This window comes from Salvelinus fontinalis, chromosome 10 (assembly GCF_029448725.1).
Source record: "Salvelinus fontinalis isolate EN_2023a chromosome 10, ASM2944872v1, whole genome shotgun sequence".
Lineage (NCBI taxonomy): Eukaryota > Metazoa > Chordata > Actinopteri > Salmoniformes > Salmonidae > Salvelinus > Salvelinus fontinalis.
The window spans coordinates 29,696,551-29,765,531 of NC_074674.1; the positions used below are offsets into that span (position 1 = coordinate 29,696,551).

Below are 68,981 nucleotides of genomic sequence, written 5' to 3' on the forward strand. Positions count from 1 at the left end.
TGGACAAGCAATGTCAGAGCGGCATAGACTAAGATTCAGTAGAATAGAATACAGTATAAACATATGAGATGAGTAATGCAAAATATGTAAACATTATTACAGTGGCCAGTAATTTCAAGTCTATGTATATAGGGCAGCAGCCTCTAATGTGCTAGTGATGGCTATTTAACAGTCTGATGGCCTTGAGATAGAAGCTGCTTTTCAGTCTCTCGGTCCCAGCTTTGATGCACCTGTACTGACCTCACCTTCTGGATGATAGCAGGGGGAACAGGCCATGGCTCGGGTGTTGGATTTCCTTGATGATCTTTTTGGCCTTCCTGTGACATCGGGGGCTGTAGGTGTCCTGGAGGGCAGGCAGTGTGCCCCCAGTGATGATTTGGGCAGACCACACCACCCTCTGGAGAGCTCTGCGGTTGCGTGCGGTGGAGTAGCCGTTGCCGTACCAGGCGGAAACCACATGCTTGTGAAAATAGTACCAAAGCGATACTAAAAAACCCTGTAAATTCAGATAATGAGTGAAATACAGTATATTGTTATATAACCCAGGTATTTCAGCAGTACACTATAATTCCAAATGGTAGAACATAGGGTGACTTTCCACTTTGTCCTATTAAAGCACACTGGCTGATGAAGAATGATGATGTAGTATTCACGGCAACATCCATGTATGATTTGGTTTTACCTTCCAACATAAATTGAGGTCAAATGGATACATTTATGTAGTAAAAATATAGAAATGTACACTGTTCAGCAGTTATCAAACTATATATGTTAACTAGGAACTACATAATTTGTGTCCAGTAGTTATCAGTTTTTAGTAGTTAATTAAGTGATGGTTAATTGTATTTTCACAGCCCACAGGTGTGACTAATTGTCCCAGTTAATTCAGCAAGCATTCCCATTGGACAATTCACCTGATCATGTGACTTTGATTCCCTCATGTTTTTGTGTTCTCGGCCACTGCCAACAGGAGGTGGATGCAGTCCCATGATTTTTATTTTATACTATAAAAAAGAAACTGGAAACACTATCCTGGACACACAACATCTTGAGTGTTTCGTGGATCTCAACTGATATTATTTTCCTAAAAATTATAAACATAGACAAACAGTTCTGTCAAATATGAAGAACAAACTAGTGAGAAGCACCGAGGTAAAGACAGTTTCAAGTTGGATATTCGACGGATATTCGCGTTTTCAAACCATTTGAGCAACAGACTCCAAATAAGTGTCATTATGTTGGAAAAATTGCGCACAACATTGCACAGGTCTTATTTTCATGATTTGGACATTAATTCGCTTTCCAAAGCTAATAAACATGTGGAAATGTGAGCAGCATTTTGTATTCCTAGCTCAATTAGTTAGGGAGCGTAAACAAAGTAAAAACTTTTTTTACATTCGAATTTCAATAGCTCATTGGTCATGTGACCTACTTAACTCAAGCAAGGTCCAGAACGTCCACTGACTACCCTTCTATATTGCACACCCTTTAGTTTGTCCATTTTCATCTCACAAGATTTTACATAAATTTTTCAACACTTAGAATTTCAATAACTCCTTGGCCATGTGACCTAGTGACTTCAAACAAGGTTCAGAATGTCCACTCAGTGGGCCTACACATTGCACACCCTTTAGTTTGTCCATTTTCATCTCACATGATTTGACATGAATTTTTCAAAATGTAAAATTTCAATGGAAATGGCTGAGGATACACAAAAAATGTCTGGTATGTAATGACATTTAATTCAAAGTAAATGTAAATTCTTTATTTTTATGTAGTTGTGTCGGACAGACATATGTTCAGTTCATGCCTATGATTTCAGAGTTCAACAAAGCCAAGAACTGCTTCATGTGTGCCACTGATAAAGAACCTGGATGTGGCCCAAAGACTGACTGGGTTAGTAACTTTATTTAACATGTTTATAATCTTTTGACAACAGTGACGGCATGCAAGACAATTTATGATATAACACAATGGATGGCTAATTTGTCATTCGTCATACAACATTGATATTATTTTTTAACGTGTTACGCTTTGTTTTGTTTTAGATTGAATGTTTTGCATGCCAACGGTGGTTCCATGTGTTGTAACTAGGAATGAAGACAAAATAGTACAACAGAGTAAAGAACACAAACTGGAAGTGCAGTCTTTGTTGTTGAAAATGTATGCTATACCCCATCCACACTGAAGAGGCTCTGAAATGTACATCAACCAGGGATAAAGAGAAAGTTAACACTGTGAAATGGTTCATACTTATTTCAAGTTAAGTGTCTGTTGACATGTTGGAAAATATTAAAGGTCTACAATTTCTGTTTAATTTGTCAATATTCAATTTTTATTCATTGATATACTGGCCACCATTACTGTGGTTACATGTTCAGTGTTTGTATTGACCAGTAAACCCACTGCAGCCTACCTCAATAGCTCACTCTCCATCCCTGTTTTGGACAATTAATAGCATGACTCTCGTACTTTGCCCTTTTCCTTTATGGTTGATATTAACGACGAAAGGAGATATTATCTGTCTCTCTCCTATTGTGTACCGCTGTTAAATACTGTGGAAAAATAAAAAACTGGGAAAATAAGAACTTAGAACTACCAATTATTATAGATAAATATTAAAGAAAAGGGTAAACACAACACTGGACTGAACCCCCTAATTGTCAAACTAATATTAATGTACAACAATATAGAAGACACATGACTAGAGGTTATGCAATATGGGTGTATATCCACTGCACGCTTCTTAGGTGTGTAATTGACAACACCAAAGAGCTATTGACATTTAAAACTATGAAAAATGTACGTTAAACCGCGAGATTTTACAGCACACAAACAAGAGTGTACAATATAGAAGTGTACATTCTGCACCATGTTTGAAGTCAGTAGGTCACATGACCAAGGAGCTATTGAAATTCTAAATGTTGAAAAATTAATGTAAAATCTTGTGAGATGAAAATGGACAAACTAACGGGTGTGCAATATAGAAGGGTCGTCAGTGGACATACTGAACCTTGTTGGATGTCATTAGATCACATGACCAAGGAGCTATTGAAATGTTACATTTGGAAAAGTTCATGTCAAATGATGTGAGATGAAAATAGACAAACTAAAGGGTGTTCAATGTGTAGGCCCTTTGAGTGGACATTCTGAACCTTGTTTGAAGTCACTAGGTCACATGACCAATGAGCTATTGAAATTCTAAATGTTGAAAAATGTATGTAAAATCTTGTGTGATGAAAATTGACAAACTAAAGGGTGTGCAATATAGAAGGGTAGTCAGTGGACGTTCTGAACCTTGTTTGAGTCCAGTAGTTCATATGACCAATGAACTATTGAAATTCAAAAATGTAAATAAATAATTTCAAATAGTGCGAGATGTAAATCAACAAAAAATAAATTTGTGCAATGTGTGTCTATGCCATCGGGTTAGCTAGAACCAGTTTTGAAAGTTTTAGGTTAAATAGCTGTTGGAATTTGAACATTTTGATTTGTCACTATGTTGAATGTCCCTAACTGCTGTTGGTGGACGTAAGGAAAACTACAGGCGAATAAATATCCGTCGAATATCCAACCTGAAACTGCCTTTACCTCGGTGTGAGACGCACGATCTGTCATCTTTAATTTAACATATTTTCTAGACTCATAACCTGCCGGGAAAATACCACCTGATTGGGAAAGCCACTTGATTTTAAGTCCCTAGAGAAAATGAAATAATGTAGCCTACTGTCATGAGTTTAACAATATTTCAAGGACAATTGGACTATAATCAATTTGGGATGGATTTGAAACAGAATTGACCTCAACTCTAATTTGACACTGCTTTGGCTTACCCCTCCTGCTCCAGTCCACCTCTGTCTATTTCAAGGGGTATAACATAACCTTTGGGCTTATTTAGAAAATGATTAACATCAGATCCACAAGCACTTCTCATTCGTGGCCAGCAAAATGTGCATGGTGTTTTGTGGTTATTTTAGTGTATCCGACCAGTAGGTGGCAGTAATGTTCTTACAAAAATCTGCAACAGAAGCTGTCGCACTCAATGCGGAAGAATATATCAAATACTTCCGGAGGTCAAACGGGTGAGAGTGGTTATGATTTTTGTGTGACATTTCTTATTTTCCATATTACAAGTTGTTATATACTTTGAAAACACACGTGGGTGGTTTGTCCTTGGACAGGAACTGAAAAGCAGCAGGTACGATTTGAAAATACTATAGAACACGGTTTTAGACTAGACTAGAGTTAATGGTAGGGTTAGTTGCAAGGTTACCAGTGTGACACAGACAGGTTCCCCCTAAATCCTGTCTTTGACTCTTTTGCAGGGATGGCTTTATTGGGGAGTCTGAGACCAGCGTTGACATCATTTCTGCATGGTAATGTCATCGTGCCTTCGTATTACATACACACCATCTCTACTTCAGAATACCCTCAGCATCTTATTTAGGCCCATTTATCAGACCGTGGGGATCCCTCATCTCTGGGACAATTTTTTTAATCAACAAAAGTTGATTATAGAAAATCTGTAGCCAACACCAGTTATGTTTACAGTTTTTACTCTCGACATTAGAAATTGGAGTAGATATCTTATGCACTCTTTGTACCCTAATACAGTGTCTCAGTCTGTCTCCCAATGGTCCGGACCTGCCCTCTCCAGAACTATGGCTACGCTGAATCAGATGCATCGCCGTGGAAAGCCATCGCCCCCTCCCCCGAGTGTCAGTGCCATGTTCGGCCGCCCCCAGCTGAAGGCAGTAATCCTGAAGACAATGATCCGGAAACCCAAGAAGCCAAACTCGGCCAACCGTAAATGTGCCAGAGTCCGCCTCAGTAACGGCAAGGAGGCAGTGGTGTTCATTCCTGGGGAGGGACACAACCTCCAGGAGCACAACGTAGTGCTGGTGCAGGGGGGCAGGACACAGGACCTGCCAGGAGTCAAGCTGACTGTGGTCAGGGGAAAATATGACTGTGCCCATGTTGTGAAGAAGAAAAATAACTAATGGGGACATGGGAGAGGGCGGTGGGGTGGGAATGTGTTTTTTGTTGTGTTTGCGTAATACATGTGTAAGTTTAAACATGAGTTGGATTCAGTGATTGATCTCTCTTGTGATTTATCCCATGTTTCAGTAATTCCCATTTTGTTTTGTGGACTTCAGCAACCGGCCCTTTGTTTCCAACGATGAGCAGTCAGCTCGAAGAGGATTTGCGCGATTCAAATTAGTTAAGAAATACGATTATCATATTTTCAGATTTTGATATTGCGGCATTTTATATTGTTTAATTAAAATTGAATTAATATTTGCAATGTTAGTGTATTATATGTACAGTATTTGTCAATTTTATTTTGACATTTGAGAAACCACCCGATTAGACTACAATCTGGAGAAACAGGCGAATGACAGCAACTCTGCGACGCAAAACGCGTGGTGGAGGCGGGGCAGAATATTTGAAAGTGGCGGGCAAGACGAGATCCATGGCAGGCACCGACCGAAGTTCTCTTTTGAGATAACAAAAATCAAACGTTCAGTCTAGATTTCTTACGACAACTGGTGTGTGGTTATATGCGATTTATGAACTGACAATTCTTATTCTATCGTCTGAAAAAACATTTTTTTAGAAACGTTTAGCAAGCTAGAGGCACACACATTTTAGCTAACGTTAGCTAGCCACTGTACAGCTCATTGCAGGGGTGAAGACCAACGTCTTGTCAGACCCTAAGGTAAGTGACCGTCCTCCTTAGCTATCTACTAAACTTATTTGGATGGGTAGAGCATGAGTCATAATGGTGGTTAGCTAGCCCGATGATATATACAAGTTAACGTTAACTAGACAGGTACTGTAGCTAGGTAAGTGTGCTGGCTAACAGCCGCGGTCCGTACTATTACCAGAGGGGTTTGGTCGGTTGTCAATAAAATCACAATGAGGCTAAAATAGCTTTCAGAAAATACATTTCCGATTTGCAAATCTTCCAATGACAACATTGCTTTAAAGAATTGGCCACCTTTACACAATCCTGTTTTGAATCTGTCAATCACCTGATTTCGAAGCATGACAAAGGAGGATGATAAGTCGATCCCTGTGCGGGTTGCCCTGCGGTGTCGACCTTTGGTTGCTAAAGAAATCAACGAGGGTTGCCAGACCTGTCTCACTTTCGTGCCAGGGGAGCCACAGGTCAGCAATCTATGCCACAAGACAAAGCACTTGTCCTGATGTTTTATGTATCCGATTTCTTACCTAGCTACATAACTACAATGTATTTTCTAATAGAATTAATTTATCTTGCAGGTGGTTGTTGGCACTGAAAAGGCGTTCACATACGATTATGTATTTGATCCTACAACTGAACAAGAGGAAGTCTTCAACAGTGCTGTTTCACCATTATTGTGTGGTCTTTTTAAAGGTATGGAAGACAAACCTTTTACTTTCACACAGTATTATCCATAAAACCAGTAAGCTGACAAAATGGGATGGGATCAATAAGCTGTATGTTTCTACTTATCTTTTAAGGCTATCATGCTACTGTGCTTGCATATGGACAGACTGGTTCAGGGAAGACCTTTTCTATGGGAGGAACATACACCTCGGCCCAGGAGAATGAGCCCACCGTTGGAGTCATCCCCAGGGTGGTCAGAATGATCTTCCAGGAAAGGGAGAAGTATACCGATTGTGAAATCTCTCTTACAGTGTCTTATCTGGAGGTGTGTGGGAACCTCTTATTTTTATTATTTGATTGTCATAACACAAAGCCATAGTTTGATTGTAATAGCAGACAACAAAACAATTCCGTTCCTCTTCTCAGAAAATCAAAACAGGAACTTGTAAATGCCAAAAAAGCGAGTTTTCTGATTAATGAATAAATACATCTCATTGTTTCTGGAAGTATCCTGCGCATGTTTTTCTGGAACATTATGTCTACATTTTATTTGCCATAGATATACAACGAAGAGATCCTGGACTTGCTCTGTCCATCGGCATCCAAAGATAAACCATCAACCATCAACATTCGGGAGGACCCCAAAGAGGGCATAAAGGTGAGTGAACTGTCTGTAACCGTTGAACATGTTGCCTTAATTTGTTTAAATGGACCGTTTTGTTTTTAATCCATTCTCCATCTGCCTCCCTATCTTAGATTGTGGGCCTGACTGAGAGACAGGTGATGTCTGCCCATGAGATGGTAGGCTGCTTGGAGCTGGGGAACTCAGCCCGCACTGTGGGCTCTACTGCGATGAATGCTGCATCGTCTCGCTCCCACGCAATATTCACCATCACCCTGGAGCAGCGCAGGGGGGCAGACAAGTCAGTCTTTTCTTTCTTCCTCCCATAAATCTCACCTTCTAATGTTCTTCCCAAGGAAACGTTGCAGTTCTTAAATTTATCGGATACGCAGAGCATAAATATTGTTTATATACAAATATCTCTTGATATAGATAATTCAATACATTTTATTTAAGTTTGTCTGCAAGTTGATTTGTCCTCAGTTCTTCCTTTTTGTTTCCAAATTTGTGTTTAGATCTGACACCGTGGTGTCAAAACTACACCTGGTGGATCTGGCTGGCTCTGAGAGACAGAAAAAGACCAAAGCTGAGGGAGATCGTCTAAAGGAAGGTGAGTTGATTACCCGAAGCTAATCCTTTATATAACAAGCTTTCATTGACTGTATTAATCTGTGTACTTTAGTATTGTTATGGTCAATTATTAGCACAATCTACATGTTTTAAATGACAGTCACAGTTCAAATTCAATGCTTGATTTAGTTTAGTATCAAAACCTTACTGATTTTCTGCTTTCATCCTGTCTGCCCCAGGCATCAGCATCAACCGAGGCCTGCTCTCCCTGGGCAATGTGATCAGCGCCCTCGGTGACGAGAGCAAGAAAGGCACCGGCTTTGTGCCCTACAGGGACTCTAAACTAACCAGACTGCTGCAGGGTGAGTGCTCAAATGGATGGTCAGCTTATGCAGGTGTTATTGACACTAACTGTGTTTGGGCAGTCCATATCCTACTGCCCATAGGATCTTTCTGGGTCCAGTATCAATTTAGGATTTGCTTATAAGTACAATGCAGCCTAACATAACAAAGATGGTGTCATGTGGTACGAGACCTTGTGGTAGTCAGATGACTGAAAGAACAGTCAAGAGAGCAGTCAAGAGATGACAGAGAGCAGTCAAGAGATGACTGAGAGAGCGGTCAAGAGATGACTGAGAGAGCAGTCAAGAGATGACTGAGAGAGCAGTCAAGAGATGACTGAGAGAGCAGTCAAGTTATATACCCTAAGGCAGGGAAGGGCAACTGGCCTACATCACGGTTGACAACTCCCAGAGTGCAAAGAACCTTGGCGTGACCATCGACAACACCCTGTCGTTCTCTGCAAACGTCAAAGCAGCGCCGGCTTTGACTGCATATGTGGATGTGGTTACGCAGACCTGCGAGCCCCTGCAGCTGCTCATGATGATTTCAGATTTTGTGGCCCCCACCCCCATCTGTTGTCCATCCCTGCTCTAAGGATTCAACACAACAAGCATTCATTAAAATCTAGCATGTTTTTCTTAGATTTAGAGACTGAATCGGTTGTATATATATTATACTAAGTCTTCATGTTTTGTGGGGGTTAAATAATAAATACTGCTCTCCTTCAGATTCATTGGGAGGTAACAGCCACACCTTGATGATCGCCTGCATCAGCCCTGCAGACTCCAACATTGAGGAGACGATAAACACGCTGCGTTACGCTGACAGAGCCCGCAAGATAAAAAACAAACCTGTCGTCAATGTGGACCCTCGAGCTGCTGAAATGAAACGCCTGAAGCAGCAGGTAGTGACAACCCTACTGAGTGACCGTATAATTTGTGTGTTGGCGAAGTTGAAATGATTTTAAGTGTTCATTGTTTTGATGGGAATGTTTCCTCCTCTTTTGAACACAGGTTCAGGAGTTACAGGTGATGCTTCTGCATGCACGTGGAGGTGTGGCACCAGTGCTTTCTGGGTAATTACTATGCAATTTATTTTGGAATAATTTCCCCAACTAAGATACAGTCAGGTCTAAAGTTATTTGAACCCTTGATAAAGATCAGCAAATTAAATAAATAATACAATACTGAGCTATATTGCATGCACAGAGAATTTTTATTTATTTAACAAGTAATACAAACAAAAAAAGATGGCGGTCAAAATTATTGGCACCCCTGTTTTCAGTACACCCTTTGGAAGGATAATGACACTGAGCCTTTTTCTAAAATGTTTAATGAGATTAGAGACCACATTGTTCCACAAATAAATGGTTAATTGACAACAAAATAAACATTTTGCAATGGCCATCTCGGTCTCCGGACTTGAACCCCATTAAAAACTGGTTTGAATTGAAGAGGGCAGTCCATAAGCACAGACAAAGGATAACAAGGAAAACGGGTGTTTTCTTCCCCTTTTTATATATATATATATATATTTATTTATTTTACAAAATGTTTCAGAGTAATTGTGTTACTATCAAATAATAGAATTTCCCTCTTGTTTTTTTGTTTTTTTTGCCGTATAATATAGCTCAGTATTTTGATTATTTTATAGTCTTTTTGCACATCCTTATCAATGGTGCCAATAATCTTGGACCAGACTATATGTCGTCCTCTCCATCTATTGAGCCAAAGAGTCTGTCAACCTATGATGACTGAACATCCATACTGGTAACATTTCTTCTCTGAAAAGGTCTGAGCCAGCGGAGAACGTGTCTAAGATCCTGGAGCGGACCCGTACCCTACAGGATGAGAACAACAAGCTGAGCCGTGCGCTGAGCGAGGCAGCTGGCCAGACTGCCTTGATGCTTGAGAGGATCATCATAGTGAGGATGAGGGCCTGTCGTAATGCCATACAGCAGGCCATGCCAACATCACACAGCAACGCTGACTGACCATCCATAAACATATAATTGTCCTTTTTAGTTATTCATTTTTGGAAAGATATTTGGCGGTATTACCATGATCGTCACGTGTGCCATCCTTATTTGTCACCCCACCCACAGACGGATCAAGCAAATGAGAAGCTGCAAAGCAAATTGGAAGAGTTGAGGCAACATGCAGCGTAAGTCTGAACGTCTTTTTGTGAACTAACACTCGCACTTGACTTTTTTCCCCCCTTACGACCTGACTTTTCTGATAGCTACTTTATTGAGGAAAAGTTAACTTACTATGACTGTGATATGTGGTTGTACCACCTAGCTATCTTAAGATGAATGTACAAACTGTAAGTCGCTGTGGATAAGAGACTAAGGACTACGCTGTAAACAGTTAAATGTCATGTGCTGTGCCCATGGTCTGATTAGGTAATTGGCGCCATAATTATTTGTGTTAAACACAAGGCTTATCGTTTAGGTGTAAGGTGAACCTGCAGAGGGTGATGGAGACTCTGGAGGACCAGGAGTTGAAGGAGAATGTAGAAGTGATCCAGAATCTGCAGCATGTCATCCTGCAGCTCCAGGTACGGCTAGACGAGGGAGCGCTCACAAGGCTGGATCTACTGATGCATTACAGACTCCATTCAGTCCTATGTGTTTAGCAAGCAAAGCATTTTCCCCCTGAATTTCATAGTAGCTAAGCTGTTTCTGTGCAATGTCATAACCTTATTGATCATGCTAGTCATAAGGGTAAAGGACACTTGATTTATTCTGTTTCATTGTACACATTGCACGTGTCAACGTTTGAATGGCTCGATATTTTAGTTCCCTTCCACATATTCAGTCTAATAAGAAGCTGCTCTGCATCCTGTCTGGGTAATAATGTCTGCTCTTTTTCCTCCAGGATGAGAGTGCTGGCCTTGCTGCCACCATTGAGGCGTTGGCTGCAGACTGTGGGGCTGAAGGAGAGGACAGCCCTGATGGGCCAGGGAGTGGCAGCAGGACTCCAACTGATGGCTCTCCTTCAGTAAGTCTGGTCATCTACATCCACTCCTCTAATGCAGAAGGCTGTCTGCTGCAGATTTACTCTTCCTGACATGTATCTGATTCTGTGCAGGTGTTTTGGGATTATTGCATTTTCACTGATTCTATAGAATTGTTGTGTGTTTTGTACAACAGGTCTGTTTTTGTTACCATACAAACAAACATACATCTCTTCACAGGCTGCTGCTGACAAGGACTCTCCAGAGGCCTTCACTACCCAGCATGCCCTGCGTCAGGCTCAGATGTCCAAGGAGTTGATTGAGCTCAACAACGTTCTGGCTCTGAAGGAGGAGTTTGTCAGGAAGATGTGCCAGAACGACAGCCACCTGGAGCCTATGCAGACTGAACACCAGGTAGGGTTGGAGATTACAGACTGGAGAGGGAAGAGAAAATATGGGTTGGCTGTAATGGAGGTTCAGAGGGCTGAAACAGGGAGGGCAGCACAGCACTTTGATTCTTATCCACTGGGAAGGTTTCAAACTGAACTGTTGAAGCAGCTTTTTAATCGGAACTCCTCATTAACGGTTCCCCTCTAGAATAACATCAAGAGCCTGCAGACATCAGTGGGCTCTCTGCAGAAGGAAAAGGAGGACCTCATCCAGGCTCTCCAGTCTGCCAAGAAGGATGTCAATCAGGCTAAGTAAGACTAAGTATTTTAATAGCGTCTTTATGTTTAGGCTGTGTAGTCAATTGATATGATAGTTATGTCACAAGAGTTTCCCTCTCTGATAGCCAAGAGCTTGGTGTGTAACAGAACTTTACGTTTAGTATAAGCATTTCTCTGCAGTAGAATGGAATCATCAATCTCATTTCCTTCTGTCTTTCTCCCTCCCTCTCTTTCTCTCTCTCCATCTTTGTCCAGGCTGAGTGAGCAACGGAGAAAGCGTCTGCAAGAGCTGGAGGCTCAGATCACAGACATGAAGAAGAAGCTCCAGGAGCAGTCCAAACTCCTCAAGGTCAAAGAGTCCTCTGTTCGCAGCGTGGCCAAGCTCAACCATGAGATCCAGGTATGACAGTGTGCTTTCCTCTGGTGTGTCACTGTCATGACACTGCGGGTATACTGTGAGCTGTGGATATACCAGTTACTCTGAACTAATGGGCACTGTTTTTCAGGACAAGGAGAGGTTTTCAGTGTGGATCTGATCAGTCAATGGGCTTTTGAAATGAAATGGTTGAATGTGACCTAGTGATGGTACTCTAAGACGAGGTTGTTGATGGCTTCTCTGATTGTCTGCTCTCTTTCCCTGTAGGCTATGAAGAGTCAGCGTGTACAGCTGATGAGGCAGATGAAGGAGGACTCTGAGAAGTTCAGAGTGTGGAAGAACAAGAAGGACAAGGAGGTGCTTCAGCTCAAGGAGAAGGTGTGTGCGACGTGTGGTAGCGACTCTGTGGTGGACTCACCAGTCCATAGATAAGGCACACTGTTCACCACTTTTATATCCATGTGGTTTAGATGATTGATTTAGTTTTTTTCAATAACAATACATTTCTCACCTCTCTCAGGACCGTAAACGTCAGTTTCAGATGGTGAAGCTTGAGAGTGACTTCCAGAAGCAAGCTAATGTCCTGCGTCGTAAAACTGAGGAGGTGAGGCCTAGGTCTATTCAGTGGTGTAAAAATTCGTGAAAGTACTACTTATTAAGTCGTTTTTTGGGGTATCTGTACTTTACTATTTCTATTTTTGACAAATTTTTAATGTTTACTTCACTACATTCCTAAAGAAAATTTTACTTTTTACTCCATGCATTTTCCCTGACACCCAAAAGTACTCACTACATTTTGAATGCTTAGCAGGACAGGAAAATGGTCTAATTCACACACTTATCAAGAGAACATGCCTGATCATCTACTGCCTCTGATCTGGCAGACTCAATAAACACATGCTTTGTTTGTAAATGATGTCTGAGTGTTGGAGCATGCCCCTGGTTATCTAAAAATAAATGGTGCTGTCTGGTTTGCTTAATATAAGGAATTTGAAATTATTTAAATTACTTTTGATACTTAAGTATGTTTTAGCAATTACATTTACTTTTGACACTTAAGTATATTTAAAACCAAATACTTTTACTCAAGTATGATTTTCCTGGGTGACTTTCTATTAAGGTATCTTTTACTCAAGTATGACAATTGGATACTGTTTCCACCACTGGGCCTAATCGACCAGAAAAACATTTTTTGTCAATTCTTTAATTGTTGTTAGCTGGAACTATGGTGAGCGGTAGTTCTAACTCTACAGGTGTTCTCCTTCAGGCCGCAGCAGCCAATAAGCGTCTGAAGGATGCCCTGCAGAAGAGGAGTGAGGTGGCAGAGAAACGAAAGGATATCCATTACAGAGGGATGGAGGGAGCAGCCGGGAGAGTGAAGGTCTGGTCAACTATATTTGTTTGGTTCTGTTTGTGTACTGTGAATGATTTGATCAGCGATTTGTGAGGGGTCCTGGTTTGCAAGAAAGGAACTGATTGCCATAAGGTGTTATGCGAATGTGTATGCTGTGGTGTAAGTGATTGTGTGTGTGATTTAAATGTGCTGCCTAGGGTTGTGAAATTTCAATAAATTCCATATTTAAAAAAAATCCTGGTTGTATGATTTGCGGAATAAGTAGGGAAACCAGGGAATTTATTGAAAGGTCCTGTAATTTTACAACCCTAGTACTGTCACTGTGTATGAATGACTGAGTAATGTATGCTGTTACCTGAATCTGTGGGCAGACCTGGCTCCTGAACGAGGTGGAGGTGCTGGTGAGCACAGGGGAGGCGCGGCGCCACCTGCAGGACCTGCTGGAGGACAGGAAGATCCTGGCAGAGGAGATCTCCCAGCTTAAACAACAGATGGAGGCAGGGGAGCGGCCTGCTGCCAAAGTCAGGGTAAGTGGAGTCCTTGTTTTAAAAAGATCAATGACAATATGAGCTTTTACTAAATGAGGTGTCAGTGGAAATTTCCACTACATGAGGAAATTATGCTTCTCTGTTTTTCTACAGGAGTTAGTTCAAGGGGAATGGAAACACTAGGCTTTAGAACACCAGCTAACTAAATCGCCAGATTGGCATTGTTGCATCACTGGCAGGATTTCCAAAAACGGTCTCAAAGACCATGAACTCTGCGTCACCTCAAAGACAACATTTAATGTAAAAAAGACAAGAGAAGTGCTAAATCAAGTAGATGGCTAGCTCGCTACCGTGCCTCATTTTGGCTGACTGATTAAAAGACAATCTGAAAAAATACTATAATTACCAACATAAAAACAAATTGAATACAGTTTCTTACCTTAATGATGTTGTCCTTAACTTTGACAGCTTTGTCATTGAGATATGAGAACCCTTTCAGGTCAAGTGGAGCCGAGGTGCCTCCTCGTTGCAGCGTTCACTTTCAGTCCCCTGCCAAAACTCACAATTTGCTCAACCCTGCCAATGACGCATTGGCGTCAGTTGTTTCTATGGCAATTCAAGATGCCGCTGCCCATACCTCCTAATAATTGTTCAATATCAAAAACCTAACAATAGAGATGTTAAATGCATATTGTTTAGTATCAGTGGACAGAATACATCTCTTTGCTTAGCTTTACTTCCTAAAGTGTTTCCATTCCCCTTTGAACAGTTTTTACTGTGTTCTCGCTCTCTACTCCCACAGCGTCGGACCCTCGTCATCTCAGAGCTGGAGAGTCAGGGAGAGCTGGAGGCGTCTCTCAGCAAACAGGTGGACAATCTGGGGACAGAGATAAACCTCAGGTGAGTCTGACTAGTACAAAACTAACTTATTACATCCCGCAGCTGAGGGATTCCTTCTAACCTAAACATTGACCTATATTACATCCCGCAGCTGAGGGATTCCTTCTAACCTAAACATTGACCTATATTACATCCTGCAGCTGAGGGATTCCTTCTAACCTAAACATTGACCTATATTACATCCCGCAGCTGAGGGATTCTTTCTAACCTAAACATTGACCTATATTACATCCCGCAGCTGAGGGATTCCTTCTAACCTAAACATTGACCTATATTACATCCCGCAGCTGAGGGATTCCTTCTATCCAAACACTAAACATTGACCTCACCTTACTTCAAATGCATTTGATTTTATTACATGACTCTACTGACGTGAAAGGCATCCACATAATTTGTGTTTCAGTTGCATTGCATTGCTATGCATTTTTGCACTGTCATTGTGAATTCCTGGCCTAGCTTGCCTGGAGAAATGTTGATGTCATAGTGAGGGTTTGCTCCAAAGCTTTTCACACCTTCCAAAGCATACGCCTTCCCCATCTGCTCTTTTGTTAATTCCTGTTGATAGGATATTGTGACGGCTGCCAGACGCAAGTCCTTAGAACAGAGTAATGATATGTGAGAAAGTATTTACATTTGGGCAGGTAAATCAAACTTGATTTGTGTAGACCCTACCGTGAAGTTACTTATAAGCCCTTATCCAACAGTGCAGTTCAAGAAGAGTTAAGAAAATATTTACCAAATAAACTAAAGTAAAAAATAAGTTGCACAATAAAATAACAATTACGAGGCTATATACAGGGGGTACCGGTACTGAGTCAATGTGCGGGGGTACAGGTTAGTTGAGGTAATTTGTACATGTAGGCAATGGTGAAGTGACTATGCATAGATAATAAACAGCGAGTAGCAGCAGTGTAACAACAAGGGGGGGGGGGGGGTCTATGTAAATTGTCTGTGGCCATTTTAATAGTTGTTTAAGCAGTCTTATGGCTTACGGGTAGAAGCTGTTTAGAAGCCTCTTGGACCTAGACTAGTCAATGACCATTTTTTGGGCATCCCTCTGACGCTGCCTAGTATATAGGTCCTGGATGGCAGGAAGCTTGTCCCCAGTGATATACTGGTGATTAAAGGCGAAACACCCACTGATTCGAAGACACACTACTGAGCATGTGTCCCAAAATTGACATCTTAACCCAGTCTAAGAAATAAACCTCCCATGCCACTCTGTCAACATCACGGCAAATCTCATGTGAGTGCATACCATCTATTGGCACAATGGACAGTTTTAACATCTCGTCCCGTGTTTTATGATTCTGGGCCGTACGCACTACCCTCTGTAGTGACTTGTGGTCGGAGGCCGAGCAGTTGCCATACCAGGCAGTGATGCAACCAGTCAGGATGCTCTCGACGATGCATCTGTAGAATATTTAGAAGATCTGGGAACCCATGCCAAATCTTTTCAATCTCCTGAGGGGGAAAAGGTGTTGTGCCCTCTTCGCGACTGTCTTGGTGTGTTTGGACCATGATAGTTCGCTGGTGATGTGGACACCAAGGAACTTGAAGATCTCCACCTGCTCCACTTCAGCCCTGTTGATGTTCATGGGGGGCCTGTTCGGCCCGCCTTTTCCTGTAGTCCCCAATCAGCTCCTCTGTCTTGCTCACATTGAGGGAGAGGTTGTTGTCCTGGAACCACACTGCCAGGTCTCTGACCACCTCTCTATAGGTTGTCTCATCGTTGTCGGTGATCAGGCCTACCACTGTTGTGTCGTCAGCAAATTTAACGATGGTGTTGAAGTCGTGTCTGGCCACGCAGTCGTGTGTGAACAGGGAGTACAGGAAGGGGCTGAATACACACCCCTGAGGGGCCCCAGTGTTGAGGATCAGTGTGGCAGACGTGTTGTTGCCTACCCTTACCACCTGGGGGTGGCCCGTCAGGAAGTCCAGGATCCAGTTGCAGAGGGAGGTATTTAGTCCCAGGGTTCTTAGCTTAGTGATGAGCTTTGTGGGGCACTATGGTGTTGAACGCTGAGCTGTAGTCAATGAACAGCATTCTCACATAGGTGTTCTTTTTGTCCAGGTGGGAAAGGGCAGTGTGAAGTGTGATTGAGATTACGTCATCTGTGGATCTTTTGGGACGGTATTTCGAATTGGAGTGGTTGTAGGGTATCCAGGAGGATGCTGATGATGTGAGCCATGACCAGCCTTTCAAATCTATGTTATTCAATTATCGCACCCACACTGCTCGCACGTGCCAACGAGCGTCTGCGTTGCCACGGCCTAAAATAGAAATCAGTTCTATTTGTGACGCAGATTGCGCTGCAAGTCCTGCCTCTCCCATCTCCTCATTGGTTTATAGAAGCAGGTACCTACGTGCCATCTCCTCGTTGGTTATACCCACGTGGGTGAGTGAAAGACGAACGGGGTCAGTGGCGGTAATGCACCTAATTTATGAAAGTTGTCAATCGCAATATAAAGTCAAGAGAAGAAAAGGACTGAAGGAAGAGAGATGACTAGAAACGATTCGGTTGACTGTTTTATGTATGGATTAATTGGCGGAGTAGAGGACCTTGTGCATTTCAGGTAAAATAACTCAGTTTATATCCCAGGACAAATTAGCTTGCAACAGCAAGCTAGCTAAATATGACAAATTAGCTAGCAAGGTAAATAGCTGAATTGCCATAAATGTTTACTGCTTTTCGACCTGTCCCCAAATTAATATAATTGGTTCAGAGTTTGTTTTGATATTTTAACCTGCGTGTCGTGATCGCGTTTGGTGTGGGGGGACAAAATAAATGTATGCACGATGGCGCACGTGCGCAGCCGGTTTGAGTTCCGTGTGACTCACATCTGCTGCCAATAGTGTTATCACACAGTCATCCAAAACAGCTGGTGCTCTCATGCATGCTTCAGTGTTGCTTGCCTCGCAGTGAGCATAAAAGGCATTTAGCTCGTCTGGTAGGCTTGCGTCACTGGTCAGCTCGCGTTTGGGTTTCCCTTTTGTAATCTAATAGTTTTCAAGCCCTGCCACATCCGACGAGCGTCAGAGCCGGTGTAGTTGGATTCAATCTTAATCCTGTATTAACGCTTTGCCTGTTTTTATGGTTTGTCTGAGGGCATTGCAGGATTTCTTGTAAGCTTCCGGAATAGTGTCCCACTCATTACATTTACATTTAAGTCATTTAGCAGACGCTCTTATCCAGAGCGACTTACAAATTGGTGCATTCACCTTATGACATCCAGTGGAACAGCCACTTTACAATAGTGCATCTAGATCTTTTAAGGGGGGGGGGGGGCAGAAGGATTGCTTTATCCTAGGTATTCCTTGAAGAGGTGGGGTTTCAGGTGTCTCCGGAAGGTGGTGATTGACTCCGCTGTCCTGCACTCCGCACTCCTTGAAATCGGCAGTTCTAGCCTTTAGCTCGATGCAGATGTTGCCTGTAATCCATGGCTTCTGGTTGGGATATGTACGTACGGTCACTGTGGGGACGATGTTGTCGATGCAGTTATTGATGAAGCCGATGACTGAGGTGGTATACTCCTCAATGCCATTGGATGAATCCTGGAACATATTCCAGTCTGTGCTAGCATAACAGTCCTGTAGCATCCGCGTCATCTGATCACGTCCGTATTGAGCCAGTCACTGGTACTTCCTGCTTTAGTTTTTGCTTGTAAGCAGGAATCGGGATGATAGAATTATGGTAAGATTTGCAAAATGGAGGGCAGGGGAGAGCTTTGTATGCATCTCTGTGTGGAGTAAAGGGGGTCTAGAGGAGTTTTTATTTTGTTTATTTTTTATGTATTTTGTGGTTGCACATGCTGGTAGAAATGAGGTAAAATGGATTTAAGTTTGCCTGCATTAAAGTCCCTTGCCACTAGGAGCGCCACTTCTGGATGAGCATTTTCCTCTTTGTTTATGGCCTTATAAAGTTGGTTGAGTGCGGTCTTAGTGCCTACATCGGTCTGTGGTGGTAAATAGACGGCCACGAATAATATAGATAGTGTGGTCTACAGCTTATCATAAGATACTCTACCTCAGGCGAGCAATACCTTGAGACTTCTTTAATATTAGACATCGCGCACCAGCTGTTATTGACAAATACACACACCCCCACCCCTCGTCTTACCAGACGCAGCTTCTCTGTTCTGTCGGTGCATGGAAAATCCTGCCAGCTCATTCATGTGTATTTGTCTATTTTTATAGACAAACATTCACATGTAATGTCCCATGGTTTTCATCCTAGGAGTGCCCAGATAGCTGACCTACAACAGAAGGTTCTGGATGCAGACAATGAGGGGCGCTTGAAGCAACGCTGGGACAACATCACTACTATGGTGGAGGCCAAGTGTGCCCTCAAGGTCCTCATGTCAGAGGTAAGACATGCGCTTATTTGCGTATTGTTGAACTGCAAGCTTATTAGTCTCAAAAGTTTTCAATGTCTTGAAAAGAATGTCATTCTTTGCCTATTAGCCTACTTTGTAAACTAATGTTTATTGACAAAATACATGGCAACCCAAAATTTCATTTGACTCTTTAGTCTTTGAGCAGATGCTCTTATCCAGAGCAACTTACAATTAATATCACCACCTCCACAGTTGGTGTCTGCCAAAACGACCAGTTCTAAGCTGGAGAGCGAGCTAAAACAAGAGAAAAGCAACGTGCTGGACCTGCAGAAGACGCTGTGTGACGAGAGGAAACTGATGTCTACCATGGACATGGAGCACCAGCACCACCTGGTGGAGCTGGAGCAGATGCACCAGGAGAAGGTCCTGTACCTCCTGGGTCAGCTGCAGAGCAAGGAGAGCAAGTCAGTGGAGAAAAAACAGGAGGAGGAGACTTCAAAGAGAGAGAGGGAGCTTCTGCAGCGCCTCAAGTTCCAGGTCTGTCACACTGTCCTCTCAGCTACTGTGCACACTAACATTCTGGAGGAATGTTCATCAGGGTCATACAGTCAGGTCTATTTATGTGCTTATGGACTTGTTTCTGCTTTTAATCCTCATTATCCAAGCAGGTTGATTTGACTTCAAGTTCAACTCAAAGTGTTGTGTTTTAGACAAAACTCTGTCAAAGACTGATCAGGGTGAATATAGGTATTCTAACCCCCCTCCTAATTCATTGCCTGTCTCTACAGGAGGATGAGATTGAAAAGATGCGGGAATTGAATGAGCAAAACCAGAGGCTGATGGATGAAAATGAACAATACAAACAGGTAAATGCCCAGATGAGCCTGTACAAGGACAATATAACACTTTAAAGTATGTACAAGAACAAAGGTCTGCAGTAGAGTTGGGTGGAATCCAGATTTTCATACAGTCATAATTTTTCTGTACCATACTAGGGTATACGGTATTACCGGAAGTGCACATAAAACAATTTAGGCAATAGGGATCTTGATCCAGTTAGCAAACCAAATGCATTGCTGTAGCCCTGAGCTGGATATCATTTATTTCACATCTTAGTTAAGTATAACTTAGTTATAGTTATATTTAACTTAAACACTCACAGGCCAGATATTAGGTTTTTCTATTGTGTGTATCTTTATTTGCTTTTCATGTTTCCCCCACAGCTCCCTCTGCTGGGATCTCTTAATTGGGCCTATACTGACTGAATTTATAATTATGCCCACCTGTGAAGTCTTGTTGTGACATTGATTGCCATTGCACGCTGAGGAAGGGCTCATACCTGACACGTTCGTGCGGCAATAAAAATGTAAATTTACTTTTGTTTACCAGCGTGCTGTCCTATTACTGTTCTTTTCATTATATACAAGGATCCACACCCGATAATTTTTTTTTTTTTTTTTAAGTTAATATAAGGTGGAGTCGAACACGTTTGTTTATTAGGTACACAACCCTGTTCATGAAAATGGATGAGTCACGTGGCCGTGGTTTGCTATATAACGCAGTCATCGAGGCATTCAGTTACTGTTCGATCGAACGTTAGAATGTGCAAAACGGGTGACCTAAGCGACTTTGAGCGCGGTATGATCGTCGGTGCCATGCGCCAGATCCAGTATCTCAGAAACGAGCGGCTTCCTGGGCTTTTCAAGCACGACAGTGTCTAGGGTTTCCCCAGAATGGAGCGATGAACAAAAACCATCCAGTCAGCGGCAGTCCTGGGGGAACAGCTCTTTGACGAGAGCGGTCGAAGGAGAATGGCAAAAAATCTTGCACGCTAACAGGCGGGCCATAAACAGACAAATAACATTGGTGTGCAGAACGGAATCTCAGAACGCACAACTCATCAGTCCTTGTCACAGAAGGGCTATTGCAGCAGACGACCACACCGGGTTCCACTCCTATCAGCTAAAAACAAGAAGAAGTGGCTCCAGTGGGCACAAGATTACCAACACTGGACAATTTAGGAGTGGAAAATCTTTGCCTGGTCAGAAAACCCCCAGTTTGTGTTGCGTCATGCGAATGGCGTAGTCAGGATTTGGCGTAAGCAGCATGAGTCCATGTACCTATCCTGCCTGGTGTAAACAGTACAAGCTGGTGTCAGTGGCGTACCGGCGTCCAATCTTTTTATTTTATTATTTGACTAGGTAATTCAGTTAAGAACAAATTCTTATTTACAATGATGGCCTACCCCAGCCAAACCCTAACCCGGACGACCCTGGGCCAATTGTGCGCCACCCTATGGGACTCCCAATCACGGCCGGTTGTGATACAGCCTGGAATCGAACCAGGGTCTGTAGTGACGCCTCTAGCACGGAGATGCAGTGCCTTAGACTGCTGCGCCACTAGGGAGCCCAATCTGCAGTAACTGCGTGATGCCGTTGCGTCAGCATGGACCAACATCCATGTGGAACGTTTCCAACCTGTAGAACCCATGGCCTGAAGAATTCAGGTAGCACGCTGCCCCCGCAATGCATGGGTGCCCCCAACCCCAAATGTTTATTTTCTTTAAATAATGTAAGGTATTTAAAATGATACCGTCGGTATTTCAAAATACCTCGGTATAAACGGAATATCGCCAAAACCTAATCTTACATGTAACCTAATATTAATTCATGTAATTTGTAAAGTGCTTTTCTCACACCCTAGGTGCTAAAAGCACAGGTTATTACCATTCTAAACATGTCTACTATTTGTTGAAACTGTCCATATCAAGCAACTTTTGCTCTGTGTTTTCAGAAACTAACACTGCTTCAGTTGGCCAGTGGGAAAAAGATCAACAACCTGCTGCCAACATCCACTCAGTCCCCAGATGACTCCTTTGAGTACATCCCGCGTAAGGTAAGCCACTGGCACGCTTCCTCACCAGTCTGTTTGATATCCAACTGTTAGAGTGGAAATTTCCCCCGTTCGAGTCTAGGGGAAGATGACCCAGACTTAGACCAGTGCTAAGAGATTGCACCATCTCACGGCTGGTGTTCTTTACCTCCTGCAGCCTAAAGGCCGGCGTTTCACTACAGCCAGGGCTCCCCTGAAGATGGCCATTGACATGGAGGAGCTAGAGTCTCCCTCAGAGTCAGAGGAGGTTGAGTGGTGCCCTGAGAAGAATGAGACCGGCCGTAACAGAAAGAGCTCCAATGTCAAAAAACCCAAGGCTACAGGGGTGAGAACATAGACGTGATGTATGGGAAATCATTTAGTGAGACCGGGGCAACGCTGTTAGTTGTTTAGAGATGATCAGATCAATATTCTTATGTATTTGTAGTGTTAAATGAGTTTTCACATCTGTATTCCTCTTCCTTCAGTGTGCCTGTAAGGGTCGCTGTGGCAACAAGCTGTGCCGGTGCCGTAAGGGAAAGATGAGCTGTGGGGAGAACTGCCAGTGTGACCATGAGAAGTGTCGCAACATGGACCACCAGATGTCTAGTATAGTAAGTTAAAATTGTCCATCTGTTGTCAGATATCTGTATACCATCACTAGTGGGAGAAGATTTCATTGTTTGTGCATTTTATTTTTCTTAATCATTTTCCTCTCTTCCTAAAATCAGGACTCTAGCGAGGTCACCGATGATGGGTCCAAAGATTTAGTTTCTATTCCTCAAGACCCCACGGCCATTAGCCCTGGTGACGCCACGTTCTTTAAACCACCCTGTGTCACTCCCACCAAGGTAGGCTCCTCTATACCAATAACGCAACAGGGCGGTGACATACCCCTAACAGACTCATCACACATCACTTTCTTTTGCACAAAGCTGCATCTTAGGTGGGTATTGGGGTTTTCAGATCATGTCCTTATTGTGCTGAAAAGACGATATTCCTTGCTGTGTTCTTATAGCTTGTGAGGAAGAGTGTCTCTGTCGAGGAGGAGGAAGATGAAGATGAGGAGGATGAAGAGAGGAACACGGCCAGCTTCTTGAAGAAGAAAAAACGAGTCCTTACTAGCTTCCAGAACAGCTTTTTCTCTGGATGTACGCCCATCAGGGAAGAGTCTTAAGGTGGGAAAGGCATGCTAGTATAGACAAGACATGCAAGATCTTAGCCTCTGCTATAGTATAGTCCTTTTATCTGTTTGTTTTTTCAGTGTTTTGTTGGTCATTTTTCAATGTCTTTTAAATGTCCTCTTACGTTCCTTGTAATAAAGTGTAGCAATTGATTCTAAATGAGACATCACTCTTTTATCGTTCTAAATGTTAGAGTGCACAGAAATTCACTTACTGTGAAATGCTGTAAATGGCCTAATTATATTTAGCTAAAATATAATACATTTAACGAGACTATTTTTAATTAGACAATCATACTAGGGAATTATTTGTCACTTGAAATATAAACGTTTAATAGTTGTATGTAACTGATTTTCTATCAATAGAAATTGATCATTTTTTAATATACATTTTTTTGTTATCATAAATTAATAATTCATGATTTTTATTTTCTGTGGAAGATTGTTTGTTTGTTCCATAGTTAATAAATCAAACATTCTTAACTTGGAGTTCTCTAACAAAAAACCCAGCTTTGCAATGTTGTTGTTAGCATTCCCATTGAAGACTACTGCAGTGTTTACACTCTGCTCCCAACCTTTTTAATGCTTCAGTCCAGAGTTAACATGACATCCACTCTGAGTCTGAACTGATGCCATTTTAAGTCTCAATCAAAGCAATGTGACTATATAGAGGGGAAAAACTTTGATACCGACGTGACCTTTTTTGTAGCAGGTTAGTAGAACTTACGCAGCAGGTTAGGAGACTGCAGTTAAGGGAAATGCCCTCCTAACCTCTACGAGAATCACTTTTGTATTGAAGTAGTGTGAAAAGATTGTCCCATATAAAGGCAGCATAGGCCCAAATTAAAAATGGTAGTGAGTCTGAGAGAGCACTTTGAAACCAAATACCTTTTGCTGAAATTGACAATGGCCCAGGGTGGTCTGGATGGTATGAAGTCTGGAAGATGTTAAGTTGAGACAAAAAATGACTAATATCCTAGCTTAAGGCCCTGCTTATGTCCTGCCCAAATACTCCTACATTTGACCAGGCTGTTTTTAATTGAGTTTCCTTATTGTTCATCCAATATTGGATTGCGTTATCTGATGATTTATGTCCACTTGAAGGGATATCATGTTCTATATGATATGTGACTGATAAGGCCATTTTATAGAGTGAGGTTTGTGTTGGATCTGTACATGGCTCTTTTTGAGCTAATTGAGCAGAGGTGATTTTGTAATGCAGTCAGTGTCTGCAGAAAATTCAAACGAGTCCTATGTCCAGTAGAAATTACACTGAACAAAACGCAATATGTGAAGTGTTTGTCCCATGTTTCATGAGCTAAAATAAAAGATCCCAGAAATGTTTCATACGCACAAAAAGCTTATTTTGCTCCTTGTTTGCACAAATTTGTTTACATCCCTGTTAGTGAGCATTTCTTCTTTGCCAAGATAATCCATCCACCTGATGTGGCATATCAAGAAGTTGAATTAAACATGATCATTACACAGGTGCACCTTGTGCTGGGGGCAATAATAGGCAAATAAAAAATTTGCAGTTCTGTCAAAACACAATAACACAAGTTTTGAGGGAGCGTGCAATTCGCAAGCTGACTGCGGAATGTCCACCAGAGCAGTTGCCAAAGAATTGAATGTTAATTTCTCTACCATAAGCCATCTCCAATGTCATTTTAGAGAATTTGGCAGTACATCCAACCCACCTCGCAACCGAAGACCACATGTAACCACGCCAGCCCAGGACCTCCACATTCGGCTTCTTCACCTGCGGGATCATCTGCGACCAGCCACCCGGACAGCTGATGACACTGGGGTTTTCCCCAACTGAAGAATTTCTGCACAAACTGTCAGAAGCGCATCTGTTTGCTCGTCCACTTCACCATGGTTTTGACCTGACTGCAGTTTGGCATCGTAACAGACTTCAGTGGGCAAATGCTCACCTTCGATGGCCAAGGAATGCCGGTTTCAACTGTACCGGGCAGACCGTGTGTATGGCGCCGTGCGGGCAAGCTCTTTGCTGATGTCAATGTTGTTAAGAGTGCCCCATGGTGGCGGTGGGTTTATGGTATGGGCAGGCATAAGCTATGGACAATGAACACAATTACATTGTATTGATGGCAAGTTGAATGCACAAAGATACCGTGATGAGATCCTGAGGCCCATTGTCGTGCCGTTCATCTGCCGCCATCAACTCATGTTTCGGCATGATAATGCACGGCTCCATGTCGCAAGGATCTGTACAGCATTCCTGGAAGCTGAAAATGTAATTGAGCTTGTTTGGGATGCTCTGGATTGATGTGTATGACAGCGTGTTCCAGTTCCCGCCAATATCCAGCAAGATCGCACAGCCATTGAAGAGGAGTGGGACAACATTCCACAGGCTACAATCAACAGCCTGATCAACTCTATGCGAAGGACATGTCGCACTGCATGAGGCAAATTGTCACACCAGATACTGACTTTTTTTCTGATCCAGGTATCTGGCCAACAGATGCATATTTGTATTCACAGTCATGTGAAATCCGTAGATTAGGGCTATTGGTTTGTTATGTCGGTGTCTGATTGGGCCAAGCATGCTTGAATTGTAATCCAAATATTTTCTTATCATAGCTTATTCAAACTTGCAATTTGTATAATGTTTTCAAACCTGCTGTTTTTTTTTTATACACATCCATAAAATGGAGCTCACTTGAGATATGGAGGTAGATGTCACCATAAGTATGAATTGTTTGATCCGGCAACCATTTTGTAGCCTACATGTTTCTGAGTACAAACAGTTTGATTTAAACAAGGGGGGAAAATTCTGCAAGAGAGATCTCTACTGACCTGAATGTCTGGTGTATTTGTCAGTGAGGACCATGCTCCTCTGCCTTGGAAGGAATAAGATGTATGACTCATATCCGTCTCTATCTGGAAGAAATGGGTTTCTTATTAAGAGCACCTGGAGGCCTGTCGCTCACATCTAGCCAAAACATAGACAAATCAAATGTATTTATATAGCCCTTCGTACATCAGCTGATATCTCAAAGTGCTGTACAGAAACCCAGCCTAAAACCCCAAACAGCAAGCAATGCAGGTGTAGAAGCACGGTGGCTAGGAAAAACTCCCTAGGAAGAAACCTAGAGAGGAACCAGACTATGAGGGGTGGCCAGTCCTCTTCTGGCTGTGCCGGGTGGAGATTATAACAGAACATGGCCAAGATGTTCAAATGTTCATAAATGACCAGCATGGTCAAATTAATAATAATCACAGTAGTTATCGAGGGTGCAGCAGGTCAGCACCTCAGGAGTAAATTTCAGTTGGTTTTTCATAGCCAATCATTAAGAGTATCTCTACCGCTCCTGCGGTCTCTAGAGAGTTGAAAACAGCAGGTCTGGGACAGGTAGCACGTCCGGTAAACAGGTCAACAGGTCTCCCCAGCTAATCTCCCCAGCTAATGTTTCTTACTGCCTCTTCTTGCCCTTTAATGATGTTGGAATTGTTCACCATTACAACCATTATTGAGCTCATTACATAGATCACAAGTGCACTTTTATAAGGTTCTTGGATGCACTTTCTTTATTCAACAGCTGGCATTAAACTTGTAGAAGTGTGGATAAAGTAATGCAGCACATTATTTCTTGAATGTCATGTATGAAAAATATTTCCAATTTGAGTACAACACATGAAATCTGAATTATATCTTGTGTTTATCACTCTGCAGCTGTCCAACTGTTAAAAGATGCCTCTGGCAGACAACAGAGGATCAACTACCTTCCTGAAAATAGGGAGGCAGTTACTCAGTGATGTGTTGGATTTGTCCCAAACATAAGGCTTTGCATTTAGGCCAAAAAGTGTATTCCTTTGCCATGTTTTGCAGTATTACGCCAAACAAAAATATAAATGCAACATGTAAAGTGTTGGTCCCATGTTTCATGAGCTGAAATAAAATATCAGTTGATGAAACTGGGTTTGCATAACTGAAGAACTTCTGCACAAACTGTCAGAAATTGTTTCAGGAAAGCTCATCTGCATGCTCGTTGTCCTCACCAGGGTCTTGATCTGACTGCAGTTTGCAGTCATAACTGACTTCAGTGGGCAAATGCTCAACTTCGATGGCCACTGGCAAACTAGAGAAGTCTGCTCTTCACAGATAAATCCTGGTTTCAACTACCGGGCAGATTGCCACTGAACTCTGGAGCTATTTTAAAATCACCAATGGCCTCATGGTGACATCCCTAAGTAGTCCCCTTCCTGTCCTGCAGCTCAGTTGAGAAGGACAACTGCATCTTTGATGTGTCTGGGTGGTTTTATACATGTCAGTGCTAAACCCTAATCCCTTACCAATTCCAACTTCAATGGGGTAGGGACGTTCCAAGGATTCTGGATAGCACGGGCCATTTAATACATCAACAGCCTAATTATTAACTTGACCATGCTTAAAGATATATTCAATGTTTGATTTGAAAAAAGTTCAAGAGGGTTCTTTCTATATGCACTGTACGTAATTTTAAAAAAGTATACTTGTCTTTGAAAAATGATACAATTAATAGCATAGTCCTACTTGCTGTTCACATTAGGCTGAGCATCACACCATGAACATGCACACCCGCACAATACGACAAGAGCAGTTTGAAAATGTGTGCCATCAGCATTCCTTCCACTTGACAGCTACATTCTTCTGTGCACAGGCTGCTGCCGCATTTCTCAATATTTCGAGCAGGCCTGTGCCAACTAGTCTCAGCCGCGGGCCGATTTGTATCAGAGCGGACGGTTTGGGGCCAGAACATAATTATAATAATTTGTACCCAGCAAATTGACCACAACTAAGCCCAACGAGAAAGAGCATTTGAAAATAACAATCATTTCATACCTTGATTACATGGAGACACCATCACGTCTCTTTTATTCCTGGGAATACTTGAACAGATTTCCTAAATTGAAACAAATTTGTAGCCAAATTCCTGGCGATTGTTTATTTATTTATTTAGTTTTATTTTACCGTTATTTTACCAGGTAAATTGACTGAGAACACGTTCTCATTTGCAGCAACGACCTGGGTAATAGTTAAAGGGGAGAGGAGGGGGATGAATGAGCCAATTGTAAACTGGGGATTATTGGGTGACCATGATGGTTTGAGGGCCAGATTGGGAATTTAGCCAGGACACCGGGGTTAACACCCCTACTCTTTGTTTTCCTGGAACGCTTTTTTTTTTGGCTAAAAACTTGATTTTAAGTGGCCAAAACTGGCCATCTCCCAGAAACGTATTTACGTCGTATGTCATCACTGTAACTCAGTCACAGGAGACATAGGTTCAGCATTTTTAGGTATTGAAACATTTAAAAAGATTCTCCTGTCAGCATTGTCATTCTCATGTGCAGTTGGAAGTCAGCATTCTCCACTTTTCAAGCATGGTGGTGGCTGCATCGTGGTATGGGTATGATTGAGATCAGCAAAGACTGGGGAGTTTTTCAGGATTAAAAGATTTGGGATGGAGCTAAGCGCAGGCAAAATCCTAGAGGAAAACCTGCTTCAGTCTGCTTTACACCAGACACGGGAGAGGAGTTTCTGTTTCAGCAGGACAATAACCTACAACACAAAGCCAAATCTTACCTGTGGCCTGCTGGAGGTCATTTTGCAGGGCGCTGGCAGTGCACTTCCTTACACAAAGGCGGAGGTAGCGGTCCTGCTGCTGGGTTGTTGCCCTCCTACGGCCTCCTCCACGTCTCCTGATGTACTGGCCTGTCTCCTGGTAGCGCCTGCATGCTCTGGACACTACGCTGACAGACACAGCAAACCTTTTTGCCACAGTTCGCATTGATGTGCCATCCTGGATGAACTGCACTACCTGAGCCACTTGTGTGGGTTGTAGACTCCGTCTCATGCTACCACTAGAGTGAGAGCACCGCCAGCATTCAAAAGTGACCAAAACATCAGCCAGGAAGCATAGGACCTGAGAAGTGGTCTGTGGTCACCACCTGCAGAATCACTCCTGTTTTGGGGGGTGTCTTGCTAATTGCCTATAATTTCCACCTTTTGTCTATTCCATTTGCACAACAGCATGTGAAATTTATTGTCAATCAGTGTTGCTTCCTAAGTGGACAGTTTGATTTCACAGAAGTGTGATTGACTTGGAGTTACATTGTGTTGTTTAAGTGTTCCCTTTATTTTTTTGAGCAGTGTAGCAATAACCTCAAGGTATGGTTCAATATTGCGAGAAAAATAAACTTCAGATCACCTTTACCCTACACACAGAGATGCATACAAAGCTCTCCTTCACCTTCCATTTGGCAAATCTGACCATAACTCAATCCTGATTCGTGCTTACAAGCAAAAACTCAAGCAGGAAGTACAAGTGATGCGCTCAATGAAGCAGATGCTAAACTAGAGGACTGTTTCGCTAACACAGCCTGGAATATGTTCCTGGATTCATCCGTTGGTATTGAGGAATTTACCACCACAGTCACCGGCTTTATTAATAAGTGCATCGACGATGTCGTCCCCACAGTGACCGTACGTACATATCCCAACCAGAAGCCATGGATTACAGGCAACATCTGCACTGAGCTAAAGACTAAAGCTGCTGCTTTCAAGGAGCAAGACTCTAATCCAGACGCCAGTGGTGTAAAGTACTGAAGTAGTACTTTAAAGTATTTTTACTTAAGTTGTTTTTTGGGGTATCTGTACTTTACTATTTATATTTTTGACAACTTTTACTTTTACTCCACTGCATTGCTAAAGAAAATATTGTAATTTTTACTCCATACATTTTCCCTGACAACCAAAAGTACTCGTTACATTTTGAGTACACCGTGTATATACTGTAGCCTCGTTATTGTTATTTTATTGTGTTACTTTAGTTTATTTAGTAAATATTTTCTTAACCAAAAACACAGTTAAGAAAAATAGAGAATAAAGTGTTTGTAAGTAAACATTTCACGGTAAGGTCTTCACCTGTTTTTTTTGGTGCATGTGACAAATACATTTTGATTGGATTAATATAAGGAATTTTAAATGATTTATACTTTTACTTTTGATACTTAAGTATATTTTAAACCAAATACTTTTAGGCTTTTACTCAAGTAGTATTTTACTGACTTGACTTTCACTTTTACTTTAGTAACTTTCTATTAACGTATCTATACTTTTCCTCAAGTATAACAATTGGGTCCTTTTTCCACCACTGCCAGACGCTTATAATAAATCCTGCTGTGCACTCCGATACCCTGGACTCTGCCCACAGACTCACACATCCTACTACACTGACACTCCAACTCACACACTACATACGCACACACACACGCATGTTGATGCCAGACACACTTTCACATACACTGCTGCTACTTTGTTTATGTATCTTGATTGCCTAGTCACTTTTACCCATACCTACATATACATATTACCTCATACCCCTGCACATTGACTAGGTACTGGTACTCCTTGTAAATAGCCTTGTGATTGTTATTTTATTGTTTTACTCTTTCCTTATTTGCTCATTTGTTTGTCTTACTTTTTAACTCTGCATTGTTGGGAAAGGGCTCGTAAGTAAGCATTTCATGGTAAAGTCTACACAAAATCACATTTTATTGGTCACATACACGTGTTTAGCAGATGTTATTGTGGGTGTAGCGAAATGCTTGTGTTTCTAGCTTCGACAGTGCAGTAATATCTAACAATTTCACAACATAAACCCAATACACATAAATCTAAGTAAAGGAATGGAATTAAGAATATATAAATATATGGACAAGCAATGTCAAAGCGGCATAGACTAAGATACAGTAGAATAGAATACAGAAAATACATTTGAGATGAATAATGCAAAATATGTAAACATGATTAAAGTGACTAGTGTTCCATTTATTAAAGTGGCCAGTGATTTCAAGTCTATGTATATAGGCAGCAGCCTCTAATGTGCTAGTGATGGCTATTTAACAGTCTGATGGCGTTGAGATAGAAGCTGCTTTTCAGTCTCTCGGTCCCAGCTTTGATGCACCTGTACAGATCTCGCCTTCTGGATGATAGCGGGGTGAACAGGCAGTGGCTCGGGTGGTTGTTGTCCTTGAGGATCTTTTTGGCCTTCCTGTGACATCGGGTGCTGTCACAGGAAGGCCAAAAAGATCACCTGTTGTATTCAACGCATATGACAAATAAAATTTGATTTGATGTCTCAATCAATTCTTTGTTCTGGGACCAGGGATTAGAGTGAACGGTTGTCATATTGCTGAGTCTACCTTTATTAAAGGTCATGTAGCAAGTAGTTTGCTGCTCTTGCAAAGAACCATCTGCAATATACAGTAGTTCAAATGAAGATGGGCTGCAAAAGGTTTGAGCGCTTCAAGCTGATGCTCATTCATTCAGCCTAGCAGCTTAGAGGGCTCTGTATGTGTTTTCTCTCCAAACCTGCCTGATCTGATCTGCCCAGCTCAGCGCTGAGAAACCTCACTGTCATCCATTTTAAGCCCTCACTTAGGGAGCAGCCAGTCATCTGCAGAGGTGTGAACATTGCCTGGCTACCCATCCACATCGCTACGGCCAACTAATGTTTCTTCTCCACGATGAGTCTGGATTTCCCCCCTCCCGATTATTTCTGGAACGTCAACACATTCTGACCTTTCAGATTGGTCCCAGAAACCGATGGGTTGGGCCAGAGCAGGCATACATGATGACGTTATCAACTTTGATACTCAGATTGGTTAGAGGCGATCCAATCGCTGATTAATTTTTGTACAACATCCCTCATTTTGAAGTCACACAAATGACTTCTAGGATGGCAGTTTCAGACTGAATGTACTGTATGTTCCGATCCATATAACAGCGTAATTAAATTCAGAGTGAGTCCTCAGGCAAGTGTAAACCTACACTTTTAGTGCAAGCATCTTCATTTTCTGACCTTGGTATCACTCCCTCACTTACAGTACAACTATGAAAGATCATAAGAGAAGGGTCTTTGGTGGTGTTGCCATCTTTTGGTTAAATGATTAGGATAGGAAACTTTCCCAATATAAAGCCGAGTCGTCTTTGTACGGCCGATCTCACTTGGGATGTGAACCCTCGTTCATAACAACGACAACACTACTTACGGTTTCAGGGCTGGTGATGTCATTGCATGATCATGGCTAGAGCTCATTAGATAACTAGTTTCCATCTACACCCCAACAACTGGTAGAGCCCACCGTGTGATCTGAGTTATGACACCACGAACGATGGTTCTCAGTTGGTCCGTTATAGACTAAAACCAGGCAGGTACTGTATGTTGATGTACCACCTAGGTTACACAAATTATTACACTGTACCTGCCTGTGTAACAGCAATATAATAAAGATTTTACATTTCGGTTGGTAACTTGAACAGCATGGACAAATCAATATTTTCAGTAGCCCACATTGGTATTTTGATAGCCTAATATCGTGAGGAATCGAATCCAATTTTCAGGTCTGCTATTCCTAAATCCCTCGCGCGGCCAGTCGATTCTGGAGAGCAGCTGATCACCTGCAGCAAGAGGGCGGACGGCACATTTTACGACTGCAACGAAAAGGATTTCAAGGGATGCATGTTTGCTTTCTCTAAGTGAAGTCGGATACAAATTGTCTAAAGGAGCACAATTAGTAAATGAGAAATTGCAATCGAACATCGGCATCCTCACGCGGTTGAGGCCAAATTGATTAGGAATTGAGGATAGCACAAGCAGCATTTTTTCTGCGTAATTCGCAGCAAGAATTCAGATTTCACACGGACACCATACGGTGTGACTACGCATTATGCGTAGGAATCGATCGCAAAACATTCCCTGGATCCTATTTCGGCGTTGAGAAGGTAAATACTGTCAGTGACTACAGATGATCACAGGTCCCCCCTCCCCAACAGTACAGAGGCTATCAGGCTAATGGTAGCCGCTATGAGTCGGGCGAAGAGCGAGAGACCAAACCCGGAGGATTTCGGACAGATGGAATAGAAAGAATGCTGCTCTCTCAAAATGCATCACAGTAGACGGATAACAAGCTGACTCCAAACAAATATACAGCAAACTTTCAGCGCAGACATGACGCTGGGGTTTAAATAAGATGTTTTAAACTGTCCAAGAACTGACAAAATGCATGTGCAAACTGATCAGCTGGATTGTTGAAATGACTTGGTCGGCGCTGACGCTGTCTGATGGCTCAAACTGCACAATAGCCAAATGGCATTTTATTTTGCGCCGACTTGACGTTTGGACCTCCAATATTGGATCAGTTGTCTAGCTAGAAGTTCGGATGAAAGTAAACAACTGGTGCAATGTCAAACTACATGGTCCGGAGCGTAATGTACTATTCGTGCTGAAGCGTATGGGTCCTGCGTACTCAAGCTCCCGACTCCCACACAAAAAGGATTGTCTCTGTTGCGGGGGGTGCAGTGCAGTAGCTGTCACAGCTCCACATCTGGCTACTGACTGGATAGTTAACTAGCTAGCTAGCTAACTGTTTTTCCTCTTGGGAAGCTAGTGAGGTTGAATGAGTTTCTGCATCATTCGAGAGAAAGATTGCTTTGTGAAATCACCTCGGTGGTTATCGTGTTCCGAAGAAGGGACCTGTATTTTGGACAATATCTGAGGTTCATAGCTGTCTTCTTAGCGAAAACACATAAGGACTTTGCGTAAATCACGTTTTTTTAAAGGCAAAGATAGGGTGACATTGCAGTCTCATCATATTGGATTTAACGTCGCCCGACAAAAAAAGTGAAAGTGGGGCATTGTCCGTCACACGTATTAACGCAGTGGGATTTGTACGTCTGGTCGGCGTTTCCCCCCACCCTTCCCTTGGTGACGGTGATGGGTCGGAAGCGGTGTGTCGGTGCAGATTGTTCCAAGATGGCGGCCGGGTGCTGCGGGGTGAAGAAGCAGAAGCTGTCGGGATCCCCCGGGTCGGGGGGTCCTGGCGGGGTGGGGGCGGGAAACGGAGTGGCAGGGACCGGACATTGTGGATCGGACTTGGGGATTGGTTCCTCCTCGACTGTGGCGGCAGGGAACATGAATCGAGTGAACGGCCTGGGGTGTCCTGGGGGTAGTAGTAGTAGCACCAACGCATTGTCCCCAACCCCGGGAGGCTACAACTCAACTGGCCTCTCCCCGAATCTAAGCCCGGGATCTGGTTCGGGAAGTGGAGGCAGGAAGATGGTTGTTTCGGCGGAGATGTGCTGCTTCTGTTTCGACGTGCTTTATTGCCATCTGTATGGATACCAACCTCCCCGAACACCTAGGTTTACAAACGATTCCTAGTAAGTTTCGTCCTAATATTATGTTGTTAAGTAGTAGCTACTATTGCTAACGTTAATGACTGAATAAGCAACATTATCGACTGTGTAGTAAACGTTCTTACCTAACGTTAGCCAGCAAGCAGATAACGAAACAATTGTAATGTAGTAGTGAAAATAAAAGTCAATTGGTTGAGCTGTGCAACTTTCGTAAATTAATATATTGCTGCTGCTACTTGGATAAAGTTTACTTTCACTGGGTGGTGTGGTGCTTACGTCCGCTAGCTAGCTCAACAAAGAAAAACAGTAGCTAGTTAGCATTAAAGGCTACGTTAGCTTGGTAGCCAGCAAAGGCGAGTTTCAACTTTACAGTTTAGAAAGTTTAGAAAACACCACACAATTGTTGTGTTACGGCGCGTGGTGTGTTTGTCATTTTTTTTCTGTGTTCTGAAAATGACACGGCTTGATTATATTCCTTCATCCAAAGTCGAGATCTAGAATTTAACTAGCTGCCTTGTCTGTGTCAATCGACCATGACAGAGGACAGGTTCCCACTAGATAGGCCAGGGGCAAAGTCAAAATTGGCTATATCGTATATTGGCTGTATCGTATAAAACCATAATTTGCCTTTTTGGTCTTAGTTCAAGGTTATGGTTAGGCATACAGTTAGCAGCGTGTCTCATAAAGCCTCATTACACATTGACTTGCTAGATGTGGCAACACCAAAGATGCTATTCAATACGCAAAAAAAAATGTGAACCACATCGACGGAGTTATCCCTGACAGGTATAATCGACGATACTGATCAGTGATGACACGGGGGCTACGATTAAAATACGATCTAGCCTGTGTTTCAGACAACTATAGACATAACTATTTGATGCAAGGACTATCAGGCTGTGAGATTGACTATACCGAACTACATTGCTTTTTACAAAAACCGTAAGGATTAATTATAGAGACCCCCTCTAGTAATTTAATAGGATATGTCATAAACCCTCAAAGTTACAGAATTGATTTAAAATGGCAGCCATATTGGTCAGGGAGAAATCCAAACCAGTCTATTTGGAATGAACAGCAGTAGAGGCATAGTCCTGATTTTACTTTTGCAGGAAAGTAAATGTAAGTCATGTGATATGTACATTGTGTAATATAATTATTGTCATATGATTGGGTTTATACACGTTGTGGGTTTTATATGCATTTTCTGTATAAATAGCCTCTAAAAATATGTAAACAGACCATAACTGTAAAATATATATATATATATATATTTATTGGAAAGCTGCGAATGATAATATATGATACAATATCAGTACTTATTGCATTTACAACTTGTCTAAATCCTATCGTCAACTGATTTGACAGTGTATGGCTGTGGATTGACTATATTGTTTGAATGGAATGTTATATTGGCAGTTAATTCAAAAAATTTATGGAATAATTTCTCTAAAACTGTCTGGCTAGCTAACAAACATACAGTGCAGATAAATTCTCCAAATGCATTTTTTAAAAAAAAAAAACACTGTTTATCACAGCACTGGTAAGCCATTGTTGATCAACTACCTGACCAACATGGCTGACCTTTGGACCATCATATGAAGTTTCACGACCATTCTAGTATTCTTATTAGTAGCCTACAACCTTCGTTTTGGTTTATGATAGTGTAATTTACAGTTGTCTTCAATCTGAAGGCATAATTGACATTCTTCAAGAATCCATACAGCATTGAATGTAATAACCATTAAAAAGTTGGACAGCTTCTACATATTGTTAATTTAAAGGGGGAGGTTTGTCCACAACACGTTCATGAGTAGAGACAATATTTTATGCAATATTAGGCTTACATTTACCAATGGCATTGTGTTAAAATCCCAATATGTGTATTTTCTGTTGGTAATGACAGTCTACACACTTCGTTAGGCATACATCATTACATCATCAGTTATTACAGCCAACCTAACAGCCAGAGTAGCTTTAGGGAGTTGTTGTCATGGTGGCCTTTCCTTGCTCACAGTAAACATTGGGATGCTATTTTTAATGAGATGCCAATGTACTTTTCTCCTCTAAGGCTGTTAAAATGGTAATTGGCCATTGCACAGCTAGGTAACTGGGAGGCATTCTCTGCATACTAGTGTGCAAGACCACATTTTAACAGATAGGCATCCATTTACAAACCAAATATGGCTCTCAGCCACCTTTTTGTAGCTTTGTTACTACCATATACATTTCACACGGACTCTTGTCTATACACACAAGTGTTTATTAGAAGAAAAAACTAATGGGGGGTACACACAAGTGTTAACTAGTATATTAGTGCTGTGCCTTCATTTCAAAGTAAAATCAACATCCTGTCCATTATTCTATATCAATATAGATGTTTGAAACATTAGTGGGAGGCCTGGAGACAAACTCTATTGATACCACTCATTTCAACATTGTTTTCTTCTTTATAGCAAATCCTGACAACATGCAGTCATTTCTTCCTTACTATATTTAACACACCATTTTTCCCGAATGTATAATAATTGCCTCCTTAAAACATACTTATGCGTCAAGGCATTTTGATATTTTTTATTTTTTTTAGGGACAATAACGTATGGCTATCTTATAGATACAGAGTTTTGCCACCCGCCTTTATCATCATGCCTTTTGGAAATGGCCAGACATTTGTTTATGTAGATATGTAAGGGAAAGGGTGCAAATTAAAGTTAACATATTTATCTCTTTGCCTCTCCCTTTTAGTTATTTAGCAGACGCTCTTATCCAGAGCGAATTACAGGAGCAATTATGGTTAAAGTGCCTTGCTCAAGGGAAATGTCGACAGGTTTTTCACCCAGTCGGCCCAAGGATTCAAACCAGCAACTTCTCAGTTACTGGCCCAACGCTCTTAACCACTAGGCTACCTGCTGCCTTGCTAAGCTACCTCACACAAATGCATAAGCCGGATCACACAAAGTATATGCTTCCCATTTTGTTAATGTTGGATAGAGGAAGAGTAGCGGTAGAACCATTGATTGAGAGTTGGACACTTGATTCCATGTCTCCGTTTACACGTGCAGGGATTTCTTGACTTAGAGGTCTATGTATTGACTTACTCGTGTGAGAATCCTGGTAGCTGTTAGTTTATTGGAGGTGATTTCCCCTTGATTCCTAAGTACCAGCTCAGTATCTGTTTAACAGTGAAACTAATTCAGCCTCACTAGACAATTCTGTCACAAGTGGAACATCTTGTGTATGTTGGGGATACTCCGTATTCATCCAGTCTGAATCAGTGTGTTTTGTGAGTGTTACATGAAGCAGTAACCTGATAGTGCTCAGGGTCATGGTGATGATGCACTGTAATCTGTTGATCCGTTTGATGCCCACTGTCCTAGGATTTAGGGGTCAAGTGAAAGTTCTGCCTGATGTCAGAAAATGGGACTGAAAATCCAAGCAGTGTGGCAGATGGAAAGGGATGGAGGAGGTTGAAAGTCCAGTTTAATTTTCCTTTAATGGGAATTTCCATGTGAAATAATTTATTTGATATCCAGTTCCGCTCTTTTGGAAAGATTGAAACAAAACCTGAAAAAAACGTGTTGGGCTGTTTTTCTTCAATAGAAGGCATCTCATACATTCACATTCATATGATTGTTTGAAGTTACACATTCTTAAATAGGGAATTGATCACCCAGAGGTAGTTGTTTGCAACATGCTTGTAATGTTGGGCGGTAATGCAGAGGGAAGAGATGAGTAATGCCATGACGGGTATACTAGAGGCAATAGCATACACACATGTTCAAGCCCCTCCCTGCTGTTCTGACATTAGTATGGTACTAATACAGAGTGCTGTCTGCAATCTCTTTCCAGCTATGAAGACAAGGAACTGAACACCGCTCTGCTTTTCTATATTTTAACACCGGTGTCATATTTATGCTCATTTTAGATTTGAATGGCAAGGGCTTTCCCTGTGTTGAGAGACTTCACTCAGTTCCTCTCCAAGTCTACCCCCACTTGCATTAGCCTATACGTCTAAAATGGAGATGGGAGTAGTCTGATCCATCCAGGCCAGTGTGTTTACCACCAGGAGGATTCACCTGATCAGGTGGCGTGGATCAGCTCCAAGAGGAGGGTTGTTGCCATAACCATGGCTGTATAATATAGCTGCTCTACCAGGGCTCAAATGAACATTAAACCTACCTCAAGCCTCGTGATTTATTCTAGACTACTAGAATGTGGTAGATGAACTGGGCCTGCCAGGTTGAAACCGAGTGCCACACACAACATGGTGGTTTCTACTTGAGGAACTGATGATGTGAGGAACATGACACCAGCCCCTCCCACACCCCATCTGATCTCTGCACACACTCCTGCCCACAACACCAGCTCCACCTGTGACCCATAAATCAGAAGCCAAAGGAGTGTAATATGTGCCTATATGCATGTGACTTAAGACAATTTTAAATCTCCTGAATAATTGCCCCCTCAGTGTGAAAGCTGGCACTAAGCTGGGACTGGGTAATATAGTGCAATGTGACTATGGTGGGCAGTGATGTCATCAGGACTGATTAGTAGTCAGTCTGCAGTGGGAAGGTGTCTGTGTGTGAACTGGGCTCCAGATGTAGCAATGCGCATTAAAACGCCCCTGTAGCTTTTTTCTAGTGTTTCCACTGTTTGGGATGGCACTTATTATTTGAATGGACTGATTGGTACAGAGGAGAGGATTTGAAGCACCTCCTAAAACATTTCATGTGATGACATACCTCTTCATCTGAACTAATATGTACCTGTCAAGTTCTTCCATTTGGTTCGTTCCACGTCAAAGAGCACCAGAAAGAGGATTGACACCCACCATCTTAGATTGTTCTGAAATAGTTTCTGTTGTTAGAAACAGATAAGATTAACATTACTTGAACATTATTTTGCCGTAGCACCATACTACTTGTTATAGAGAACTGTTACTGTATACTTGTTGGTGTGTGGGGGGTCCATGGGTGGTTTTTGACCATTTATTTGGATTCCTCATGTCTCAGTCATTGATAGAAAAAAAGTTTGGTCCCAATCAAATGTTGAGTACTATATTTATTAGATATTATATAAGTCCAATAAATTTAAAAGGGCCAATTTACGTGCAATCAATTAGCTTAATTTCTCACAGATCAAAATAATATATTTTTTAAAAACAATGTCGCAGGAATGCTAATCTTATCTGTTTCTAACTATATATATATTATTTCGGACAATCTGAGATGGTGGGTGTAATGGCTTGCTGAAATTTATTTGACTTACTCACTGCTTTAAATTAGGACTGAGTGACTAACTGGGCTCAGTTAAATATGCTTGACAAAGCTTTTTAAAAGCAGCCCTTGTTTGATGTGCTTTGCAGAGACACACTGTCTGTGTCCTCAGGGTTGGACCTCTGCAGTGCAGAACGCTGGTTCTCCGACTGGATTCCATCCCAATGTGCTTTTGTGAGTTGAGATGAAATCGGTTAGGCCTATCACACGTTGCTACCAATGATCCATTCATCCATCAGCAATGGATGGATACCTAATGGGTAGTGTTGGATCACCCTTTTACTCATGTACACTGAACAAAAATATAAACGTAACATGCAACAATTTCAAAGATTTTACTAAGTTACAGTTCATATAAGGTAATCAGTCAATTGAAATAAATTCATTAGGACCTAATCTATAGATGTCACGTGATTGGGAATACAGATATGCAGGTAGGGGCAGGGATAAAAAAACAGTGTGTATCTGGTGTGACCACCATTTGCCTCATGCCATGTGACACATCTCCTTTGCATAGAGTTGATCAGGCTGTTGATTGTGGCCTGTGGAATGTTGTCCCACTCCTCTTCAATGGCTGTGTGAAGTTGCTGGATATTGGTGGGAACTGGAACACACTGTCATACACGTCAATCCAGAGCATCCCAAACGTGCTCAACAGGTGACATGTCTGGCGAGTCTGCAGACCATGGAAGAACTGGGTCATTTTCAGCTTCCAGGAATTGTGTGCAGATCCTTGCGACATGGGGTGTGCAATTATTATGCTGAAACATGAGGTGATGGTGGCAGATGAATGGCACAACAATGTGCCTCAGGATCCCGTCACGGTATCTCTGTGCATTGACATTTCCATTGATAAAATGCAATTGTGTTCGTTGTCCATAGCTTATGCCTGCCCATACAATAAACCCACCACCACGATGGGTCACACTGTTCACAATGTTGACATCAGCAAACCGCTCGCCCATATGACGCCATCTGCCCGGTACAGTTGAAACCGGAATTCATCTGTGAAGCGAGTACTTTTCCAGCATGACAGTGGCCATCGAATGTGAGCAGTTGCTCCCCATCGATCAGCAAATGCTGAAGTTGGTTACAACACCGAACTGCAGTCAGGTCAAGACCCTGGTGAGGACGACGAACATGAAGATGAGTTTCCCTGAGACGGTTTCTGACAGTTTATGCAGACATTCTTCGGTTGTGCAAACACAGTTTCATCAGCTGTCCGGGAGGTTGGTCTCATACGATCCCGCGGGTGAAGAAATCTGATGTGGAGGTCCTGGACTGGTTTGGTTACACGTGGTCTTCGGTTGTGAGGCCGGTTGGACATACTGCCAAATTCTTTAAAATTACTTTGGAAGCGGCTTATGGTAGAGTTATTAACATTAAATTCTCAGTCAACCGATCTGATGGACATTCCTGCAATCCCCATGCAAATTGCACCCTCCCTAATCTTGAAACATGTGACATTGTGTTGTGTGACACAACTGCACATTTTAGAGTGGCCTTTTATGGTCCCCAGCACAAGGTGCACCTGTGTAACGATCATGCTGTTTAATTAGCTTCTTGATATGCTACACCTGTCAGGTGCATGGATTATATTTGCAAAGGAGAAATGCTCATTAACAGGGATTTAAACAAATGTGTGCAGACAATTTGAGAAAAATAAGCTTTTGTGCATATGGACAATTTTTGTGATCTTTTATTTCAGCTCATGAAACATGGGGCCAACACTTTACATGTTGCGTTAATATATCTTTTTCAGTGTAGTTTAATCAACCTTTAACACGTTTAATTGAAACCATTGACAATGTGTCTGCTCTTCACTCTTCAGGCATACACAGCAGTCTGGATGGGGGCTGGTATGGTATGTGAAGATGGTGTTGGCTGTGGGTGGGTGGGGGAATGGATGATGAGTGGAATCGTCAAGGACACAGTATGGCACGTGATGCAATAGGACATCCCTTTAGTATGTGGCCAGAAGGCTGGGATTACTCTTCAGAATGGGCACACAGAACCCGAGTGGGAGCTCTGCCAAAAAAGCTAGAGTAGAGGGACAGAGGAAAAATTGCCTGAATTACACATAGCATAGTGAGCATCTAATAGGGTCCTGGGGAATACAATAATTTAATTTTGATTCTCAGTGGTCAGTGGACACAAAGACGATCATGCTGCTGTGTTGTTACCTGCCTGAACGGCAAAGATGATTTTCTTTTTTTCTAGCTGTTTAAACCCAGGACACCCCCACCTTCTCCCTTTCATATCTGAAGTGCCCAATGGTCCAGTGTGCTATTTTCATGACTCAGCCATGGGGGTTTTAGAAAGATTCTCTTGTTTGCTCAGACTTCATGGTGTGATTGATTCATCAGCAGTTTATTAAGATAAATCCATGTTGACTCGCAGGAGTCTGGCTTTTGTAACGCACTGAACCCATCAACCCTGGCTGCATGTCAAAAATGTTCCCTGTCGCCCCTCCCCCCAAAACTCGTAACACTCACCATAGAATGTTTATTTAGCAGGCACAACTGGCCGCTCACTCGCAAGAGATTCATCATGGATTCTTGTCAGGAAACTGTATGATAGACAAATGTTCTAACCTAAATCTCTTTGAAGTAGAATTTGACGGTTTGGAAATGGAACCTCAGCTTTTGTCAGACCAATGGAAAACAGTCGTTAAAGGTGTTCTTTCACCCCACAATGATGACTGGGGTGACAACTGCAGCTCTTGTTAAGTGTGCCTACCTCTGCACTTGCTTTCCCATAGATTCATGTCTTGGCTCACACAGCCTGCTGCTCACCTTATTTGCCAAGGGGTTCATCAGCCAGATTAAAAGCGATTCATCTTAAGTAGGGAGCTGCAGGCTGCGACCGTCAGGCTCTTAAGTTGGGTAGGTCTCTACTGCATAGCCATGAAGTGGCCGGCCTGACGGATGGACTGACTCACTCACTGGCTGTCTGGAGGAGCTTGTCTGTCTGAAGTCAACCTATTACAGCAGAGCTGCCCACTCGCTTCGAAAGTATGGAGTTGTCTGTCCCTTGAGAGATCACTTCTTATTAGGATCAACTGACATCAATCAAGCAAGTTTGCGATGCCTCTGTCTTACACACACACTCACTCAGACATACTTTTTTTCTCCTGTGCAGTCTTCCTCTTCTCTCTACAGTCTTCTTTCAGACTGTGAAGTGTTTGTCCACTGTTGTGTTATTCCCAGGCGCTTATCGAGTGCTGTCTGTGCAGTCCAGAGAGGTCTTGATTTTAATGTAGATTGCTCCTTAGCTATTCCTCACTCTGAACACATGTTGAGGATTAAGAATATTGACATTGTTGATTAGTAAGCAACTGATTTCTCTCTCCACCTCCTTTCCTTACTCTATCATATTCTTTCCCAAGACCGTCTTTCCTCCCTCCCCTCTGTATTGCCCCGGCTTTTAAATATACTTGAAGTCATGAGCTTCAAGAAAGGCATTGATACTAAGAATAGATGCATTTTCTTTTCCTGGCCCTTTCTTTTTGAGGTGGTCATCATGGTAGATGTATCTACCTCCACAATGTGCCCTGCTGGACTGATGTAATTCTTCTTCTGGGGAAGTGAGTTTATACAATAGAGAGTGTATTAATACTCAGCTCAGAGATGTCTCCTTAAGTATGAATGAGGCTGGAACCCTCATACATCATCCTTCTCTGCCCAGATCAGGACTAGTTAAGCTATTTGAAAGTGGTCTATATTAACAAAGTGTATTAACCCATGCAAGTATTATCCTTTTGTGTGGGAACATACTTAGTTAGCGACAGTAATCCTGGGGGTAATTGAAAAAAAGTGCAAAATCTCGTAGGTGATTTGAGGGCTAAGAGGTGGAGCTGCTGCCATGCTTTTAGGTAATTAATTGGACACGCTAATCTGCAATATTCCCTGCATATAAGCATATTGTGTGAGTGTGTTAAACATGTACAGTTGAAGTTGGAAGTTTACATACACCTTAGCCAAATACATTCAAACTCAGTTTTTCACAATTCCTGAGATTTAATCAGAGTAAAAATTCCCTGTCTTAGGTCAGTTAGGATCACCACTTTATTTTAAGAATGTGAAATGTCAGAATAATAGTAGAGAGAATGATTTCTTTCAGCTTTTATTTCTTTCATCACATTCCCAGTGGATCAGAAGTTTACATACACTCAATTAGTATTTGGTAGCATTGCCTTTCAATTGTTTAACTTGGGTCAAGTGTTTCGGGGAGCCTTCCACAAGCTTCCCACAATAAGTTGGGTGAATTTTGGCCCATTCCTCCTGACAGAGCTGGTGTTGGGGTTGAGGTCAGGGATTTGTGATGGCCACTCCAATACCTTGATTTTGTTGTCCTTAAGCCATTTTGCCACAACTTGGAAGTATGCTTGGGGTCATTATCCATTTGGAAGAACCATTTGCGACCAAGCATTAACTTATTGACTGATGTCTTGAGATGTTGCCAAATATATCCACATCATTTTCCTTCCTCACGATGCCATCTATTTTGTGGAGTGCACCAGTCCCTCCTGCAGCAAAGCACACCCACAACATGATGCTGCCACCTCCGTGCTTCACGATTGGGATGGTGTTCTTCAGCTTGCAAGCATCCCCCTTTTTCCTCCAAACATAACGATGGTCATTATGTCCAAACAGTTCTATTTTTGTTTCATCAGACCAGAGGACATTTCTCCAAAAAGTACGATCTTTGTCCCCATGTGCAGTTGCAAACCGTAGTCTGGCTTTTTTTATGGCGGTTTTGGAGCAGTGGCTTCTTCCTTGCTGAGCTGACTTTCTGGTTATGACGTTATAGGACTCATTTTACTGTGGATATAGATTATTTTGTACCTGTTTCCTCCAGCATCTTTACAAGGTCCTTTGCTGTTGCTCTGGGAATGATTTGCACTTTTCGCACCAAAGTACATTCATCTCTAGGAGACAGAAGGCGTCTCCTTCCTGAGCGGTATGACGGCTGTGTGGTCCCATGGTGTTTATACTTGCATACTATTGTTTGAACAGATGAATGTGGTACCTTCAGGCGTTTGGAAATTGCTCCCAAGGATGAACCAGACTTGTGGAGGTCTACAATGTTTTTTCTGAGGTCTTGGCTGATTTCTTTTGATTTTCCCATGATGTCAATCAAAGAGGCATTGAGTTTGAAGGTAGGCTTTGAAATACATCCACAGGTACACCTCCAATTGACTCAAATTATGTCAATTAGCCTATCAGGAGCTTCTAAAGCCATGACATTTTCTGGAATTTTCCAAGCTGTTTAAAGGCACAGTCAACTTAGTGTATGTAAACTTCTGACCCACTGAAATTGTGATACATATATTATTTAATTTCTAATTCAATCTGTAAACAAATGTTAGAAAAAGTTACTTGTGTCATGCACAAAGTAGATGTCCTAACCGACTTGTCAAAACTATAGTTTGTTAACAAGACATTTGTGGAGTGGTTGAAAATTAGTTTTAATGACTCCAACATAAGTGTATGTAAACTTCTGGCTTCAACTGTGTGGGTTGTTTTTTGTTGGTAGAGACTGAACATAACATGTAGGCTACTAAGGGTACTTTGTCAGTTTACAGAGAAAGCAAAGCAGTATATCTGCTGGTGCACGAAATTCTCTGGGCACACATAACGCAAGACAAAATGTCACTGACTGCTGCCTCGCTTGATTTTAAAATAGATTTTAGCTCAAATAGATTTTAGATCCCAATGCGCAGTCAAACTCAAACTATGGTGCTGACTGAGTCTATATATGGCCATGACAAACAGGCAGAGTAAACTGGACAGGTTGCTGCTCTGACAGAAAAGGTTAGCTTTACTTTGATCCAGAGAACACCTGAATGTAAAACCAGAGAGCTATGCTCTGTCTAATAGCAAACTGTAACAGAAACCTCATGTAGCAATCTTATTTTTAGTACTTGCTACACATTGTCAATCAATATCTGTCAGTGCAATGTTAGTTGAGGAAGACCTTTGTTGTCAGTGTCACCACTAGGAATGTGAGAAATCAATTCAAATATTGTGTCCACAATTGTTTTTCTCAACCCTACAGCGCATTCAAAAAGTATTCAGACCCCTTGACTTTTTCCACATTTTGTTACGTTATAGCCTTATTCTGAAATCAAATAAATAGTCCGTCCCCCCCCCATCAATCTACACACAATACCCCATAATGACAAAGCAAAAACAGGGTTAGAAAATGTTGCTAATTTATTTGAATTCATTTAAAAAACATATCACATTTACATACGTTTTCAGACCCTTTACTCAGTACTTTGTTGAAGCACCTTTGGCAGCGATTTAAAGCCTTGAGTATTTTTGGGTATGACGCTACAAACTTGTCCCACTTGTATTTGGGGAGTTTCTCCCATTCTTCTCTGCAGATTCTCACAAGCTCTGTCTCGTTGGATGGGGAGTGACGCTGCACGGCTATTTTCACGTCTCTCCAGAGATGTTCGATTGGGTTCAAGTCCGGGCTCTGGCTGGGCCACTCAAGGACATTCAGAGTCTTGTCCCGAAGCCAACTCTGCGTTGTCTTGGCTGTGTGCTTAGGGTCGTTATCCTGTTGGAAGGTGAACCTTTGCCCCAGTCTGAGGTCCTGAGCACTCTGGAGCAGGTTTTCATCAAGGATCTCTCTGTACTTTGCTCTGTTAATCTTTCTCTCGATCCTGACTAGTCTCCCAGTCCTTGCCGCTGAAAAACATTTCCACAGCATGATGCTGCCACCACCATGCTTTAACGTAGGGATGGTATTGGCCAGGTGATGAGTGGTGCCTGATTTCCTCCAGACGTGATGCTTGGCATTCAGGCCAAGGAGTTCAATCTTGGTTTCATCAGACCAGATAATCTTGTTTTTCATGGTCTGAGAGTCGTTTAGGTGCCTTTTGGCAGACTCCAAGCGGGCTGACATGTGCCTTTTACTGAGGAGTGGCTTCCGTCTGGCCACTCTACCATAATGTCCTGATTGGTGAAGTGCTGCAGAGATGGTTGTCCTTCTGGAAGGTTCTCCCATCTCCACAGAGGAACTCTAGAACTCTGTCAGAGTGACCATCGGGTTCTTGGTCACTTCCCTATATATTGTGTGTAGATTGATGAGAAAAATAAATAATTTTATACATTTTAGAATAAGGCTATAATGTGGAAAAAGTCAAGGGGTCTTAATACTTTCCAAATGCACTGTAAGTGAATCCTGGACCTTCAAACTATGTATTGGGCCAAGATTTTAACTGATGTTCTAATGTGTTTAACTCTAAAGGTCCTAAAATTGTCTTCCCTTCTTTCTCTTACAGCCCGCTGTTTGTCACATGGAAAATAGGCAGAGACAAGCGTTTGAGGGGATGTATAGGTACATTTTCTGCCATGAACCTCCACCCAGGACTCAGGGAGTACACCCTTACCAGGTAAGCCACTCTCTTAACTTGATCATGCCCAGAGATTCCAAGCATGTACTGTACTCTTCTTTAGGCTAAACCACTGATATCAGTCTTTACATTGTCTGGTTTTTCCCCTAAACAAAAGTCTCCCCAGGAACTGACATTAACGCTGGCCCGGGGCCAGTAAAAACATGTCGGACCAGTGGATCTCGTCAATCACTGTCCCGACTGGCCCAGTAACTTTTCAGTTTATTTTTGCGTTCCAGTTGAACATTTACCTGCTCTGTTGCAATCTACCATTTATTTAAAACCATTGAAGACTAAACACCGAAAAGTCATGATATTTGTATTTGAGGAATATGATTGGCCGCTCATTCAAGCACCACCACACTCCCGCAAGTGACATCAGTTGATACCTTAACACAGCACACACAAGCTGTCCAGAGCAAAAATATGCACTCATTCATTTGCAGAGCTTATTGATTTTAGGGAAGGTGATTTACAAAAGTAAACCTTCAATAGTGAACATACTAACAATATGCTGGCTACTGTTGATAGTCTGCACAAAGACACCTAGTATTCATCTTGGCTGGCCTACTGTAGCCATTCAATATATCGCGTTTGTCTTAAAGAGTAACTTTCATTTAAAAAAAATAATGTTTGATCGAAAACGAGATGATTTAGGCATAGTTGTATAGAAATACGTCAATTCTGGTCTTTATTTTGACAGTTCGTTGCAAAATATATATATTTTGGACTTTTTGTAGTAAATCTAGCTCTTTTTGCCCATAGCGCTTCAACTCTTACATTGATAATAGGAACTGTAGGAACACTTATGTCATCTCAAGGGAGGGGTTCGGTATGAAATACACTCCCTTCGAGCTGTGCTGGGTGGTACCACCTCAGGTCTTACTATAAAAGCATGTGACCGTGTGCCTTATTTGGCAATAGACTTGGTAAGTGGAGTGTGCCACTATATTTTGCATGATGCTTCCCTTGACTAGACTACTGACGTTACACAATTTAAAAGTAAGGCATATTTCCGTGTATGACCAAATAATAACTTTTTGCTTAGCGTTTCATAAACATCTATGCGCTTTTTACAAAGGAAAAAAAATATTTAGGCTTTGAGGATTATACGTTTATATTCGTAGCTACATTCATTTTAAGAAGAAATAGATGACATTGGTGGTCATGTCAAGTCGTTGTATTTTACCCCAACTGCTATGACCGATCGGTGGCACAGTCTGCTCGACAGTTGCAGTTCAGTGGTTGTGAATTCTAATCCCACATGGGGCAGATATATATATTTTCTTCAAATCCTTTATGTTATGCATCCCGTGCCCACTCACTTCTAATTCTGAAAAGTAAAAGCATACCTGGGAGAGGGGTCGCCCTGGTAGTAGTTGTAGGGGCTTGGGTACCGTATAAATCTGTGAATTCATTTCACCATTGGAAAAAGAGAAACTGCGTAAATACTGTAATGCAGATTGGATTGAATTGAGCCTTTAATCTTAATTTTCAAGGTGAAGATTGCACTTTTCTTCCCAACACAATACCGCAAACCACATTTCAAAGATTTGTTTTGCACACCATGGGGAATTTGAACTTTGACCGTAAATGGCAATACATGTCAGGAACCCGGTGCCTGACCATTGAGCTAACTGTTCAGAGCTGTATTTGCTCGTGAAGCACATCATGTTATTATCAGAGCATGTCAGTGGACTTCTGGTAATTATTTTTTAGTGAGATCGGGTACAACTATGTTTACCTAGCCCAAAAATGTATATTTATGAGCAGTTCCCCCCACCACCAACTTTTCACCTGAATGCATTTATTTATTTAATTTGAAGGGGTTGGGCAAAGGTTGAAATTGGGATTGACAGTTACCCTTTAAAGGGCAAGCATCCCATTTTTAGCTGTAACATTTATTTTTTCAAAATGACATACTTTAGAAACAAAAATGAATGCAATCAATACAATGCAACTCTAAGGAATAGAGTAATGACTTGCATTGGTAAATTATACTGAACAAAAATATAAACGCAACATGTAAAGTTTTGGGCCCATGTTTCATGAGCTGAAATTAAAGATCGCCAACATTTTCCATACGCACAAAAAGATTATTTCTCTCAAATTTTGTGCATGAATTTGTTTACATCCCTGTTAGTGAGAATTTCTTCTTTGCCAAGATAATCCATCCACCTAACAGGTGTGGCATATCAAGAAGCTTATTAAAAAAATATGTTCATTACACAGGTGCACCTTGTCCTGGGGACAACAAAAGGCCACTCTAAAATGTGCAGTTTTATCACACAACACAATGCCACAGATGTCTCAAGTTTTGAGGGGGTATGCAATTGGCATGCTGACTGCAGGAATGTCCACCAGAGCTCTTGCCAGAGAATTTTATGTTAATTTCTCTACCATAAGCTGCCTCCAATGTCGTTTTAGAGAATAAGGCAGTACGTCCAACTGGCCTCACAACCACAGACCACATGTAACCACTCCAGCCCAGGACCTCCACATCAGGCTTTTTCACCTGCGGGATCGTCTGAGACCAGCTACCAGGACAGCTGATGAAACTGTGGGTTTGCACAATCGAAGAAGTTCTACACAAACTGTCTGCAACCGTCTGAGGGAAGCTCATCTGCGTGCTCATCGTCCTCACCAGGGTCTTGACCTGACTGCTGTTTGGCGTCGTGACCGACTTCAGTGGGCAAATGCTCACCTTTGATGGCCACTGGCACGCTGGAGTGTGCTCTTCAAGGATGAATCCCATTTTCAACTGAACAGGGCAGATGGCAGATGACGTGTATGGCGTTGTGTTAAGCGAGCGGTTTGCTCGCTTTGCTCAACGTTGTGAACAGAGTGCCCCATGGTGGCGGTGGGGTTATGGTATGGGTAGGCATAAGCTACGGACAATGAACACAATTGCATTTTCAAATAAAAAATTGAATAAAATGTTATGTCACGTGCCGAATAAAGGAATACAACCTTACTGTAAAATGCTTACTTACAAGCCCTTAACCAACCATGCAGTTTTAAGAAGAATAAGAGTTAAGAAAAAGATTTACTAAATAAAATAAATGAGCAACAATAAAATAACAATAACGAGGCTATATACAGGGGGTACCGAGTCAATGTGCGGGTTACATGTTAGTCGAGGTAATTGGAATAATATGTACATGTAGGTAGACGTAAAGTGACTCAATGGCAATTTTAATGCACAGAGATTCCGTGACGAAATCCTGAGGCCCAATGTCGTGCCATTCAGCTTCCGCCATCACCTCATGTTTCAGCAAGGTAATGCACGGCCCCATGTCACAAGGATCTGTACACAATTCCAGGAAGCTGAAAATATTCCAGTTCTTCCATGGCCTGCGTACTCACCAGACATGTCACCCATTGAGCATGTTTGGGATGCTCTGGATCAACATGTATGACAGCGTGTTCCAGTTTGCCAATATCCAGCAATTTCACACAGGCGTTGAAGAGGAGTGGGACAACATTCCACAGGCCATAATCAACAGCCTGATCAACTCTATGTGAAGGAGATGTCGCACTGCATGAGGCAAATGCTGGTCACGCCAGATACTGACTGGTTTTCTGATCCCACGCCCCTACTTAAAAAATATATATATCTGTGACCAACAGATGCTTATCTGTATTCCCATTCATGTGAAAGCCATAGATGAAGGCCGAAGGAATTTTATTTGAGTTGACTGTAGAATCTCAGTAAACTCTTTTGAAGTTGTTGCATTTTATATTTTGGTTCAGTGTGCATTGCACAGCTTTTTATTACATATCATAATAACCAAATGTAGCCTATTAATAGCTGAATGCAGAGAGAATCATGGCAACCTATAGGCCCTGCATGACCCCAATGCATTTTAAAAACTACACCATGTCCGGGCCAGTAGAAATTGTTTTTGGGCCAGTGAGAGAAAAAAAGTTACCGTTGGACCCTGCACCCTCAGTGGAAGATAAAAGCAGAGCAGCTGGTTCTGACCCGTCAGGTACTATGAGGTGGAGGGTGGTGACCAGTGACCGGGGAGACGATTGTAGGCACTAGCAGGAGCACCGTGTCTGTTCTGTCTCCTGCTGGGATATCTCCACATTTTTGCCTCATAGGCATGAACAAAAAGAGAGGATGGAAGAAGGGGTGACAGCAAATCTCTGGGAGAAAACATTCACCCAACAGTTCCCTTTCGTTATATTAAAGTAAAAAAGATGGCAGACATGTTTTGAGTTCTCTGGGTGTGAATCTAGCTGTCTTTTTGCGTTCTTATTATTCTGTCACTGAAAGGAACACACACCATCATCGAAACAATTCTGTCTTGTTGGGTTTTGTAAGGAAATGGCTAATTCATTGGGGAGAAGCAGCATGCCAGGTGGACAGGAACAAATAACACTATTTGAATGGGCAGGGGGTGCACGTGAGGCTGAGCTGTAGCTCTCTATCTCTTTCTCACACACATACAGTGGCAAACACACTCACTCACAGGCACACATACTCACTGACATCTGGAACTGGTCTCCTATTGGCTACAAGTTAAGACTCCTGCCAGCCTCCTATTGGCCAGCGCTGTTGCTAGGATGATTCCACACTGAGGCCTGTAGAGGAGGTCATGCACTGCAACAGAGTTCAAGCTTTCTGCTGTCACAGAAAATGTCAAGTTTACTGGACTAAATCACTTAATTAATTTGATCTGATAACAACATAGGAGCCCATACATTAATATTTAAGCAACATGTTTTGTATTTATTTAGTTGACATGCATATTTTTGAACAGCGTCAAGCAGGGTATTGGTGTGATAACTGTGTTTACACAAGCGTTTGTTTTGGTTGAGTTCACCATAGGTACAGTCAAGGTTCGAGGAGAATGTTTTTTAAAAGTTTCCTCAGTGGATTGAACTGTATCTAGGTACCACAAATGGCAGGCCTCTCGGTTCATTTGTTTTTCAAGAGTTGGGAGGGAGGTTGGGGGAGGGGGAGAGCAGTGTGTTGTGAGGGGGAACCAAAAAAAGCAGGCCGAAGCGTCCAGATGAGGATGCCAATAAAGCTGATGGTTTTGTTCACTCAGCCCGCCTGCCTCTGTGGGCACTAATGTCATTAGTGAGGCCTGGGGTACTTCTGGGAAAAAGGGGGCCTTTTGGTGTTTAACTCCAACAGTAATGTTATCAATATAACTGGCTTCTTTCATCAAATGAAAGATTATCCTTCATGTCTTGCATAAAAAAAGTAATACTATGATTTTCTAGCTTGTTAGCCGTGTCTGATCATAAGGGCTGGTAGTTGCTAGGGACCTGACGATACGATATTATCACGGTACTTAAGTGCCTATACGATATGTATTGCGATTCTATATGTATTGCGATACCGATGCTCCAAACATACTGCTACCCATATGTCTGCTGCAGAGGAACAAGAGAGAGCCATGAAGAAAACTAGTTTTGTTCAGTAATGGAAATAAAAGTGCTGAAAACAAATTGGCTCCGTATTTAAAAAGAAGATGGAGAACAAGCAATTAGGAAAAATACTCAAGTTTTTGTGGAGGTACAGCTAACTAGCGCAAAAAGTATATTACAATATTGTCAAAACGATACAATATATCGTCAAAAAGTAATATCCCAATATGCAACTATATAAATTGTTTTCCCCCATCACTATTGATCATGTATTTATACTGAGCCGAACAGACAGGCCAGCTTTAGTTTCTGTTTCGGTGCTTGTGCTAAACATCTCGTGGTTGTTTTGGTTTTCAGACACTTTTCCCTCCCACTGCATTACAATCTCCCTGGTTTTTGTTATTCATATTTATAGATTTCCTAATGCCACAATCTCTCTCACCAGGCAGAACAGAATGCATGCTTAGGAAGATGTGTATGTGTTAAACACACAGTTAGGCTATCTTCTGACTGTAGGGAGGACAAAACAGGCACAAACAAGAGAATAACCATTGTCCAAGCACGGCACACCTCTGCCGTTGAGACCTTTTAAAACCAATGGTTTAAATGCTCATGTTTTTCACAGAGCAGAATGTTCATGGCAAAAGTACAGGATGATTAAAATGCAGATGGCTGCTATTGTACTAAGTAACCGTTGTCCTTTAATTATCCAGTTAATGTTTAGGGACTTTAGGCTTTTTAACTCAGCAATTCTACAGAACACCCCTCCATCTTACCATATACAAAAACATAACTAGGAGCTTGTACCTTTTGAGCTTGTGTGTGTGTTTTCAGTTTTGTCTAGGTCAAAGGACCTTTGGTGCTGAATAAATCATGCAAAGCATGTACATGGAGCGGAGGAACGGCATGGCCCCAGGGACCTCCGGGAGGGGTTTACCTCACTGAGAGATGCTGCTCTGTGCTCAGCTTGCCTCAGTGTAAATGAGTTCCATACATTTCTGTCATGCCCAGTTCAGATGCACCATGGCCTGTTTTAAAGGCAATTATTTACCAGTGCATTCATTTGATGAGTGGTCTGTCTCCCTAGAGGGGCCAGGTCTCCTGGAGTTAATATCAACCTTCATATCAGTATCGACCAGTAAAGGATATAATACAGTACAATACAGTATTTTATTTAAAGTAGGCCTACTAGGCTGATTTTGTAATAAATGTGCTTCTTTTTTTTATTCGTTTCTAGAAGTCTTTCTTGGTGTGTGATTTTAATCAACCTAATAGCCTCTCTGGCCCACAGTGGGGGAGAGAGGATCTGGTTGAGCTGTGTGTGTGTGTGTGTGTCTGTCTGTCTGTCTGTGTGTGTGTGTGTGTGTGTGTGTGTGTGTGTGTGTGTGTGTGTGTGTGTGTGTGTGTGTGTGTGTGTGTGTGTGTGTGTGTGTGTGTGGTGCAGGGGATGAGACAGAGTATCCGACAATCCAATAAAGAATGCATTACCTTCAGAGTCTGGGCAGAACTGGTTTGAATGTGTCTGCCTCTCTGTCTGTCTGTCTGTCTGTCTGTCTGTCTGTCTGTCTGTCTGTCTGTCTGTCTGTCTCTCTCTGCCTCTGTCTGTCTGTCTCCTTCTGCCTGTCTGTCTTTCTGTCCGTCTGTCTTTCTGTCAGTCTGTCTGTCTCCTTTTCTCTCTGTCTGTTTATCTGCATGTGTCAGTCATGTGATCTGCACTACTGTCAACAGGGCCTTTCAGCCTTGCTGCATGGCCTCACCCTCCCAGTGATCTGACATGCACTGTATCAATGTCATACATGAGTGTGTGTTGGTTGTCCTGTTTCAATATACTATGAAGTAACTGACAATGTTCTCATCTCTTCTCTAATTTATCTCTGCAAACATTTACGTTCCCCTTCATTGGTAGACCCTGTCTACAACTGGTATTAAAATAGCTTTTCCATTTCAGATTATAGATACCAATCCGATCACCGTTTAGCATCCACATCTGGTATTTAATCATTTAATTCTGTCCCTTAGATAAGCGTACATCAGGAGTCTTGGTCTGTAGAGGAGGAACAGGTTAACGTCAGAGGATCTTACAAAGCATGTTTTGTCTCTGTGTTGCGCTTGAAGTCCAGAGCAGCCATTTTGTAGAGATTGCGATCATCTGTTTGTTTTAGTAGACAGCCCTTTTAGAGGGCTGCTAGCGATGTCAAACTCAATGACCTGGTGCTCTGACACTGCCAGCCAGCCAGGCTAGTTACATTCCTGTTGTACTCACTGTCAGGTGCAGTCTTGTTTGTATTCAGCTATAGGTCTATAAATGTGAACATGTGTGAAATGCAGTTTTAATCCAAGCCAGACCTATTTGGATAAAAGGGTCAGCTCAGTAAAAAGACAGATTTATTTGTTTAATGACTCTTCTGAGAGGATAAGCTTCGCTACTCTCCTGTGAGTGCCAGAGGTATGTGGGTGCTGTTGTTGTGTATCCGTCTCCTGTCTGGTTAAGATTTGGCAACCCTGCCCTCTAGTCAATCAGTCGGATCTGCAGCCAGCAGCATGTAGAATTCCCCTCTCTCCCATGGAATCTTACACTGGCGCTGCAGAGAATGGCTGCAGCAACACAGACGTTAGAACGTCTCCATGGCTGTTGTCTAGCCACTGAGGCTCTGAGAGCCAATGTTATAGCAGGTCAGGACGTTCTAGAATATGGGTGGACTGTCTAAAATCCAACTCACCACTAGGCTAACTATGTTGTTAGCACAGGAAAAGGGAGGGGCCAGTGAAACAGGAGAAATTCCAGATATTGGAGGGGCCTGACTCGTGGGGAATGTCATTGTTGCTTGCTAAGGGCCTCTGTGAAATGCAAGATAACCTTCTGAAAGCTCTTGAGTCTAGATTGAAGCCTCTGAAAGTGTTTTAGTTTAGGCTTGTCTGTTTGTTCTGTACAAGAGTGCTGTGTTGTCCTCCTCAATACTCACATATACACAAAAATAGATTCCCTTCACTCCGCCTTAGCTGCCCAGTAATCTGCTGCCTTGTCAGGTCCTCTGCTTATCATTCCCTCAGCGTTCCCTCAGCGTTCCCTCAGCGTTCCCTCAGCGTGCCCTCAGCGTTCCCTCAGCGTTCCCTCAGCGTGCCCTCAGCGTGCCCTCAGCGTTCCCTCAGCGTTCCCCCAGCGTTCCCTCAGCGTTCCCCCAGCGTTCCCTCAGCGTGCCCTCAGCGTGCCCCCAGGTCCTAAGAAGTCAATTACTCTAAGAGATCATTTGCTGTGAGGTGTCGTCCACAAACAGTGAGCCGGCCTGTTTTATGTCTTCGTTATGTTGCTTCTCCATGCTCCTCTCCCACATCTCCCTCTGGTAAGATAAATTAATGGGCCTCTTTCTACTGAACTCAGCTTGTCACTCCCAATCCTGGACTGAAAGAAGCAGAGTCCTATTTAACACATCATGGACTTAAAAGGGATGCTGTTCAGCGTTCACAGTTCATCCCGTGTGTTGTTACCATATGAGTGTTCTAACAGTACAAATATGTAGAAGAGGCAGCACTATGACAGCATGCCATTACCACATGGCATTTCACTCCTATGGGTGAATTAGGACAGCGTGTGGTGGTAGGTTATGGCTCATGGAGACTGTAACTGACTCCATTCATCTGTGCTGTCATGACATTAGCAGGAAGATGGTGTGCCGTCGTGTGCAGAAAGGGTGGTGGCAGCAGTCTTTTGTTAGGATGGAGTGGAGTGGGGGAGAGAGGGAAAATTAGAATCTGATATGAAGAGTCTGTGGGTCCAGCCAATACGGAGACTCACCTGCCGTCAGGTCATTCTATTTTTACATCCCCTCAGATGGGCACTTTCTGAAATGTAGCACGGAAGATATCACTTCATGGCTAATGTCTTCTGAAAGGATAAAGGAAAATGCTTGCAGGGTTTCTTCATTTACATGTTCTCTTATCAGAGAGATTTGGTCTTTCTTTTCATTATAAACATAATGCCCTGTGGCTCATAGTAAGAAGAAATGAAACGCAAATATGTACTTTGGGTGGACATTGTCATTGATAATCTGTTGGTCTTCCAGTTGAAACTGGTTCAAAGTAGTGCAGCTGATGTTGTCCCTAAACGTCCCCTGTTGTCTCCACAGTGCCCTTAAAGACAGCCGCTTTCCCCCCGTGACGAGGGACGAGCTGCCACGCCTCTTCTGCTCGGTGTCTCTGCTCACCAACTTCGAGGACGTCGGTGATTACCTTGACTGGGAGGTAAGAGACTGAAACAAGACAGGTAGCTATTAATTCATCTTATGCAATACTCTTCAGTCATTTTATTTTTATTGAAATTAAATAGCCTTCACATATGGGAATCCAGCAGTTGAGGTTTACAGTGCACCGGAGAGCAGTACACTCTCCACACAGAGCAGTACACTCTCCACACAGAGCAGTACACTCTCCACACAGAGCACTACGCTCTCCACACAGAGCAGTACACTCTCCACACAGAGCAGTACACTCTCCACACAGAGCAGTACACTCTCCACACAGAGCAGTACACTCTCCACACAGAGCACTACGCTCTCCACACAGAGCAGTACACTCTCCACACAGAGCAGTACACTCTCCACACAGAGCAGTACACTCTCCACACAGAGCAGTACGCTCTCCACACAGAGCAGTACACTCTCCACACAGAGCAGTACACTCTCCACACAGAGCAGTACACTCTCCACACAGAGCAGTACGCTCTCCACACAGAGCAGTACACTCTCCACACAGAGCAGTACGCTCTCCACACAGAGCAGTACACTCTCCACACAGAGCAGTACACTCTCCACACAGAGCAGTACACTCTCCACACAGAGCAGTACACTCTCCACACAGAGCAGTACGCTCTCCACACAGAGCAGTACACTCTCCACACAGAGCAGTACGCTCTCCACACAGAGCACTACGCTCTCCACACAGAGCACTACACTCTCCACACAGAGCAGTACACTCTCCACACAGAGCAGTACACTCTCCACACAGAGCAGTACGCTCTCCACACAGAGCACTACGCTCTCCACACAGAGCAGTACGCTCTCCACACAGAGCAGAGTAGTACGCTCTCCACACAGAGCAGAGCAGTACGCTCTCCACACAGAGCAGAGCAGTACGCTCTCCACACAGAGCAGAGCAGTACGCTCTCCACACAGAGCAGAGCAGTACGCTCTCCACACAGAGCAGAGCAGTACGCTCTCGACACAGAGCAGAGCAGTACGCTCTCCACACAGAGCAGTACGCTCTCCACACAGAGCAGTACGCTCTCCACACAGAGCAGTACGCTCTCCACACAGAGCAGTACGCTCTCCACACAGAGCAGAGCAGTACGCTCTCCACACAGACCAGAGCAGTACGCTCTCCACACAGAGCAGTACGCTGGGAGAGACAATCTCCAGTGTGAAGTAGAGATGAGAATGAAATAGGAATATGCCTCTGCTGCAGTTTCTGGTTCTGAATGAACTGGACCCATTGCAGCCTGGAGATCCACACAGCAAGCATGATTTAGGCAGACAAGTACCATACACAGGCAGTCTGTCTTTGTTGTGAGGACGTAAGCAGTGACCTTGCAGACCCAGAGGGGGGAGGGGGGGGGCAAGGGCCCGTGGCGTGGGTGGGTGATTGTGTGTCACCCGCAGATTTTGAATTCTAACTCGAACAATCCCCCGAGCTATCTTGACCGGATTTTGACCCTCAACCAACAATCTGATTTGCCCAAAAGGCACCAACTCATCCAACTGTAGGGTGTTCTGTAGATTGTTCCATAAGTGAGGTACGACGAAACTAAAAGCTGTTTTTCCTAAATCTGTAGTGACAGACGGAATTTCAAGAGTTAGCCCTTCCTGTGACCGGGTATGGTATCTCATACTTCTATAGGTTAGTAACACTGTTAGGTAATGCTGCAGTTTTTCTGGAGTGTGTGGCCGAAGACATGTAGTGTATATAGGCATGTGTCTGTTGTTCCTGTCCATTCATGTGATGTCTGTTCTTCCCTCTCTGTCTCTGTCTCTCCTTTCTCTGGCCTGTAGGTGGGTGTTCATGGCATTAGGATAGAGTTTTTCAATGAAAAAGGATCAAAGCGCACCGCCACCTACCTACCAGAGGTCGCAAAAGAGCAAGGTAAGTGGAATCGTGTGTCCCATCACCGTTGTATAATGTCTGTATGACTGAAGGTCTTGGTTCTAGAGAGAAGTGGGATTCAAGGGGACATAAAGGGGGATATTCAAGGGGATATAACCTTCTCTGTGCAGGATGGGACCACATTCAGACCATAGATTCCTTACTACGAAAGGGAGGCTACAAAGCTCCCATCACAAATGACTTCAGGAAGACCATTAAGTTGACCAGGTAAGAGAGGCTGCTCTCCTTTCACACCGGTTGCTGACTTCCACTGCTGCTGGCCTTGGCTCTGCCTTCAGTGTAGATGATGAAAGTGTTGCTTACTGCTGGGAATATGTGACTGGTGCATCATTACTGTAGGGGACCCTCCCAAAGCCCACCGTGATCCTGTTTGCCACAGTACAGACAGAAATCAGTGAAGGAGTACTGCTGTATCCATAGCAGCATTAGGGTGTAGAGATTCTAGTGCCACTGCCAGGTAAGTTGGGGTAACTGTTCCTTCTCTAACTTCTCTCTCCTCTTGTTTAGGTACCGTAGCGAGAAGATGACAATGAGCTATGCTGAGTACATTGCCCACCGCCAGCACCATCACTACCAGAACGGCACCGGGCACCCTCTACCCCCATACAACCATTATTCCTGACAGCGAGCCGCATGACCAATCACTGGACCTCTCTGCCGACCTTTTCCCAGGAGAGCCCGCCCCCTCCTGGTCTAGCTATCTCTACTACTGTACCATTTTATGATGATAGTTTCCGTTGCCATGCTGACGCTCTCCCAGACGTTGACGTGGCAACGGGTGGCAAAATGAGCATCAATTGATGATGACGAGAAAAAACTAAAATCTTTTATTTTTATCCTCCTATTGATTTAGTTTTTGCAGCATATATATCAATATCTATAACCCCTTTAGTTTTTATTTTTGTTCACAAATACTCGATTTTCCTAAATGTATTATTTTCAAACAATCCTAATCAGGCTTTTGATTCTGTGGATGGAAGCAAGTCATATATATGGTGAATTCGTAATGCATAAAGGTATAGGCTCATATTTTGTGTAGGCTTAGCTACAGTGTCCCATCTATTAGGGACATGTTTATCTGTTTCTGTTGAATCCTTTCTTAGTAGCCAGCTTGGCATTATGTGTGTCATGTGGCAAGCCAACAGCCGTTCTGGAAGACTCAATCTTTTCCTCAATTTTGCGATTCTTCTCAAGAAATGGACTAATGTTGGTTTGGCCTTTGTAACCCGTTGTAGTGCTGTAGATTGTAGGGTTGTGATGCCACGCCACTAGTACTTGCTTGCTGGTCTTTTTTATTACATTACCCCACACGTGTTTGCTTTTCTGTGTGTGGTTAGAAGTTTGTTGTTAAGTTCACATCCGACAGGAGATTGAAACCGCTGTATTAAATTAGGATCATGGCAAAATATTTGACAGAGACGTTCATTTCCACCCCTGAGTGTTTTGTAATGAAACCTGCAAAACTTGAATTGAATTTGTTCGGCTCCAGCTCAGATATTTTCGCCCGCTCTTCTTTCCAACTTGAGAAATGTATGGAGGAAGCCATTTTAGCATGATCATGGCTGCGTCAAAGGAGGTAATCTGTCCCTTGTCTCTGTGAAGCAGGCCGCTAGTGAAAGTGATCCATAGGGCTGGAGGGTGTGATAGGGTTGGAGAGTTGACTGCAGGGCTGGAGGGTGTGATAGGGTTGGAGAGTTGACTGCAGGGCTGGAGGGTGTGATAGGGTTGGAGAGTTGACTGCAGGGCTGGAGGGTGTGATAGGGTTGGAGAGTTGACTGCAGGGTGTGATAGGGTTGGAGAGTTGACTGCAGGGTGTGATAGGGTTGGAGAGTTGACTGCAGGGCTGGAGGTTGTGATAGGGTTGGAGAGTTGACTGCAGGGCTGCAGGGTGTGATAGGGTTGGAGAGTTGACTGCAGGGCTGGAGGGTGTGATAGGGTTGGAGAGTTGATTGCAGGGCTGGAGGGTGTGATAGGGTTGGAGAGTTGACTGCAGGGCTGGAGGGTGTGATAGGGTTGGAGAGTTGACTGCAGGGTGTGATAGGGTTGGAGAGTTGACTGCAGGGTGTGATAGGGTTGGAGAGTTGACTGCAGGGCTGGAGGTTGTGATAGGGTTGGAGAGTTGACTGCAGGGCTGGAGGGTGTGATAGGGTTGGAGAGTTGACTGCAGGGCTGGAGGGTGTGATAGGGTTGGAGAGTTGACTGCAGGGCTGGAGGTTGTGATAGGGTTGGAGAGTTGACTGCAGGGCTGGAGGTTGTGATAGGGTTGGAGAGTTGACTGCAGGGCTGGAGGGTGTGATAGGGTTGGAGAGTTGACTGCAGGGCTGGAGGTTGTGATAGGGTTGGAGAGTTGACTGCAGGGCTGGAGGTTGTGATAGGGTTGGAGAGTTGACTGCAGGGCTGGAGGTTGTGATAGGGTTGGAGAGTTGACTGCAGGGCTGGAGGTTGTAATAGGGTTGGAGAGTTGACTGCAGAGCACATTGTCCTCTCATTCATTGTCCTCTGAGAAAAATACCGTCATCCTGTTATTTCATGCTAGTTGGTTTGAGAGGAAAAACCAATGAAGGAGACTTGCGTCTAGTGACAGGTATATGCTAAAACTACTTAAAGCCATATTCTGTTTTTAATGCATGTGGTTGTTTTGTACGCTTGAGATGTTTGCTCCCCCCCCACCCCTCTTATCTGTAACCTCTGTGTTTACTTCCTCTACGAGTTTACTTTATTCTGGTGGCTTTGGTCCCAAAAGTTGGGTTTCCTCTCAAAGTTTGTGTTTTGGTCCTGGTTAGGAATCTGGGCCTGTAAGACATTATCTGGACTTACTCAGTTAGCATGGGTTAGCATCAGGGGTGTATTTATTAGTCGGAGTCTGTTGCAAAATGTTTTGCAATGAAACCTGTTTACTGTTTTGTTCCTAGAGTAAACAGGGAAAATGGAACGAAACGGAGAGGACTACCTGAATTTGTACAATAGAAACTCATTTTCATTGATAAACGTTTTACATTTGCAACGGAATCCGGCTGATGAATACACACCAGCGTTTGAACTCCTTTGTGCTGTTTGTTAGTCCTCATCACCTCCTCTGCTTTTATACCATTTTAACTGAAGCTTGTGGCCACAATGACAAATAATGAAACTTGATGTAGGCCTAATCAATGTTTACATCCACATTTGACATTACATGCTTGATGACTGACGGATGCCATAGTTGTACACTTTCACGTGCTCTCGTCAAAACGCTATGAGATCTTGTGGAGGCTTCTGGGGATAGCATCTAGCTAACCTTAAACCCTTGGAACTGGTCATCGTCGGTTGATTTGTTCAAATCCGTTATTTCCTCATGACATGCTGCTGTTTGTTGAGGTGCTTGCCGTTTTCAGGACCAGTTGCTCCCCATCTCTGTGCCACTAGAAACCATGCATGGGTGTTGGTGTGTCTTGTCAGCTGTTTTGGCAGATTGGTGAGCTGGTTGAAACGGATGCAGAGGAAACTGACAAAGAGTGGTCAAGCTGCATTCAAACCCTACATAAAGAGCCAGGGATTTCAAGTAACCAGTTAGTCAATGTCCTCTTCAAGTGTTCCTTTTAGTCAGTCACATCCATGCCCAGTAGTTGGTATGTTTTATCAAGTGTAGTTAATGGATTAGCTAATGATCTCTGTGTCGTGTACAAAAGAACGAACATATTTTTTTAAACATCTTTTACCAACTGACAGTAGGGTTAATCCTTTTTATTTTATTTTTATATGCAAAATGTTAAGGGCTTTTGGAATTCCATCCACAGTAACCCGAAATGACCCAGATTTCAGTTGTGTTGATTTAATAAATGATGGACCAGTAAAATGGTGCCCTGAGTATTCCTCTGTCCTGTACTGTCTAACACTGACCTCAACCTACAGAGCAGTGACAAGCCTTTAAAACCTGATTCACCCATTCACCTTCAGATAGACACATTGTAGCGGGAGGCAGATGGGAACCTTTCTTATAATCATACCAGGACATTAGAAACCCCCAGCTTACTTCATTAATCTAGCCTATTGTAGAAGGGGTTTGTCCACAGACATGCTTGGTTTAGATGTTATTGTGGTAATGGTCTATCTATCCTGTTCTCTGTGCTTCCCTGCTCAGATATTGGATGGCATTTCCTTCATATTATCCTCTTGTGGTCAGGGAAATGCTGCTCAACAACATTGACAAGACAAAGGAGGCCTGGGTAAAGAGATATATTGGCCTAGTAGTTTGTCATAAAAACAGTTTTCAGAGAACTGCGGGACAAGCTATCCCTGTTGATGAACAATCGGGTACCCATTTTCTGGTCCATTCAATACAGCACAACCTGAATACTTTTCTGCTGCAAAATCAAGTCTACCATTCTCTTTTACATACTTGCCGATATATGTATACACAAATGCAGTCCATTCTGTTGCATGTGTGTATAAAACATACAGTATGGTTTAATCCCTGACATCGAAGGCTTAGAGACTTGTATAAATCATCAAAAATAAATAAAATGGTGCTATTGGACCTCATGTTGGGGCGGTCGCGAGTTTCGTGACTGGTCATGCGGACTCATCGATCATATCCGACTTATTATCCTTGATATATGCAGATCTGTTCAACAGGTGTTTTTTCCTACCAGTGTAAGTCAACACCCTGCAGGTTTGAAAGGACAAGAAGTCACTACTAATCCCCCTCCCCCCAACTCCCTGCCTCATGGCCTGGGGGTTAAAGGTATAGTCTGTCGTTCAGTAGATCGTGGCATCAGAAGGGGACATTCTCTCCTGGACTGGGACAGTAAAGAGTTGGAGTAAAAGGGGTCTATCGCCCCTCCTCTCCAGCCTCCCATCGTAGGCCCCTTTCCCTGTCCAGCCCACGATTGGATGTTCCTCTTAGAAGCACACCCATAACACTTCATGTTTTACTCTGTTAAATTGTGAGTTTTTATAGCTGTCCTGTATCATTTACTCATCCATGGAGTTGATTATCAGCTTTAAGGTCATCTGACAGAAGGCTCTCACTCAACTCTGGCTCTTACAAACTCCCTCAAAGGAAGTCGTGCTTCTCATGTAATATTGTCATTCATGTAGCCCTCTATAACAGTGGTTTCTTTAAGCTGGACATGAGGGTGGGTTTAGTTGGCAGGTTTAGTGAGCCAGATGAGTGATTGCTGATGTCATCAGGATGCTCACATAATTATTGTATGACATTTGACTTGGACAATTCGTTGCCATTCATGAATCACTCTTCCGTATGACCGTAAGTATATCATGTTACGTAATTTTAACATGGAAATGACTGAACGTAAAGGTTCATGAATATCAATAAATCTCAGTCAAATGTGATGTGATTTTCCTGGTGTCCTTCAAAAGATTATTCTGACTGCTAATTAGCAGTTAGTTTAAACACACCTCTGCCCATGGACGAGTGACCATTGTTCATACTAACACAACTGGGATAATGTGTAAAGACAATGTCATTTGGTTCCATTGCCCGGTTTAGCCCCTGCATCCCTTGTATGTGTACCGGTATGCATATATTTTTGTGGAATGCTTAAGCTCCTATTACCTTTGTATGTTCAACTGAACCAAAGATGCCTCTGGCCCATAGAGATGTATAGAGATCATAACATGGAAGTAACCTGTTTTTGCATGGATGTTTAGGGCTTCCTCCTTTTTAAAATGGTCAACTGGGTGGGGATTCCTATGGGTTGGGAGTGATCGACCAATGAGCAGAGCATTGTTTTCTTCAAATTAGTTTGTCTAGTTTGTAATTGGCTTTAAGCTATATGGCTGCCATCTAGCGGCCACAATAAATTGAACACAATTTGGTTCAAGACTCCATCACTGCAGGTGGTAGTAAGTCACCAATGTTAGCTTTACACTTTTTTCAAACATCAAAAGAAGAAGAAAATGGACTACTTTAAAATGGAGAAAGCCTCAATGGCACTGCGCGTGCTGTCACAGACGCCATAATGGCACAGATACAACGTAGCGATCTCTATACATCTCTATGTTTTGGCCAAGTCCAAATGCTGCTCTTCAGGCCTGGCTTCCTGTCCTTCCAAAAAACACCCCTGCAAGAGACAAAATGTTATTTTTTCCCGTCTGTTTTTTTAAATCTGTTTTTTTTGTACAATTTCTAACTTGTCTTTTTGATTTCTTTAGCAACCTCTTATTCAATGAATTTCATTGATTATGTCTGAAGCCTTACCCGGCATCAAGGATAGTGAAATTACTTGGTTGCACACAATTTTTTATTTTGTTGTCGTCACTTGTATTTTCATTATTTACATTTTTTCAACAACAAAAAACCCCCCATAGCGTGCCTCCTAGATGTATGGGTTTCTGTGTTTCTTTCCTAAAGACCAGCAGTTATACTTTATATAAAAGATGAGTTTGTCCTTGTTTTTTATGCCGTTAAAGTTGAAAAAAGACCTCTTTTCTTTACTCTGGACCCAGTAGCTGCACTGGTATACAATCGCACTAATAGATAAACAAAATAAAATAAATGAATCAATAATAAATGAAATAAGAACTACAATAAACTTGTGTTTGGAACTTTTATAAGATTTACTAAAATAAAAGAAATTACTGTTTTTGTACATCAAAATCTATTATTTTCCCCAAAACTATTTTGGATCTAGTTTAAATTATTTTAGTGGTTTTCTATGTTCTGAAAATGTGAGCCACAGAGTTGTGCGACGTGTCGCTGTGCAGAGTAACTGTCTCTGCTGTGGTGGCATGACGGGCCACGGGGTTGCCTGGTGTAACCCCTCACACCCACCTTTTATTTCTTCTACTTTTCATTTTTGGTTCCGTCTCTTTCTCTGCTTTAGTAACTTAAATGTTGATGGAATAATATGAACTGGGGGGACGGGGGGGGACGGGACTCCTTTAGAGCTAGAGTCTCCTTCCTCTCCCATTGAATTGCTGTTAGTGTGATGAGACTTGAAATGGGCATTTATGATAGTATGGCTCCAAAAAAATACAGAAAATGAAAAATGTTTTTTAAAAATGTGTGGGGAGGGAGAAAATCTTATATATAGATGGGTTATCAGTGGGTATGTGAGCAATGGCTGTGGATATGATCATGTAGTTTTAAACATTGTTATTACCTTTTAAATTCATTTAGCCAATAAAAATGAATAAAACCAAGTGAAAAGATAAATGTGTGTGTGTGAGTTGTGTAATGGGTGTTTTTCCATGTTAAACGACTGATAACGTATTTGGTTGTATGCTTGGAGAGTTGGAGCCTGATTGCATGTCATACAATACACATTAGGTTATATTTATATCTTGGATAACAAGTCCATAGTAATGGAAAGGAAATAATTTAGGTGCTACACATTGGTGGTGTTAGAGGTGTTTGCCGCTTACTATTTAAATCCCTGTGAGGACTGGAAAAGAGCTATATAATCTACACCTGTAGTGATGCGTGGGTGAAATCGTAGGAAGCCAAGCTCTCCCCCTCCCCCCCAAAAGCCATTTTACAACCAATGTGCTGTGATAATTACTTAGTTTGCTCTATAACCTGTTAGTTCATATAAGCCACAGTGGCAGAATAAATGAAATCACACATTTGTTTGATTGCAAAACCGGAGAGCAACATCTGTCCGGTGAAGTACACAACATATTTCATGTAACAAACAGTTAATGATCTACAGCATGGTCAAGCAAGGTAATGTTTCCAACATTTTCGGGCTACTATTGATTTAGAACCAGTTACTGCAAGTCACAAAGAAAACAGGAACTGCCTCAACTATTCCAGCACCATTTCAACTTCAACATTATCTAGTCACCTCTACTTAGTCTAATGCAGTGACAACTAAAAGATACTAAAAACGATTTTGTCAAATGAACTTAAGCCAAATGTGATGTGGCTGAGCTCACTCAGTTTAACTCAACGCTGATTGGCTTTTATTGTTGAATTTCTTATCAAGGGAGGCCAAATGCTCACTGACATCCCATCCTGGGCAGCAATAATGTCCTACTCGTTTTGACCTCACTGCATCACATACAGTTGAAGTCGGAAGTTTACATACACTTAGGTTGGAGTCATTACAACTCATTTTTCAACCACTCCACAAATGTCTTGTTGACACACTATAGTTTTTGCAAGTCGGTTAGGACATCTACTTTGTGCATGACACAAGTCATTTTTCCAACAATTGTTTACAGACAGATTATTTCACTGTATCACAATTCCAGTAGGTCAGAAGTTTACATACACTAAGTTGACTGTGCCTTTAAACAGCTTGGAAAATTCCAGAAAATTATGTCATGGCTTTAGAAGCTTCTGATAGCCTAATTGACATCATTTGAGTCAATTGGAGGTGTACCTGTGGATGTATTTCAAGGCCTACCTTCAAACTCAGTGCCTCTTTGCTTGACACCAGGGGAAAATCAAAAGAAATCAGCCAAGACCTCAGAAAAAAAATTGTAGACCTCCACAAGTCTGGTTCATCCTTGGGAGCAATTTCCAAACACCTGATGTCTGCACCTCATCTGCACAAACAATAGTACGCAAGTATAAACACCATGGGACCACGCAGCCGTTATACCGAACAGGAAGGAGACGCGTTCTGTATCCTAGAGATGAACGTACTTTGGTGTGAAAAGTGCAAGTAATTCCCAGAGCAACAGCAAAGGACCTTGTGAAGATGCTGGAGGAAACAAGTACAAAAGTATCTATATCCACAGTAAAACGAGTCCTATATCGACATAACTTGAAAGGCCGTTCAGCAAGGAAGAAGCCACTGCTCCAAAACCGTCATAAGAAAGCCAGACTACGGTTTGCAACTGCACATGGGGACAAAGATCGTACTTTTTCGAGAAATGTCTTCTGATCTGATGAAACAAAAATAGCTGTTTGGACATAATGACCATCGTTGTTTGGAGGAAAAAGGGGGATGCTTGCAAGCCGAAGAACACCATCCCAACCGTGAATCACGGCGGTGGCAACATCATGTTGTGGGGCTGCTTTGCTGCAGGAGGGTCTGGTGCACTCCACAAAATAGATGGCACCATGAGGAAGGAAATTGATGTGGATATATTGAAGCAACATCTCAAGACATCAGTCAGGAAGTTAAAGCTTGGTCGCGAATGGGTCTTCCAAATGGAAAATGACCCCAATCATACTTCCAAAGTTGTGGCAAAATGGCTTAAGGACAACAAAGTCAAGGTATTGGAGTGGCCATCACAAAGCCCTGACCTCAACCCTATAGAAGATTTGTGCACAGAACTGAAAAAGCGTTTGCGAGCAAGGAGGCCTACAAACCTGACTCAGTTATACCAGCTCTGTCAGGAGGAATAGGCCAAAATCCACCCAACTTATTGTGGGAAGCTTGTGGAAGGCTCCCCGAAATGTTTGACCCAAGTTAAACAATTTAAAGGCAACGCTACCAAATCCTAATTGAGTGTATGTAAACTTCTGGCCCACTGGGAATGTGATGAAAGAAATAAAAAGCTGAAATAAATAATTCTCTACTATTATTCTGACATTTCACATTCTTAAAATAAAGTGGTGATCCTAACTGTCCTAAGACAGGGAATTTCTACTCTGATTAAATGTCAGGAATTGTGAAAAACTGAGTTTAAATGTATTTGGCTAAGGTGTATGTAAACTTCTATCTTGTAGATACGCTACACATACTGAGACAGCTAGTTCATTCGCTCTGATGTTTTCTCCAGTGAGATACACTTCCTTCAATTCCCAAGAGGCTGAATGTATGACAGAGAAACAAAAGATACAAAATAATGTATGTATTATTATTTATTTATTTTTGTTTGGGGGGGTGGGTGGGGGGGGGGGGGCTGGCATCCATGAATACACGCCACTAATCTACACTTCACAAAAATATAAACACAAGATTTTACTGAGTTACAGTTCATAAAGGAAATCAGTCAATTGAAATAAATAAATTAGGCCTTCATCTATGGATTTCACATGGCTGGGAATACAGATATACATCAGTTGGTCACTGATGCATATCTGACAACCAGTCAGTGTCTGGTGTGACCTCATGCAGCACAACATATCCTGATAATTTGATCAGGCTGTTGATTGTGGCCTGTGGAATATTGTCCCCACCCTCTACAGTGGCTGTGTGAAGTTGCTGGTCGTACACGTCAATCCAGAGCATCCCAAACATGCTCAATGGGTGACATGTCTGGTGAGTATGCAGGCAATGGAAGAAATGGGACATTTCCTTGTGAAATGGTACCGTGCATCATCATGCTGAAATATGAGGTGATGGCGGTGGATGAATGGCACGAAAATGGGCCTCAGGATCTTGTCACGGTAACTCCGTGCATTCAAATTCCCATCGATAAAATGCAATTGTGTTCATTGTCCGCAGCTTATGCCTGCCCATACATATCATAACCTCACTCACTCCTCTGTTCACTACGTTGACATCAGCAAACCACTCACCCACATTACGCCATCTGCCCGGTACAGTTGAAATCGGGATTCATCCGTGAAGAGCACACTTCTTCAGCGTGCTTGTGGTCATCGAAGGTG

At 42.5% G+C, this 68,981-nt stretch overlaps 3 protein-coding genes across 3 annotated transcripts; all 3 read left to right on the forward strand.

Annotated features, from left to right (window-relative positions):
- Positions 1-4,046: 4,046 nt before the first annotated feature.
- On the forward strand, positions 4,047-5,075 carry LOC129863977 (28S ribosomal protein S12, mitochondrial-like). The gene is made up of 3 exons (XM_055936471.1): positions 4,047-4,198; positions 4,326-4,376; positions 4,615-5,075. The coding sequence occupies exons 2-3, from the start codon at positions 4,328-4,330 to the stop codon at positions 4,998-5,000; spliced, it is 435 nt and encodes a 144-aa protein (XP_055792446.1). The 5' UTR covers positions 4,047-4,198; positions 4,326-4,327; the 3' UTR covers positions 5,001-5,075.
- A 96-nt stretch (positions 5,076-5,171) lies between these two features.
- On the forward strand, positions 5,172-24,387 carry kif4 (kinesin family member 4). Its single transcript, XM_055936470.1, has 30 exons — positions 5,172-5,719; positions 6,048-6,171; positions 6,286-6,400; positions 6,508-6,698; positions 6,933-7,031; positions 7,130-7,296; positions 7,511-7,605; positions 7,805-7,927; positions 8,636-8,811; positions 8,921-8,982; positions 9,699-9,831; positions 10,012-10,070; positions 10,361-10,466; positions 10,787-10,909; positions 11,106-11,279; positions 11,463-11,566; positions 11,789-11,933; positions 12,177-12,287; positions 12,430-12,513; positions 13,177-13,290; positions 13,635-13,790; positions 14,554-14,651; positions 18,890-19,019; positions 19,242-19,526; positions 19,778-19,855; positions 21,783-21,884; positions 22,039-22,206; positions 22,349-22,474; positions 22,592-22,711; positions 22,879-24,387. The coding sequence occupies exons 2-30, from the start codon at positions 6,049-6,051 to the stop codon at positions 23,035-23,037; spliced, it is 3,726 nt and encodes a 1,241-aa protein (XP_055792445.1). The 5' UTR covers positions 5,172-5,719; position 6,048; the 3' UTR covers positions 23,038-24,387.
- Positions 24,388-32,448: 8,061 nt separating this feature from the next.
- LOC129863978 (nuclear protein AMMECR1-like) lies at positions 32,449-65,627 on the forward strand. Its single transcript, XM_055936472.1, has 6 exons — positions 32,449-34,270; positions 46,820-46,930; positions 56,440-56,554; positions 58,357-58,447; positions 58,579-58,675; positions 58,976-65,627. The coding sequence occupies exons 1-6, from the start codon at positions 33,825-33,827 to the stop codon at positions 59,088-59,090; spliced, it is 975 nt and encodes a 324-aa protein (XP_055792447.1). The 5' UTR covers positions 32,449-33,824; the 3' UTR covers positions 59,091-65,627.
- The last annotated feature ends 3,354 nt before the right edge of the window (positions 65,628-68,981 follow it).

Bases quoted from the DNA above. Each gene is read 5' to 3' on its own strand.
- LOC129863977 (XM_055936471.1), top strand. From the start codon at position 4,328: ATGGCTTTATTGGGGAGTCTGAGACCAGCGTTGACATCATTTCTGCAT. The intron at 4,377-4,614 runs GTAATGTCATCG...ACCCTAATACAG, and splicing joins GTTGACATCATTTCTGCATG to TGTCTCAGTCTGTCTCCCAA.
- kif4 (XM_055936470.1), top strand. From the start codon at position 6,049: ATGACAAAGGAGGATGATAAGTCGATCCCTGTGCGGGTTGCCCTGCGG. The intron at 7,297-7,510 runs GTCAGTCTTTTC...ATTTGTGTTTAG, and splicing joins CAGCGCAGGGGGGCAGACAA to ATCTGACACCGTGGTGTCAA. The intron at 13,791-14,553 runs GTAAGTGGAGTC...CTACTCCCACAG, and splicing joins GGCCTGCTGCCAAAGTCAGG to CGTCGGACCCTCGTCATCTC.
- LOC129863978 (XM_055936472.1), top strand. From the start codon at position 33,825: ATGGGTCGGAAGCGGTGTGTCGGTGCAGATTGTTCCAAGATGGCGGCC. The intron at 56,555-58,356 runs GTAAGAGACTGA...TCTGGCCTGTAG, and splicing joins GTGATTACCTTGACTGGGAG to GTGGGTGTTCATGGCATTAG. The intron at 58,448-58,578 runs GTAAGTGGAATC...TTCTCTGTGCAG, and splicing joins AGAGGTCGCAAAAGAGCAAG to GATGGGACCACATTCAGACC.